The sequence below is a fragment of the Lepidochelys kempii genome, chromosome 1 (genome assembly GCF_965140285.1).
Source record: "Lepidochelys kempii isolate rLepKem1 chromosome 1, rLepKem1.hap1, whole genome shotgun sequence".
In the NCBI taxonomy this organism is placed as follows: Eukaryota; Metazoa; Chordata; order Testudines; family Cheloniidae; genus Lepidochelys; species Lepidochelys kempii.
In genome coordinates, this window is record NC_136380.1 from 256,507,661 (window position 1) to 256,579,749 (window position 72,089).

A 72,089-nucleotide genomic window follows, 5' to 3' on the forward strand; every position below is an offset into this window, starting at 1 on the left:
GTTCTATAATGCAAATATCCCAACGGATGCATACTATTGGTTTTTATAGCCCAGATCCACTGGGTGCAGCAGATGTGCGGGGTGGGGAGAGGGGAGAAGGAGGGAGGCCATCGGGAAGTCTGTTACGACTCCCTGATTCTCTGCACAGTTTTGGCCCAGTCCTAATCCAGGCAAAAGTTAGAGCAGACTTGGGGCTGCTCTAACCGACACCAGCTGGCAATGGTCCCCAGGGAACCCATCCGTCACTCAGGAATAGCCAGAGCACAGCACGTTCTAGTTCTGCCCCCTCCACGCTCCTCCCTGCTTTGTACACTGCCCCTGAACTAGGAGTAGGAGCAGGATGGTGTAGGAGCCAGCTTTATGGACTCTTTGCCACGGAGGACTCTCTCATACTGGAGGAGTCCACAACAGAAAAAAGATGCATGGATTTTCTACGCTTGGCGCTGCCAGAGTATGGCCTGAAGGAGAGGATCTAAATATCTAGCAAAGATTTTGAAAGGAACAGAGTGCCCAGATATGTCAAGTTATGTCAGGGCCCCTTAGGTTTTCTCGCAGCGGAACGGGTTGGTGGAGCAGAAGTGTAGTCTTATGGTTAGAATTGGAGTGATAGACCTGTTTTGCATTTGTGTCACTTAGGGTGTGTCTACACAACAGCTAGACACCCGCGGCTGGCCCGGGCCAGCTGACACAGGCTTGCAGGGCTCAGGCTGTGGGGCTTTTTCACTGCTGTGCAGATGTCTGGGCTTGGCCTGGAGCCCAGGTTTCAGGACCCTGCAAGTTGGGAGGGTCCCAGAGCTCGGGCTTCAGCCAGAGTCTGGAAGTCTACCCAGCAGTGAAATGGCCCTGCGTGCCCAAGTCAGCTGGTGTGGGCCAGCCACGGGCTTTTCTTTGCTGTGTAGACAACAGACACTTTCAAAACTACCACCCGGTGTTCTACAGACTCTACCTTCTGGGTGAGTTATGTGCAGGGCAGAGAAGGTCACCTATGTAGGATGACCCCTTTCCCTGAGAAGAAGAAAGATTGGGAGCAGCAGCAGGGAAGACAGGAACCCCAACTTTTCATAGCCATCTTTCAGCACCTCCTGGACTACTCTACCCTTACCCCTACATTTAATTGTGGGGTAGAGGCACAAAGATCCTACAGCCATGAATGCATTACAAATGCCACATTGATTCGCTAGACTTCTCCATCTCTGAGTATCATAGAATCATAGAATCATAGAATATCAGGGTTGGAAGGGACCTCAGGAGGTCATCTAGTCCAACCCCCTGCTCAAAGCAGGACCAATCCCCAATTACCCTCTGTCCGACCCACTGGCCGCACTGCTCAGCATGGCAAAGGAATGTCTTGGTATCCCTGGCTCCCAGCTGCCCCGCACCCCCACCACACTCCTTCCGAAGTAGTGAAACGGCGCTAATGGTAAAGCATTGTGTGTGTTCTGATTAGATGTAACCTCATTATCGCCCTTGCAGCAAAACTCTCTGGATAATGAAATTTCACCCCAGAACAAATGAGTCCCTATTTTACAAAAAGAAAGGGGTTCTTACTGGAGTGGTTTATTGTGGTGTTTGGGAGAGGGGAGGGGGCTTGAGAGAGAGCAAAGGAAAACCAAAACCAAACGGCAATTGCTATATTTCAAAACCAGTGAAAATTAGACTAAGCAGCAGCAGATGCCAAATGGAAATCATAATTCTTCCGTTTCCCTGGCTACGCCAACACACGTAATAGGCTTGGCACAGAGTCAAGGAAAACAGGGGCCAAGTCAGTGTGTTTAGAAGAGTCTAAAGGCTGCTCATTAACAGGGAGCCAGATCTCTGAAGAAAAGGGGGAAGGGGGAACTTTCCAACTTGGGGAAGAAAACAAAGGCAGTACAGCCACATTACATGTATTTTATTTCGTTAGATTTAATATAGTGCCTCTCGGAGCCCTAGGTGCTGGGCCAAATTAAAACCACAACTAGGATAGATATCCTTAATGCAGCTAAAACACAGGAACTCTCAAGGAGGCTGCAGTATAACGTAGCCAACCTAATAACACAGCAAAAATGGAACACAATCAAGCCACAGTCCTCAGTGCTCCTAACAAGCTCTTATAGAATGCGCCCATAAAAATAAATGTGACAGGAGGCTCCACACTGAACAACTCAGATCCCTCACCCAGCTCCAACCAGGAGAACAGAGACGAATCGAAGGTTAACAAATCCGCACTCCTCTCATGGTGAATGCCCTGACAGCAGCGCCCTCCAGAGGAAACCAGGGGTGTATGAGACTCCAGTGCCTCGCAACTGCCATGACCTTACCTGAGTGGGGAGGGGTGATCCATCATATAGTTGGGTCCCAAACAATTTAGGGCTTGTTTTATAGATCATTCTTAAATTCTACCTGCAAAGTAATCATAAGCCAGTGCAGATCATGCAGCAAAGATGTAACTTCCGGACAAAAATCTTGGGTTTCGATAAAGAGGCCAGTAGAACCTCAGAGTTACGAACATCAGAGTTACAAACTGACCAGTCAACCACACACCTCAACTGAACCCGGAAGTACACAATCAGGCAGCCGCAGAGAGCAAAAACAAAAGCAAATACAGTTTAGTACTGTGTTAAACATAAACCGCTAAAAAATAAAGGGAAAGCAACATTTTCCTTCTGCATAGTAAAGTTTCAAAGCTGTATTAAGTCAATGTTCAGTTGTAAACTTTTGAAAGAACAGCCATAATGTTTTGTTCAGAGTTACAAACATTTCAGTAAAAAGAAAAGGAGTATTTGTGGCACCTTAGAGACTAATCAATTTATTTGAGCATGAGCTTTCGTGAGCTACAGCTCACTTCATCGGATGCATACCGTGGAAACTGCAGCAGACTTTATATACACACAGAGAATATGAAACAATACCTCCTCCCACCCCACTGTCCTGCTGGTAATAGCTTATCTAAAATGATCATCAGGTTGGGCCATTTCCAGCACAAATCCAGGTTTTTTCACCCTCCACCCCCCCACACAAATTCACTCTCCTGCTGGTGATAGCCCATCCAAAGTGACAACTCTTTACACAATGTGCATGATAATCAAGTTGGGCCATTTCCTGCACAAATCCAGGTTCTCTCACCCCCTCACCCCCCTCCCAAAAACCACACACACAAACTCACTATCCTGCTGGTAATAGCTCATCCAAAGGACAGTGGGGTGGGAGGAGGTATTGTTTAATATTCTCTGTGTGTATATAAAGTCTGCTGCAGTTTCCACAGTATGCATCCGATGAAGTGAGCTGTAGCTCACGAAAGCTCATGCTCAAATAAATTGGTTAGTCTCTAAGGTGCCACAAGTACTCCTTTTCTTTTTGCGAATACAGACTAACACGGCTGTTACTCTGAAACATTTCAGTGTTATGAACAGCCTCCGTTCCTGAGGTGTTTGTAACTCTGAAATTCTACGGTACATATTAGGCTTATCCATTCTCCACTGCTCTCATCTTCAGTCCCCACCTCCTCCCATTCATTCCCTCCACTTGGTCCCCATTTTCTAGTCCCCACTTCCTCTTCCCATGTTCCCTTCCTTCTCTCTTCACCTTTCCACCCTCTCTCCCATTTCACCCCTGAGTTTCCTTCTCTTATACTCTGGCCCTGGAGGACTACTAAAGACTAGAGCGGGGTGAATTTCTTTTTCAGTGAGTAGTTTCGTGGGTGAGCAAAACTGTGAATTCAGGTTGAAATATGCAAATAGTTTCAACCAAAATAATAGGAAAAATCAGAACATTTTGACTTTTCATTTTGAAATAATGTTTCAATTTCAAAATTTAGCTAAATTTAACTAATCCTCCCCCTCAAGAAAGGGTAAAAAATATACTCAAAAATGAAACATTTCATTCTCTCTAGAACAGTTGGAGTTTTTTTGCTTTTTGTTTCACCGAGAGAAAATGAAAAATTTGTCTTTTCAGGTTGACCCAAAATGAAATTTGTTCTTATTTTTTATTCAACTACTGAAGTAAAAAAAATCATTTTTATTTTTATTTTCCTTTATTTTTCCCAGCTCTTCTAAAAACTTCTATAGCGATCCTAGAGAATGGTAGCAAACAGGCATGACACTTGCCATTATAATAAAACTGATTTGTCTAGCTCGATCCCTTCACACTCGACAGCTCTAGTCCCTAAAGAAGATGATTCTTAAACAATTTTCTTTTTGGTGGGAAATGCTCTGATTTAAAGCTACCCTATTCCTGAGTGTATAAAGAGCTATGGTCTGTGTATATGATACTGGGAGATCTGCAAACCTGTTGCTAAGTCAAACATATGGGCTGAAAAATGACACAGTAAAACTGTAAAATACATATAATTTGGGGGATTATTTAGCTTGCAAACATCTTTAATCCTCAACTTTCCATATTCTCAAAAATGTACTTCTCATGCCTCACCAAAGCATAACAATTTACAAACAAACATTACTGCAACCAAACTTCAGAATGGGTAGAAAATAAAGTTTAAGTGGAAGTCTGGACTTGCCCCTATCTAAAGAGTCCTGACCTATACCCTCCATTGCAGTGCTGTGTCTAGTACTGCTCAATACACAGAAAATTTACGTTTTGGAATGCCCTTAAGATGAGGCCCTTGTAGTACACATTACAGCAGTCGGATCTCTGGGTGAAAGGCCCAGGTGACTGTAGCAAGGTGAGATGAAAGGGCTCCCCCCCCCCTTTTTTTTTTTTTTACCAGATGCAGATAAAACAAAGCAACCTGGTCACTGCTATTATGTGGGCACCCAGGAGCAGCTGGGGATTCAGCAAGCCCCCTAAATGGTGAGGCTAACATAAGAGAAGGCAGGTATACACCCTGGAACAGATTAGGCTCTCCACCCTGGTCCTTTTGCAATAATGGGGTAGCATAAAGGAGCCAAACAACCAGCAGAACTGGCCTCAGGGAATACCTCCAGTGTAAGGGGTTTCCCTAAGTATTGCAGAGCCAGTGAAATAGCCCTACACCAGACCTCATTAGAGCCCCTATGACAGAGGCATGAAGGTGTGTCCAGAACACTGCTGTGTTCCAGCTGTTCTCGGCTGGAGAACTGTCCTTGGCCGGGGGTGGGGGGGAAACTGGCAGATGAATACTAATTAGAGCATCATCAGCTCATACAACCAATGGAGTTTTTTTTACAAGTCCTGAAACCAGACTGAGCAAGGCCAAGGAAAATTCAAGCCCCTGTATGTTGCCCTAGCTGCCTAACTCCAACTTTCTCAACCACTTTTCCCTAAAACAGGAAGTGAACCCCAGATTGAGGATTAATGAGGATGTCTGTGTTAAGAGATGATTTACTGAGCAGCAGCCTAAAAATTGCCAGTACTTTCCCCTCTCTAAGGGAGAGTGTAACAGGGAGCTCTTCCCCTCAAAGGGCTGCGGGGCTGCCTGTATTCTGGAGAGGAGCCTAGCCGGCAGGTGCTGGGAATCATCTGACCCAGCCAGGGGTGCTGGAACAATTTTTATAGGGGGGCAGGGAGGCTGAGAGCCATTGAACCAAACTGTAAACCCTGGATATGGTGGAAACCACTTCAAGCCAGGGGGTGCAACAGCACCCCCAACACCCCTAGTTCCAGCACCTATGGACCCAGCTGGACAGCATTTGGTGACTGGTTTTGATTATTCTCAGCTTAGGAATATAAATGACAGCTCTAGCTCTAAGTGGGAGCCTTGGATTAGGAGAGGGCTAGAGTATGGTCTTCGGTGGCAAGCTCTGCAAACCCCCCTAGCTGGGGAATGTCCAGCCCATTAAGCTAAGCTTTCAGAGGCCAAAGGGCCTCACACTCTCAGTGGAGAACAGGACTGTTGTTTTGTATTATTGTTCTACAATTCCATTTTTGTGGTAAAAAATAAAGAGATCCCTGAGGTAAGGGCTACAAATTGAACTGGGCATGGCCGATTGTTTGTTTGTCCCAGGCTGGTGACTGGATCCACCAGCCTACAGAGATATGGACAGCCTCCACCAGCAGGGTCCCAGTGCCTTCCACTCTGGCCTTCAACAAGAATGATGTGGCCAAGTTTCCTGGGATTTGGGCCACAGCTTCCCCGGCTCCTGCAGAGCTCAGTGAGTGGCACACCAGAAGACTGAAGCAGAGAAGATGAAACATTTGTCTCCTGCAGGCATTGTTCCATCACCAGAGCAGCAGACAGCTCTGAACCATCTCACTGAAGATTCCCTGCAGTGAGGAAAATGTAACTATTATGGTATGGAGACAATATAGATTAACCAGGCTGTCAATCACCCAGAAGAATCCTGCTGGTCAAGGCTTTCCAGAAGCAAAGGATGAAGTGAAGAAACTCTTCACTTCACATGGCACTTCTGCCAATAGTACTTTGGCCATCTTCCCTCTCACTTCATCCTCATTCTTCTTCTTTTTTTCTTATGGCACGAGAGAGAATGTGGGATGGCTTAGATAACCAAGATCAAGTTAGTGAGCCAGTAGATAGCTTTGGAAGAATCTTGGTGTAAGTTTGAGATGCCACCAGCAAATGATTGAAGCGGGAACTTATTTACAATGTGGTCCATAGTGTGACTGCTGCTCACCGTCACATTGGACCTTGTCTCTCATCTTTCAGAAGTGTAAAAATTGACAGCATCAGTCATCCTCATTAGTCTTCATTGTATACAGATGAGCTGCAACAGACGAAGTCAGGAAAGAGGATGTTTAGAAGCTACCCTATCAATAATCCAGGGCAAAAGATGATGGTATAACCCTTTACCATGCTAGGCATGTGTAGTTTTTCAGTAATACATACCCTCGTTCAGAGACTCTGGTACCCAAATAGGAGAAAAGAATGACTCAGTTTGAAGGAGAATTCATTTCTTTGGGTTAAATAAGAATCAACTTTTTCTTTCACGAAGTCAGAATTTCATATGTGAATAATTTACAGTAATAAGTGATGTAACTGAGAAAGGAGGTAAATAATTTTCAGTAGGTCTGACAATTAATCACAGTTAATGCATTTGATTAACACAAAACAAATTAGATTTTTTTAAAAGTCCTGATTAATTGCCATTTTAATTGCACTGTTAAACAATAATAGAATACCAATTAAAATTTATTATAAATATTTTTGGATGTTTTTCTACATTTTCAAATATTGATTTCAATTACAACACACAATACAAAGTGTACAGTGCTCATTTTATATTATTATATTATTACAAATATTTGCACTATAAAAAATAAAATAAATAGTATTTTTCAATTCACATCATATAAGTCCACTCAGTCCTATTTCTTGTTCAGCCAATTGCTAAGACAAACAAGTTTGTTTACATTTATGGGAGAAAATGCTGGCCAATTATTATTGACAATGTCATCTGAAAGTGAGAACAGGCATTCTCATGGCACTATTGCAGCCAGCGTTGGAAGGTATTTACATGCCAGATAGGCCAAACATTCATGTGCTGTGACTCGTAGGCACTGAAGTTTTACATTGTTTTGTTTTTGAGTGCAGTTACATAAAAATAAATCTACATTTGTATGTTGCACTTTCATGATAAAAGATTGCACTACAGTACTTGTATGAGGTGAATTGAAAAATCGTACTTCTTTTGTTGATCTTTATTACAGTGCAAATATTTGCAATAAAAATAATATAAAGTGAGCCCTGCACACTTTGTATTCTCTGTTGTAACTGAAATCAATATATTTGAAAATGTAGAAAAACATCCAAAAATATGTGTAATTTTCAATTGGTATTTTATTATTGTTTAACAGTGTAATCAAAACTGCAATTAATCGCAACTATATTTTTTAATCTCATGATTAATTGCGATTATTTTTTTAATCGTTTGACAGCCCTAAGTTTCAGTAATAAACAAAGATAAGTGCCAGTCTTAAATATCCCTCCTCATACACACAACCACAGATTTATTCAAACCAGTTAAATGCCTCACACAGGTTTTTATATAATTTAGTGAGGCATTTTTTTCTTTCCAGTCTGTAGTGTATGTATAGTATGATCACAATTAGAATTATTATTCTGGTATCACCCATAATGTGCTAGGCATCATCCACATATGCAGAAAGACAGTTCCTGCTCCAAAGAGTTTACAGTCTAAGGCCCTGATCCTTATGCACTTATCCTAAAGACATACATGCACATTCTTAACTTTACACACTGAGTAACCTCACTGAAGCCAATAGATGTGTAAAGCTAAGCACCTGTGTAGATATTTGCACGACTGGGATCTAAGATGTCAAATAATGCATCAAGGGCAGCAGAGAAGGCATAAAGTCAAAATATATACAATTCTGATATGCGTTTGGTAATGCATTATATAGATTTTAGGTTTTTATTACGTGAATATACACCCACTCTTCCTGACTGCCCCCTCGAACTAGAGCAGGGAGGAGTAACTGGCCTAGTAAATGCAACACTAGTGCTGCACATCTCATATAGATTTCTCTCCACCTGAAATCCCTAATGTGCTCTGATGGAATGACTTCTCCAGCTTCAGCGTATAATTTATCTGCAGGTATTGCTCTTCTTTTGCCTTTGCTTTGCTTCCCTCTTTTTTCCTGATGGAAGCAGACACATTCATCTCTGTCTAAATTAATGTGTTCCCCTCCCCTTCTTAAGATCTGCATCCTCAAATTAGGACTGGCATGATCTAATTAAGACTGACATAAAAGTAGGAGAATGCTCCAGAGGAAGGCTAGAATGTGAGGAACAGGAGGAGAGGGTTGTAGCTTTGCTCCGGCCAGGAATAATTTGAGCTGTGAAGCAACATGCATGTCTGTTCAAACAAGTGCTTAAGAAGTTAATTGTCCATTACCAGTGTGCAGAGCCACACTGAGTTCATTATACAACCTTTAAAGATGGAACCACTAAGGTCTGAAGGTAACTCAAACAGTCCTAGGCCTTGTACATAAAATACCAAGCACTTGTTGGGTTTAAACCGAAAATACACAAAGTATTCAAAAAGCCCTTTGCCATATGGATTAGCAACCGGCTCAGTTTAGTGCTCTGTTCCAATGTTACCCATATTTGGTCAAAGCACATAACAGCTTTCTTCTCAGAAAGATGAAGCTTCTCTTCATCTTTTGTAGCAATATATTGCTACAAAAGATGGCAGACTGCTGCTGGGCTTCTCTTGCAGTAATTTAGGTCTGAAGAAGGCGAGGTTGGGAAAACATGCCTGCTGAGAAAGGGTACCTGATTTTATAGTATGTATTTGCTGGATCAATGACACGTAGGGTCAAATTCACCCTGAGTGCTCAGATGGTGAAACTGGGCTGGATGCTGGGAATTTTCCCCAGGAGAAGGGGTGATAAGGGTATCTTCTCCTTTCAGGCTGTGTGTAAAAGCTGCTACCCAGTCCTGGTTAGAGAAGCCTCCATGAGCTTATGATCCACATAGCACCCCTTTATCCTCCCCAGCAGCTATCAACCCCCTCGCAGAGCAGGGTTTTGACTACATCAGGGTGTGCACCTCCCTGGCAGCCTCCTCAAAGCCTTCACTTCTTACCTCTCCAATGTCTCTCAGTTGAGGACTGTTGCTCATTTTAGTCCCCAATTCCCCAATGTTCCACATAACTTTGGTGTTAAACAGTATTGCTAAAATCAATTTACATAGGAAACAAAGTCCCCTGGAGCTGAGGTTACAGAGAGAGTTGTTTGCACTGAAAGAAATTGGTCCCACAGCATATGAAGTTTCCTGCATGAAAAATGTATTGTTGTGTCCCTTGTCTTGATCACACATTGTGTCCCACTTTGGCACTTGGCACTTGTGTGCCCCTTTTGGGCAGTGGACTGCACTGGTTCTGCGCTGGCATGCCCTCTGTACCTGAGGAGGATTTGCTCCTTTTTGCAGAGCAAGAGAGAGAAGTGAGATTAGTGCCAATGAAATGATCTTCATGAGAGAGTGAAAGATCAAGACAGAGCTCCATGTCCTCTGAATCATACCCTCCTTCCAAGTCCCTGTGATATGACAACTCTTTCCTTTGCCCTTCTGAGGCTCTGTTTAGTCCCCTTTCCAGTTTTTTCTGTCCCTCAAGTAATCCAGTGGTTTAACAGAGAAAACGAGAGTGGCTCAACTAGGCACTCAGCCATCCAGTGATAAGCAGCAGTATAAAACCCTAGGGTGGGTACACACTATGAGTAGGCATTTGGATAAAGTAAACAGGCAGAAGCTTTGTTTAAACCTCAAGATGAACCCAGCTTTGCACCAATGTGTGCATATGGTATAGGAGACATGCAGAAGGGACTGTTTCCCTGAAGAAGCTATTTATTAATGTCTTGTGTTATGCTTTGTTTAGCCCGGATGAAGACTTGGTCCTAACCCAGAGAGTTTCCCATCTAACAGCTCAGATTTGTTCCACTGAAATCAATGGCAAAACACCCACGGACGTCACAGCCATTTAAACCCTGATCGTCAAGAAGTGGCTCATTATATGGGTAGGCTATAGCATACTAGCCTCTTGTCTGAATCTGCAGGCATCCTGACAAGGGTTCGGTGTAACCTGCATGATTAGGTGTCTTCAAATATTACATATGTGATCATATTTATACCAAGCACTCCATTTGTCTGGGAATTGTCTGTGTGTAGCCTTGGGTTAAGGTTTATCATATAGGTTGATAAGCAGCCTTATTACAAATAGACTGGACTCTGCAAAAGCAGTGTCTGCCTCACTTCACTCTGTGTCTCAGACCACAACAGTCCTCAGTGTCTAAACGCAGAGCTGGATGCCGTGATTAAAGCTGAGGATGTGGGAAGCTCTCCCTCTGTTTTAACAGACGATCGGAGCGGTGTGCCGCTTTCTCCCCTTTCACTTTAACTCTGGTTAGATGCCATCACTGGAATTATGGTGGGGGCATATCCAAGGCTGGGGGCAGGGCATTCTTAATGAAAGCCCCACATCTCTGAAAGTCTATCCCTCCAGCGATCCAGCAAAACCCTCAGTTTATTAAGCTTATAGCGGTTTGGTCAGGGCCGTGGAAGAGTTTTGGTTTAATTTAATAGCAAGGGCAACTGAAGGAAGGAGGGGAATTTCATTCCTGTCCTTTAAAGAGAGAAAGTGGCGTGTTCTCATTGTCTACATGCAAGGTGACATTGTACATATCCAAATAAATACAATAAATAGTTCTCGTACTTTGTGTGCTATGCGTCCCCTGATAACATGAGGAAGGAATGTTCCACAGGAGCTTCAGGGACAGGGAAAGGTTCTTTATTACAAACCTGACAAGGGCATTACCTGTCCATCTGATTCCTCTTTTATGCATAAACTGCAGCGTGCAGCAATCGCTATTCTGCTGTGGCACTGTTATATCACACGCCCTGTTATGATTGACGGTGGGTATCTTACTTGTCAGTACAAATATCCAGAGAGGCCACATGATTGATGTCAATGGCCTAAGAAGATCCAGTACATTTGTTGTGTAAAGTGTGTTGTCATATTTCAGAAGTTTTTGACTGGAATCATTATCGGACGGGAACTGGATGTTCCTGCTGCCTGGGGTTTTGCCATAAAGACCTAACTGGACTAAAAGAAATGAAAAGTAGCAAGAATGCGATGATTAAGGAGGTCAGGAATTAAGATGTATCCTGATGAGCATGGGCCAATCCTGCAATCTGATCTATACCAGCAGACCCATGTGCCCAGACATAGCCCCCTTCACTTCAGTGAGACTCAGTACAGGTGTAAGGTTCTGCCTGCATGGATCAGACTGCAGGATCAGGGTCCATGTTTCTAAGTAATATGAACAAAGAGAGAGAAACACAAAATCCCACCATCCAAGTGATCTAGAAATGCTTATATTAGCAGAGCTAGACGTCTCAGCCAACATCAGGGATCCATTATACTAAGTACTATACAAACACATAATAAGACCTGGTCTATACCAATAAAACTTGCCTAGTATTGCATCAGAGTCCAGTGAGCAGGGTACATGATGACAGTTTTCAGGTACATAAAGGTTGTTACAAGGAGGAGGGAGAAAAAATGTTCTGGTTAACCTCTGAGAATAGGACAAGAAGCAATGGGCTTAAATTGCAGCAAGGGAGGTTTAGGTTGGACATTAGGAAAATCTTCCCAACAGTCAGGGTAGTTAAGCACTGGAATAAATTACTTAAGGAGGAGATTGGAGATTTTTAAGAGCAGGTTAGACAAACACCTGTCAGGAATGGTCTAGATAATACTTAGTCCTGCCTTGAGTGGAGGGGACTGGGCTAGATGATCTCCTGAGGTCCCTTCCAGTCCTATGATTCTGTAATTCTATTCGCACAGCCTTCCATGCATGCACACTCAGTTTTGAGTCCTGCCAACAAAATAATACCTGTGTGAGTACTGCATTAGCCATACTGGTATAAACCATTCTCAAGCAGCCACTGTCCCCATAGCAGTGACCGCTCTGGTCAAATTTTTGAACTCTGCTGCCATGGGGTCATGTCAAGCATGTTTTAGAAATGTCTCTCGTCCCGTTTGCCCACCTTGTGAGCACACAGGTATGGCTCCATATAAAGCTACAGCTAAAAGTCAGCTAAACTTCACGCTGGTTCCGGAAAGAAGTTCTGGATTTCCTTAGCCTGTGGGGAGGAAGGCTAGGAGGGCATGGTATTTACCAGAGGCAGGTTTAATCAGATAAAATTGTTTTTTTAACTGCCACATGAAAAACTCGGTCTCCGTTTTTAGGCATTTTCTATTTTTAAAACTGTTCCATTCATGCATACCGCATTATACTTAGTTTTAGTTACATATTCAAACTGTGGTTACATAAGGCAGTAGATTCATTGATTTTATTTATTCAACCCTAAATTAAAGTAAAACTGCAGTGGGCGTAATATTAATACATGTAATTATAATACTGAGCAGCGGAATGTCAGTACACATTTTGGTTTGGTATTTTCTCAAGGACATAAGTCATGACTCATTTCAGTTTTCAATATCATATAAACAGTCAAAACCATTTGATTATATGAAAACGACAACAATGCAGAGTTGTAGGCTTGAAGCATTGAACAATCAGAAGCATGCAGAGATGCAGCCTACTACTCCTGGTCCATTTGGTCATGCCGCATTCTGCATCAGAAGACCAACTTGGATGTAGTGGCTAGCCCAAGCCTACTCCTCCACTTTGAATGGATATGCCCATTGTTTGAAAAGACCCATTCTACGCTTGCTGAACTTGAGACTCATGCAACTATTTTTCCCAGGTTCCCGGCTTAAACTGGGTTTAAGCCGATACTTACCTGCACCCTGTCCTAAGCTAGTTTGTTCTGGGAAATTGACAACCTTGGGGGAAGGAGCAGTGCAAGGTCAGCTGTAGCATTCCTACAGGAAGAAAGACGTTCGGGCCTTGCAAAGGAGATGCAGAAGCTGGGGTATGGCAGGGACAAGTTCCAATGCCCGGCTCAGGGGAAGGAAGTGCAGCCATCCTTCCAAAAGGCAACAAGAAATCTGCTGTGGCCATTTCTATGTAGAGTTAGATGTCAGACTGAGGGGGGACTTGCCCCACCAACTCACGTGTGACAATGGACTCTCTGTAACGTCTAGAAGAAACACTCCAGAATTGCACAGAGATGAATAGCTCATTGAGGATGGGTACATGAAGGATGTATAGCCCATAGAGAACCAGGACCTCTCTGAAACCCAGTTGAACCCATAGAGAGAATCCACTGAGGATGGGGAAAGGGACTTGTGGAGGTGCATTTTACCGCCCTCAATAATGCACATCTTCTTTCTAACTTTCTTCATGGCCCCCAACACTTCTCTCCCTCCCCTTCTCAAAATTGCAGCTGACCAGGGAACAACAGAATTCTGTTTTAAGAGCATGCAGTGGCAGTACGAGGCAAAAAATAACAATACTTAAGCAATCAAAGAGCATCTCCCAACACAAATTTTAGCAGAAGGCTTTTGTAGGCAGAGAAAAACTTCTAGCAAAATAAAAACAATGCAAAGATAATTCAGTACATTCAAAACCAAAAAAATAAATGCATACAAATCAATAGCTGAGCATTCAAATTAAATACATTGACAATACAAAAGAAGTCTTGCAAGCAATCCAGTAACTGGGCGTTCAGACTATAGAATTTTGCAGAAATACGGTTGTAAACTTATTGGATGTCGGCTTTGTAGTCCAATACACAAAACTTTGATCTTCAAAAGTCCAAGTACAAAACAAGTTACTTGCGTGCTGTGCTTCGGTCCAGGAAAGAGATAAAAACTGTTACTGGCTCAGTTGGCTGGGCTTTAACACAGCCAAAGAACTAACCGATTATCAACTCTTTTCCCCACTGTGGGACTTCTGGCTTCTCTTGGCCAACTCATCCTTTTTGTGGCCCAATTGTACAGAATTATTCAAGTAAATATTATTTGATCTTTGCCTGCACATTTTAGAAAGAGCAGCCTTGTTTTTCCCCCCACAAGAAGACATCTCACCACGCCACTGTGCAGGTTACACCAGGAATGCTGTTCCTGTGAAGAGGCCAGCTTATGGGCATATGTCACCTCGAGCCATCTCAAGAAACTGCCTTCTCTGGGCCTTTGGCACCCTCATGAGGGATATACCCATCAGATCATCAGTGCCTATCATAAGTTTAGCAGTGGTTACTACACTATCCTCACATTTACCTAGGACCCCTGGAGCCAGTCCCCCACCTGTCATGGCTTGAGGCCCACATATACTCACCACGGTCTATGTTGTTGCACTGAAGCAAGCAGTGGTGTGCAACTCTGTCCGTATTTTTATGCAGATCTATGTGGAAAAAAATTAGGGAGGAGTTGTGGCACTTATCTCTTGATGTCTGCTAACCCCTTAAATCTAACAATGTCCATTTATCTGGTTGTTTTTCAGTGACCTGGGCTCGGATATTTCTGAGGGTCACCCCCTACACAACTACGTAAAGAGTGACCAGGATAAAGAGGAAAAAGAAATAGACATGGGAGGACATGTTCTCGGTCAAGAGTTCCGAGTCCACAGTTTGAGATCAAGGAATGGAAAGAACACATAATGGAGGAGAGACGAAAGGACAAAGAGGAAAGGCAGAAGGACAGGGAGGTGCATCGTGAAGTGCACCAAGACATCAAGCAACTCCTCAGACAACAAACTCAGATGCTCCAAAGCATTATGAAGCAAAGCATGCAATGGCCTATACCCCAGCAGCCATTACACTGTGTGGACAATTCCTTTTTCCCAGTGCTAGGAGTGTACACTGCCCTCAAGGCATAAGCATGCCTTGCAACAGGATCCTTTCCACTCAACCCCAGTGAACAATATGGAGAACTTGCTTAGAGTACCCATGCTCTGACCTGTGTTGCAGCCCAGAGAGGCCAGCACCATGTACTTTAGCTTTTTTAGCAGTGTATATGCTGTTTATTACTGCACAAACAAGCTCCATTTTGCAGAAAACATGATTTATTTTCTTGGTCTTAAAATACAGAAATGCAAACCTCCCACATTAAACACCTCACCAGATTCCTAAAAGGTCCTAATTCATAACCTGGCCATGGACGGTGTATTCACAAAGTAACACACTCTCTGAACCACCCGTCTTTTGCTGATACAAGTTATCGCTGTGAGGATGCACTGTACTGGCAAAGGCGGCCAAGTATGAATGCAGTGTAGTGACATAGCAATGCTGGCAGAAACTTTGAGTAACTTTCTACTAGAGATGTGGCCTATGAGAGATAGGGACACTCCCTGCTAGGGAAAGCTTCATTTTAACTAGATGAGTCACACTAACATCTGGAGAAATGGATCTATCCTTCAGGCAGTAGATTGGGAACTGAGGCAAAAAGAGAGGAAGTGGCTTGCCTAAAGTCTCACAGACAGAGCCAGGCATTGAAGCCACAGCTTCTGAATCCTAGTCCACTACCTAAACCTCAAGGCCAGGCTGGTGAGGGAGAGACCCATATTTAGTTACTAAGCTCACCCAACACAACCGGGTTAGGACCACAATGAAAGCAGATCGATCAGCCCATGGGAAAGAAGCGATCACTTTATGTGCTCAGCAGTGATCCTTCCAGCTGCCCTAGAAGTACAGTCCAGCATGAACTGCATCTAGTCCTTGGTTGAAGGGCGCCATTAAGTCAATGCAACATCATTACAGGGAAAAATGAAGAGAAACCCTCACCCGCTTATACAGCCTGAGCCCTGTACAGGATACACACCTGCGTGGCTCATTCAGACCCTTCATCCCCCTTAACCCCCACACAGTACATCTCACAGCTCCTCCTAACAATCAAAGTGGGGAAAGGTGGAAAATAAACCAACCCAGCAGAGCAAAATCAGAAGCAACAGCACTCCAAAAAAAAAAAAAAAATCAAACCTGGAAGAGCAGCAGCGGCAACAGAGAGGAATCTCTTTCCAGCTGCTCCACGCCGGCCACGTGAGAGCACACCCAGGAGGTGCAGGAACGGGAAGGCAAGTGAGAGTGACCATTTTCAAAGGTCACACTGGAAGTCAAATGGCAGTAATTGAAAGGGGAGGAAACAACTGGAACATATCTGGATATGCAGCTCCCTGCATTTCCAAAGGCTCCTCTCTGCAGGGGGAAGGAAGGCTGCCTCATTCTCCATGCTGAGCTGCTAAATGAATTTCCATCACATAAGCAGAGAAGGGAGGGGGAGGGTGCTGGTGACTTCCAGCCCTAGCAACTGGAGAGTAATTGTGTCCCTGGACCGGGCAGCTGCTGCTTCCTGCCCCTGAATGGAAACAAAACAACACCATGTATATTTTAAAGGATAATTTGGTTTAAAAAAACCAAAACCAAACACCAGGCAACAACACACCACACAAAACTAGGAATGCTCTTCCCCCATTTCCCGCTGAAGGCATCTGGGAAAGGAAAAGCCCTTGGGGGGCCCAGCCACAGCTGTATAGTATAAGAGGAGAAAGTAAAGGGAATCAGGAATCGGATACAAGCTGGCGAAGAGATGATAAAATAAGCCAAACAGCAATGGGCCAGATTGAGAGAAGCTCTTGTGGGAGGGGGAGCCCATGCACAAGAAACCTGCCCCCTTGTGCATCCCACAGGGACTGCCTACCCCCTTCCTCCCCTTGGAGAGCAGAGCGCCCAAAGGGGTGCCAGGAGGAGGCAAGGCTGTGTGCACATCCACCCTGCAGAGTGTGATCTGTGCCTGCCTCATGGCTGGTGCAGTGTGCATAGCTCCTCGTGCACCAAACAACCAAATACAGCCCCTCCTCTCCGGGGCAAAGGGTGGCTGTGCTCTGCTTAGCCCCATACACAGGGCTTAGTTCATAGCACTCCACGGGTCTCCTCACGCTACTGAACAGAGTGAAGGAGACAGAAGCCCCTGCCATGAGTGACACATGAAAGATGGGAGTGAGGCCTCCCTAGACCTCAGGATACCCAGGTCCCACTATATAGGTGGGGCCCCTGAGGCACAGGGTGTTTACCAGCAGCGTTGGAGAGTCGGGGTGGGTGCTTGTCTGAAGCACCAGCCCAGACTCAGGAAGGGCAAATGCCCTTTGGTGCACAGAGAGAGCACATGCGGGGATGGCCATTGCTATGTGGGGATTGTCTTGTTCTGAGTTGGTACAGCACCTAGCACAATGTCCATGACTGGGGCTCCTATGCACCACAGCCATGCAAACAATAAACGATAATATACCCTGGCAAAGGCACCCAGTAATAATTTGGTGTCCCTGGGATAAATGTCCTCCTGTGCAGCCCTTTGTTCTCTTTAACGTGCTTCGCTGCACTGCCAAACGATGACTCAAACTTACTTTACTATAGTTTGCTGAATGCTGTGTACGGCGCTTACCTTCTGACAGCAGTTTCATTAAATAGAAGTCACTATCTCCCAGCAAGCTATATTCCTCTGGCAATCAGGACCATCACTTTCTTGGCATATTGCTTTTTCCACCAGGAGTCTGCCAGTTTTCCAATCCAAGAAGGAAGTGAGTTCAAAAACAAGGGGCCACCTACAGGGATGGGGGTGGGAACCCCTCATGAGGTCATTTAGCAGCATTTCATTCAAATTCTTCCCTTGAGCCGAGGGGTTTGGTGTGGGGGGATCCATAGAGAAGGGTTGGGGTGGAGCCTCTCAACTCTGTGGATCCCCAGAATCCACAAGAAGAGGGAACCCTTTGTTCTGTGAAAGATTGGACCCTTCTTGCTGCTCCCCTGTCCCCACATACCCCTAATAATATGGCTTCTGCAGGAGCCATGCTGCCATTGGCCAGGCACCTGCACCCAAGCACCCTCTGTGACATAGCCTGATTTAAAGCTGTTTCGAGCATTGTTAGGTTAAAGGTGCAGATTGCTGTGTCTACAGAAGGGGGAATGCCCTGGAGAGCAGGGGCCCTTCCTCTCATATCTATCAATCCAGGCATTTATATGGCCCATCATCATAGCATCTCAGCTCCCAGCATTTCCCTCCTTCCACAAAGCCCAGGGGATTTCTGCAATGATTCCTCTCTGCTTGCATGAACCAAAGGGGCTGTCTCACCAGAAGACGATGATATCTTGCATTTGAATAGTTCCTTTCACCCCAAGAAGCATAGCATTTTACAAAATGATATACGATCTATATGGGGAGCTTTTCTTCCCTCACTAAACCACAATCACTTCTGGAATGAAATGTGGCACTTCTTGAATATCACATAGTAACCGTACATCATAGTTTAGGACAGGAAGTGAAGAAGTGGAGGGATCTGTAGGGAGACAGATCATAATTTTGTAAGTGGGGACTTAATTAGGACAAGCCTCTTGTCTTGTGAAAACTGCAAGGGAATCTTTGAGCACAAGAATATTCCTCCTTCCCAGCTCGGTTAGTATGACTGGGTTGTCCAGGGTTCTGTCCCTACAAAACCCCCTTTCATTTCGATGGCCCTTTTGCTGACCTGCAGGTTTTAGAGGCCTGGGGAAATGATACAATACACACAATATCAGTAAACAAAAACAATTAAAAAGACAATGTCATGTCCTTCATGTCTGAAGCAGCCTGAGGCTTCTGTGCCACTTCTTTCTAGAAAGGACACTTAAGGGACTGTTGTTAGAATATTATTTATAGTCATACACTTAGTTCCAGGGTTACAGCTTCCTTTGGATTATTTGAAGCGGAGGGCACTTGCAAGAACAAGGGGGAGTCTGCAAACATGCCCTGTAGGGAGTTCCATCATCAGCGTAGAGCAAGGCTGAACAGAATGTTAGGAGTCCCCTGGAGAGACAATGTCTCCCAGCCTAGCTCACCCTCTCTGATTTCCAAATAGTCCCCCTAAATAGACTCCTGCCTTCCTCCCATCTCTGAGCCCTTGGTTTTTCTAAGGGCTCCCGTTGACTTCAGTGGACTCTGGATCAGGCTCCAAGTGAGGCAGCTCAGCCCACCCAGTCACCAGCCAGTATCAGTCAGCTGTGTGCTTCACTGGTGCGTGCTGCCCTGCAGACCACGGGCTTGGCTCTCAAGTGTCCTGTCTCGATCCACTGTCCCATCTAGCACTGAGTGTCAGCAGATAGCAGTCCTGAACTGCCACAGCACCAATGGCTTCCTGCCCCCGGTCACAAAAAGGAATGGTGTGGGATTAATTTGGTTTGCTGTGCTTTTTAATTCAAACCTGCTCTCTCTTAGCTCAGGGCAGGAGTGGGGAGGGATAGCTCAGTGGTTTGAGCATTGGCCTGCTAAACCAGGGTTGTGAGTTCAATCCTTGAGGGGGCCATATAGGGATCTGGGGCAAAAACTGGGGATTGGTCCTGCTTTGAGCAGGGGGTTGGACTAGATGACCTCCTGAGGTCCCTTCCAACCCTGATATTCTATGATTCTACCGCAGTGGCTTTTGCTATCCCAGGCAGCTCTTCTTGCTCTCAGCATGGTGACTTTTTACATTTTATCCTTCCTTCACCAGTGCTTGCAAAACAGAAAGCAACATTTTGCTCAGAATGAACAGATTTGAGATCTCCTCTCTCCCTTCCGCATCCCTCCGCAGGCCTTGCCTTTTCTTTCCTCCCCTCCTATGATCGGCCTTCCCCAGCTCCTTCCCCATCCCCACCCTTCCAACTGTCCCTTGGCTGGAAATCCGCTCACCGCTACTGACACTGTGGCTAGACTGTGCTGAGGGTGCACTGCAGGGGAGTGGCCTGCAAATCATCCCTGAAGACAAGTCAGGCTGACTCCAGAAGGGCGCATTTAGCACAGTGGGGCACCAGAAAAGTCTACTGGAGGTCGATTCCGGAGAGGGAGAGGAATTATTTAAGCTCAGTACCAGTGTGGACACAAGAACAAATGGATATAAACTGGCCACCAGGAAATTTAGACTAGAAATTAGACGAAGGTTTCTAACCATCAGAGGAGTGAAGTTTTGGAACAGCCTTCCAAGGGAAGCAGTGAGGGCAAAAGATCTATCTGGCTTTAAGATTAAACTTGATACGTTTATGGAGGAGATGGTATGATGGGATAACATGGTTTTGGTAATTAAATATTCATGGTAAATACGCCCAATGGCCTGTGATGGGATATTAGATGGGGTGGGATCTGAGTTACCCAGGAAAGAATTTTCTGTAGTATCTGGCTGATGAATCTTTCCCATATGCTCAGGGTTTAGCTGATCACCATATTTGGGGTCGGGAAGGAATTTTCCTCCAGGGCAAATTGGAAGAGACCCTGGAGGTTTTTCGCCTTCCTCTGTAGCATGGGGCACAGGTCACTTGCTGGAGAATTCTCTGCTCCTTGAAGTCTTTAAACCACAATTTGAGGACTTCAATAGCACAGACATAGGTGAGAGGTTTTTTGCAGGAGTGGTGGGTGAAATTCTGTGGCCTGCGTTGTGCAGGAGATCAGACTAGATGATCATAATGGTCCCTTCTAACCTAAATATCTATGAATCTCTGATTCTGGGCTGCATCTCCTGAGAGACAGAGCACCGAAAGGGCAGGCCAGGAGCAGAGGAAACAAAGATGGATGTAAGACATCTATGCACCCTCCACCTGCTGGGTGGAATAGCCACTGGCATAAGTTAGAACAGCCCTGAGCAGCCTCTCTAGGGCTTCCTGTAGGCTGCCCAGTAGCTCAGAATCCTCACAGTGCAATGGGCATGGCCGCTCCTGCTCCCACTCCCAGCCTCAACACAGGTGTATCTTCCCTGGCTCCTGTATGGTCTGTATATGCTGCTGGGGCAGAGACAGAATTGTCCCCAATGGTATCTTCCTTCTATAGTCCTTTCAGTCTTCATTTCCTAATAAGACCAAAAGCACAGCCATACTGAGTCAGACCAGTGGTCCATCTAGCCCACTATCCTGTCTCTGGTGGTGGTCAGTGCCAGAGCTTCAGGGGAGTGTAAAGAACAGGGCAATTTTGGAGATATTCACCCCGTCTTCCCCCTCCTGGTTTCTAGCAGTCAGTGGTTTAGGGTCCCCCGAGCATGGGGTTGCATCTCTGACCATCTGAGCTAATAGCCATTGATGGACCTACCCTCCATCAACTTACCTAATTCTTTTCTGAACCCAGTTATATTTTAATACCACCCCCCCCCACACACACACTTTGCTTGGTTTCTGATCCAGTCCATAATGCACAGACAACCCCACGCCCCAGACAGCCTTGCTCCTCTGTCCCAACAAACCATGGGTGCTGAGGTATGTTCTGATCCCTTCTCCTGCATTTAAACCAGAAGATGATCCGATAACTTTGCTAAAGCAACTTGCAATCCGTTTACAAACAAATCGCTGTCCATAGTGCAGGAAGCCCCAGAAAGGAGCAAGCGGTGGGGGCCATATAACCGGAGTACACACAGAATGTCTCCTGGATTTGAGGGGCCCGGAGCTGACCCCCAAGAGACCATATCAGAAGTAGGGAGCGAGATCTGAATACAGAAAATTTTCCTCTTATCTGTTGATGCCTCACTTCCATCTCTGCTCCATCTCCTTATCATTACGACATCCTCCTCCTCTGCCCTCCTTGAGCTTCCCAGGCCACAGTGAGTGAAGAATGCCACTGTGTCTGCCATCTCATGCCATGCAAGGACGCACAGCACATATCACCTTGTCCTCACAGAGCTCCAGGGGCTCCCCATTCATTTCAGGAACCAACTCAGTTACCCTTCGTACTCCTTAGCCTCTTTCGCTGGTGTAGCTTCTGGGTCTCCTCTCTCTACCCCTTTCCCTGCTCATCTAGAACTGGCCATTTTTCTGGTCCTAAATTGGCACCTGCCTTGGCTGTTAAGATAGCCTTTTCCCTTATAACTCCTGCGATCTGGAAAAGCCTTTTTTCAATCTTTCTGCCTCATCGACTCTCCATCTACTTTCAAATCTCATCTGAAAACATCTCTTCTCCTTTAGCTATGCTTCTTAATTTCTCTCTTCCTCTGCTATTATGCATTATTTAAGTCTGCTAGGTATCTTGGGAGGCTGAAAGACACTCTACAAAATAAACCTGAAATGGTTTGTACTGGCAGTGGAGATTTGCTTTTCCCTTCAGTCTCCAGTGGAGAGCAGGCTCCATTTTGGTGCTGATGGAGAGCAGCATTGTCTGTGTGGGGAAGTATTGGTGGTCACTTAGCAATCAGAAGGGGTCCTTCACTGCCTTGCTTCCTCTTTAAAACCCATAAATTTGCATGGAATGGAGGGTACTGCTCTGTGTCAAAGAGCTCCCTCGCTGGATCCCAGCCTGCAAAGAGAAGCAGGAGTGATCCCTTGGAATGTGGATGGGAGGCAAGCAGCTGATGCAAGGTGTTGCAAAGTTGTAAGGCTTATTACTAATGGAGGAGGCCAAACGCTTACCGGTAACTGTCTGTTTTCTCATACAGCACACGCAGGTATAAATACCTGAGCGAGATGCTTCATAAAGACCATTGGTCAGCACTTCTCAAGTGGAGATGAGGGCCCCACGTGGGATGGGAATGGGTAACCGGTCACAGCAGAATTGTCAAATGTGACAGCTGCTAAGCTACAGGAGGAGCAAGGTTAGAGTAAGGAAGAAACGTTTTGCTCACTTCTGTGGCTGCTGCTTTCCTGTCCCCTCCCCCACTGCAACTTCATTCCTTCCTCCCTTGATAAGGGCCCTACTGCCTTGACCCAGCAACCCCTACTGCTCACAGTACTCAGCCAGTCCCCTGCCATGGTCACCTTGCTAGCTCCCCATCATGGTGATGGTTTCTGGAATAACATTCAGTGGGCAGGGATGGGGGCGGGGGGGAAAGAAACTCTAACATCCACCAGCCCCCCACAAAAGCATTAGCACCCTAATCCCTCACCCATCAATCCCAACTCACACCCCATTAGCAACACCAACCCCCAACATTCAGCCACCCAGCAGTATCCAAACCTTCCCCCAGCCTCCAGCCAGCAAGCAACTTAATGCAGCAGCCCCATCCTTTCCCCCAGCAGTTTCCCAGCACCCAGCCAGCAAGCACCTCTATGCACCAGCCCCAAGACTTCCTCCCAGTACCTCCACCAGCCACCCTGATCCTTCCCCAAACATTCCCATTAGCCAGCCTCCCTCAAAAAAAAATCCTCCTATTTGCTTCAGCTGTGCCTGCACTCCTTTGGGATTGTCTCTCCAGTATTCTAGTGAACAAACTCCCTGGCAAGAACACTCTCAGAAAAAGGAACCTTTAAGTAAATAGAAAACATTCACACACAGCAAAGTGGGAGTGGATATGGGGAGGGTGCAATTGTGTTATTAATGTATCCTATTATCCAGATAACCACTTTTAAAAACTAAATGTTGAGACAAATTTTGGAGGCCACTTGGTGAGAATGATGAGTGGAGAAGATCAACCAGGGAAGTGTGGGAGGTCTATGGAAAAACTAGTATAGTAAATGGAGTGAAAGCCGAACAATTTCAGTGGCAGGACAGGTGGTTAGGATGACAGAAGACAGATTAGCTAAGCAGCTCTTGGAAAGACATCCTTAAGTTGTTCAACCTTGTGGCTGACCAACAAAAAGATGGAGGGATAACCCAAGCAAGTTCTTATGCCCCTGGCAGAAAGAGAGAAGGGCAAATTGTAAAAGTGGCTGAAGACCTCCCTGACCTATAGAGCTAGGGAATACAGTAGGTATTATCAGGATGTGGGCAATTGCCACTGAGCCCCTTCATTTAAATGTAGCCCCCTCCTTCCCTTACCTGCTATCTCTTTTATTATTATTCATACTACAGTACCACCTACAGGCCATGACCAAGATCAGGGTCACATTGTGCTAGGTGCTGCATAAGCCCATAGTAAGAGACAATCCCCGCCTTAAAGATGCTAAATGGACAAGGAAGCATGATTATCCTCATTTTAGATAAAGAACTGAGGCACAGGGAGATCAAAGCTCAAGGTCCCAAAGCCAAGAATTGAATGCAGAGCTGCTGAAACCCAAACCAGTGTCTCTGAACCTCAAAACCAAATGTCTTTGTCTGATCTGTCTTTTTAGAGTGTAACTACTTTGAGGCAGGGGACTGTGCCTTCTTTTGTGTTTGTGCAATGGCTAAAATGTTGTGGGCCTGACTAGAGATATTATACTAAATGTGTGTCAGTTTCACACTGTTAAATGCAAACATACTCACCGGAAACCTTCACCTACAAGCTATGCTCGTCCAGTCAAAGAACACAGATAATGCCATGTGGCCCACGTGTTCAGTCAAAACTAGCCAACACAGAATCACCTGCAGACCACAAACTGTTTAGTGAATAATCTGACTGATCAATAAATTTGAGAAAACAATAAACTGGCTGTTGGAACATTTTGAAGCATAAAGAGGCTAAATTTGTTGAATAAATAATTTGCTATAAGTTATTTACTGGGTTGTGCTTACAGCTATTATATTAATGTATTCCCCTATTTACCATATAACACTAACAGCAATTAGGGTGGAATGATCCCAGCAAGCCGGAGTGCAGGAATGCTGTACCGTTATCCACGACTGCTTGGCTATTTGATAACTGCACAATATGCTAATATATGCAGCCTGATTGGCTACTAATTGCCCTTAAGCAGTCCGAGTGCAAGGGATTTGCATTTAGAAGGTATGATTATTCCTTACTTTTGCAGTCACTATGCAAATCATTTTACTTTGGCTTTTGTCCTGTGAGCTCCTCATCCTTGTAACTGACAATATACCTGGCCACACCAATTTCTCACCCCCACAGGCCCTTAATTCTTGAGCCCCACTTAAGTCAAGAACTTAAGAACTCCTTCAGCCCCACTTAAGAACTCCTGCTGATTTGACGTGAGACAAGATTTTGACCAAAGTGTAGACCCACTGAACCGAGTTCGAACTGGAAGTGGGTCAGGCCACTTAAAAATTGAGGTTATTTGGTCTGTACTGTAGCTATGACCACTTTCAACATTACTTCACCTGACCCTGGTTTTAAAATGGGTTAGGAAATGTCCCCACTGTAGGCAGCCCAGTGCACCTGAGCTCATCTCTGCCCGTTTCAGAGCTGACGAGGAGCCCTGGCTCCCACATTTAGCTTTTACGTCTAATTTGACTAAAGACTGTTGCTGCGGGAGGGGAGGGAGAGGAGTGTCAAATGGAGCATTTACAAAACAAATAGAACTTCATAAACAATAACTCAGCTAGGACTCTTGGGTAAATCTTTCTTGGGAGCAATGAGAAGCAAGGGGCTTTGAGATGAGGGGACAGGTTAGGTGAGTATAGTCAGTATAATAACTTCAGTGTTTGCTTCCTGTTCACATGGTATAATCACAGCCTAAGCTACTAAACTCTAAGGAATTCAATATGGAATTTATTACCTATAAAAACTTCAGCCATCATGTTCCACATTTGTTTAGCTCGAGATAGTCAGTCACCCTCTCTCTCTCTCTGGCCCAAGGGGCTATTTAAGTATTTATCCACAGTGAACAAGCTACTGGGCCAGAGAGAGTTAGAATGGCTTTGTAGTCCTGGGAAGTGAGACCCCCACATTCCAGTCCCCATCCTCCAATCATTTATTCAGTATTATTCACAGGGGAACAGCTTCAATAGGAGAGACTGAGGGAGCCCCACATCAAAATATCCCAGAGCACGAGAGGTGGGAGATCCCTCCTCAAATCGTTTCTCCCCCTGCACCTCTGGCAGAGATGGGGGATTGAACCTGCATCTACCATGCAAGTGCTGTACTCACTGGGCTAAAAGTTCTAAGGTGACCATCTCCTCCCCTTGTGTTGTGTGGAGCAGGCAGGTACCTAACTCATTCCCTCAAAGAAAGGCTCAGGTACCTAAGATGGCTGACTCCAGGTGACTGGTTTCCATTCATGGATTGCTAAACAAAGATAGGTGCCTGCTTAGACGCATACATGACCCCCCATGGTCAGAGTCTCCCATTGACTAGATTAGACTGGGGACTACCTAGGATTGGCTTTTGTGGGTCACATTTCAAGGTGCCTGTCTCTCCCCATTCATTGTAGAGGAGCCCCAGTGCCTAATTTGACTGTGTGAATGACAGTGTGCCTGTGATTTTCTAGGCACCTAAAAGTTAGGCACCACAGTGCAATGCCTAAATCCCTTCATGGATCCCAGCCCATGTGACTGGGCTTTGGGTTTTCTGTCTCTCATGCTGGGCAAGCATATCCATTCCCTATCTCTCCCATCAGTTTCAGCAGGTTAAGAGAAAAGGAGAACAAGAAACCTTCTGTGCGTGCCCACATACATATACATGTGCTCCCTCTGCAGAGTTGTTGTTACATGCAGTCACTACTGGAGCTTGTCAGTCGCAGATTTTAGGAGCAACTAACACTGCTAATTACACTGCTTCCACCAGATCACACGCACACCAAAAAAGCCAACAACAAAAATCTGAACTCTCGCTCCAAAGACAATGTAACAGTTCTTTAAAAAAGAGTTCATTAAAGCAAAGAAATATCCTAAATAAAGCTAATGCACTCCCTCCTGTTTCAACAAGCTTCATGCATAATGGATAAACAAAGCTTCGTCTGCTTTAATTTGGTTTCAAAATTAATTTGACCCAACACAAAATTAGTAGGCAGTTAAAGCTTTTGTTGCTGTACAGGTTCAGGATATACTGAAGGAGGAGGTTAGCAAAGGGCAATACTTTATTCCCCTAAGTAAAATAATTAATTCATGCACACTTGAGGTGGGGAATTTATTCCTCTTGCCAAAAAACTAAGCTTATTTCTATGTTTTATCGGAGAATTTAAATTCCCAGGGCCAGATCCTATGTCCTGTTCTGGGGAAAGTAGCTGGATCTCCCTTACTGTGGGACTTTTTCTAGTCTGGATAGGGTACAGAATGGATGCAGTCATCTTCTATGCCATCCCTCCTAACAGTCTCTGGCTTTGGGGGTATATAGGTGGCAAGAAGGGGCATAGCCACAATGTGTTGTGCTCTGGTTATCCCAGGCTGGAGGATGGCCCCCTAGGGGTTGTGGACAGCCAGCAGAGGTTAAAGCAGCCACGAGGCTGCTCTAATCTATGCCAGGACCATTGTAGAATCAGCCTCCCAGGATCCAGGAATGGAAACTAGCTTCTTTACATCACCCTTGACCCCCACCTGCACCCAGAACAAACCCTGAGTGGGTGTTGCTAAAGCTAGCGTTGGGTCACTTTTACAGTCCCTCAATCCTCAACCAACTCAGTGGTCAGCTGAACAGATTAGAGGATCTTCTGAACTATGCTGACTGCCAGTAGTCCGCTTTCCAGCAGCTGGGAATCACCCAGGCACAGGGATGAGCCCCTGATAAATAAGCAATGGGTCAGAGAATCCAGCCATTGTATGTGCCTAGCTCGGAGTAATACTGGGGCAGTGACTCAGCCAGTGCACGGCAAGCATTGTGTTAGTGCTCTTTTGAATGTGACAAGCAGATTTAAGGCTAGATCCTCAGTTGGTGTAAATCAGTGTAGCTAGATCAACTTTGTTTGGGCTATGGTGATTTACACCAGTGGACGATTGGGTCCTTACTAACTAGAAATAGCTCTTATAGTTAAGTTTGCCGTGCTTTGTGTGTGTTTATAATTACATGTAATGTAATTATTACTACTGTTACTATTTATTTTATGGTATGCTGGAGACAAAGTAATGATCCCTGCCCAAAAGAGCTTGAATCTTCAAATGTAGACATGATACTATCAGTGAGAGTGACAAACTCTAGGGAGGAAGGATGAAATTCAGAGCAATACAATTACTCAGATGCTGTCTAGGCAGGCGTACAGCATTAAAGATTTGTTACATGGTATATAAACATATGTGCATGTATAAAATTGAAGACTGTGAATATTCTTGGCTTGTTTCTTATGGGCATAAAAGAAAAGGTGAGTTTTAGGAGGATTTAAATTAGAAATAAAGATGTATAATAGGTACCCTCTTGGTACATGCAGTACACTATTAATTCCCTGTATTAGGACAAAAACTCGTTTCATTGTTCATTCAGTGAAAAAAAATCCTACTAATATTTTCCAATATTTATTGCAAAGAGTTAAGCAAGACCTGAACACAAGACCTGATAGTAATGGGGGACTTTAACTACCCAGACATCTGTTGAAAAGTAATATGCCAAAACACAGTTTTTGGAATGTACTGGGGACAACTTTTTGTAACAGAAAATGAAGGAAGGACAGCCATTTTAGACTTGATTCTTACCAGCAACGAGGAATTGGTTGGGAATCTGAAAGCAGAAGAGAATTTGGGTGAAAGTGATCACGAAATGATAGATTTCATGATTCTACAGAAAGGAGTGAGAGCAGCAGAATAAGGACTATGGAAACCAAAAAACAAAATTAGACTTTAACAAACTCAGAGAACTTGTAGGTAAGGTCCTATTGCATGAAAATCTAAAGGAAAAAGAAATTCAGGAGAGTGGGTAGTTTCTCAGGACGACAATATTAAAGGCACAACTGAAAACTATCTCAGTGCAAAGAAAAAGGATAAGAATAGTAAGAGGGCAATATGGCTGTACCAGGGGCTCGTTAGTGACCTGAAAATCAAAAAAGAATCCTACAAAAAGTGGAAACATGGACAAATTGCTAAGGAAGTGCACAAAAGAACACCACAAGCATGTAGAAACAAAATCAGAAAGGCTGAGGCACAAAATGAGTTATACAGGGCAAGGGACATAAAATGTAATAAGAGTTTTTTAAATATATTAGAGCCATGTAAAGATGAAGGGAAGTGTAGGTCTTCTACTTAGCGGGGAAGGAGAGCTAGTAAATGATGGCATCAAGATGGCTGAGACGTTTAATGCCTATTTTGTGTCAGTCTTCACTAAAAAGGTTAATGGTCATCAGATATTCAGCACACTCTTAACAAGTGGAAAGGAATACAATACAAAATAAGGAAAGAGCAGGTTAAAACAATCTTGGAACTGTTAGCAATTATCTTTGAGAACACACGGAGGACAGGTGAGGTCCCACAGGACTGGAGAAGAGCAAATATAGTACCTATCTTTTAAAAAGAGAACAAAGAGGACCCAGGGAATTATAAGCCAGTCAACCTAACTTCAATATCTGGCTAGATACTGGGACAAATTATAACCTATCAATTTTTAAGCACCTAGAGCAGTGGTGGGCAACCTGCAGCCCACCGTTTCCCGCAGCTCCCATTGGCCAGAAATGGCGAACCGCGGCCACTGGGAGCTGCAGGGGGCTGTGCCTGCGGACAGTCAACATCAGCAAAATGTCTCGCGACCCACAGTCAGATTACCCTGATGGGCTGCAGGTTGCCCACTAGCGACCGAGAGGATACTAGCATTATAAGGAATAGTCAGCATGGATTTGTCAAGAGCAAATTATGCCAAAGCAAACTAATATCCTTCTTTGACAGGGTTACTGGCTTAGGGAATAGAGAGGAAACAGTAGACAGGATATATCTTGATTTTAATAAGGCTTTTGACACAGTCCCACATGACATTCTCATAAGCAAACTAGGAAAATGTGGTCTATGGTCTAAAATTACTATGAGGTGGATGCTCAACTGGTTGAAAGACCATACTCACAGAAAGAAAAGGAGGACTTGTGGCACCTTAGAGACTAACCAATTTATTAGAGCATAAGCTTGTTATCAATGCTTAATTGTCCAAGTGGGGGGGCATATCTAGTGGGATCCCACCGGGGTCAGTCCTTGGTTCTATACTGTTCAATATTTTCATTAATGGTTTGGATAATGGAGTGGAGAGTATGCTTAATAAATGTGCAGATGACACCAAGCTGGGAGGAGTTGCAAGCACTTTGAAGGACAGTTCATATTACCTTGACATCCTGGAGAATTGGTCTGAAATCAACCCAGGGTCAAGCCAGAGTCAATAACTGCAATTAAGGCGAGGAAGCTGGAATAAGGAGCAAGGCGAGGTCACAGGAACAAAGAACAGGAATCAGGCAAGGAGGCGGGAACTTGGTCTGTTCAGCAGCAGGCTTAGCAACTATTTGCACCGATAAAGGGTAAATCATGAACTGGAAGTGTTATGCTAAGAAGTGTCCAATCAGCAGTCTGCTGCTGGTCAGCAGGCCTAGCCCCTGTTTGAGGGTATCAGCTGCAGTTCTGTTTGGGCTTGCAGTTTGGTGGCGCAGAGGGTAAGGTTCTTGCTCACTAGACCTGTGTTTGAGACATGTGGTGCCTGATGCTCCTGAGAGTGGTTCAGGGTGCCATGGGTACAGGATGATCCTTGTGGAAGGCCTATAGTTTTGCAGGGGTGTGAATATGATGAGCCCAAGAGCATTCTTTGGGCCCATAACTTTCTCAGTCAATCAAATAATCCAGTTCTTGCTCCTCTGCATATTTGGGAATCCAGGGTGTCCTCAACTACATATTCCTAAGGGTCCTGCACTTGAACCATGGGTGAGAGCACTGGATGCCAGTTGGGAAATGGATTGTCGAGAAAAGTTCTCAGGAGAGATGCATGAAATACCGGATGGATCTTCCAGGACTAAGGGAACCGCAACTCAAACACCACCAGACTGATTTGTTGAAGAATGTTGTAAGGGCCTGTGTATTGATGATCCAATTTGTGTGTAGGTCATCTGGGATGTAGATACTTAGTGGACAGCCAAATTTTCTGACCAGTCTTCAGAGGTAGGACCTCTTGGCGATATTTTTTGGCATGATGTTTGTAGACTATTTGGGGAATTTCAGATGCTTTTTTAGGTTAGCCTGGGTCTTATGAATAGTCTCTGGTAGACCTGAGGCAGCAGAAACTGCTGTGGATGAGGGGACAGAGAGATGGAAATGTGGATGAAAACCGTAAGTGGAGAAGAAAGAACTGAATCAAGTGGAAGCATGTTCTGTGTTACTGTGAGTAGATTTGGCTAATGAGAGTAATGTGGCCTAGTTACTTTGGCAGTGGTTCAGAAAACAACATAGATACTATTAAAGTATCTGGCTGACCCATTCCAACTGGCCATCTATCTGGGGGTGATGAGAGATGGATGTATGGGAATGGAAATCCGGGAGGTGAAACTCTTCCTTCCAAAACCTGGATACAAACTGAGGGCCTCGGTCTGTGCTAAGATGATGAGGGAGGCCACGGAGGGAAAAATCATGCATAATTGGGAGTTGTGTGGTAATTTTCAGTCGGGAGGCACACACATGGTATAAAATGGGCCATTTTGGTGAGCTAATCCATTATGGTTAGTATGGTGGTTTGTCCTTTAGATTCTGGTAGTTCTGTTAGACATGACCGGGTTGGGAAGAGGTTTCAGATGGTAACAGAAGACTGAAAGGCTTGCTTCAGGAGGTCTTAGGCCAAGTGCAGATGTTGCAGGACCTGATGTAGGATCGAAAAGTGTCCTGCATCTGCAGTCATCAGAATGAGTGAGCTACTGCACAACAAACATTAGATTGTCCAAAGTGACCCGCTGTAAGGTTGTGTTGCATCCGCAGCACCCCAAGTCATGGGAGACCATCAGGGACGTAAAGATGGTCATTAACATAGAAGAGATCATTGTGCCAGGAGTAATGGTGTAGGGCAATGCCAGGGAAGCTGTCCTTAGATGATACAAGCTTTACACTTCTTTCTCTACAGAGGGCTGGTCACCTCCTCCCCATGGTGTGCTGCCCAGTGCAGCAGTCTGGGAGCTGACCTTGTTCGTGAAGACAGAGGCAAAAAAAGCATTGAGTACATTAGTTTTTTCCACATCCTCTGTCACTAGGTTGCCTCCCTCATTCAGTAAGGGGCCCACACTTTCCTTGACTTTCTTCTTGTTGCTAACATACCTGAAGAAACCCTTCTTGTTACTCTTAACATCTCTTGCTAGCTGCAACTCTAGGTGTGATGTGACCTTCCTGATTTCACTCCTGCATCCTCAAGCAATATTTTTATACTCTTCCCTGGTCATTTGTCCAGTCTTCCACTTCTTGTAAGCTTCTTTTTTGTGTTCAAGATCAGCAAGATTTCACTGTTAAGCCAAGCTGGTCATCTGCAAACTTTGCCACCTCACTATTTACTCCTTTTTCTAGATCATTTATGAATATGTTGAACAGCACTGGGACACTGCTATTTACCTCCCTCCACTGTGAAAATTGACCATTTATTCCTATTTTTTAACCAGTTACTGATCTATGAGAAGACCTTCCCTTTTTTCCATGACTGCTTAGTTTGCTCAAGAGCCCTTGCTAAGGGACCTTTTCAAAGGATTTTTGAAAGTCCAAGTACACTATATCCACTGGATCACTCTTGTCCATATACTTGTTGAATGACCATCTCAAAGAATTCTAATAGATTGGTAAGACATGATTTCCCTTTACAAAAGCTGTGTTGATACTTCGCCAACATATTGTGCTTATCTATGTGTCTTATCATTCTGTTCCTTACGATAGATAGTTTCAACCAATTTGCCTCATACTGAAGTTAGACTTACTGGTCTGTAATTGCCAGGGTTGCCTCTGGAACCTTTTTAAAAAATAGACCTTACATTAGCTATCCTCCAGTCATCTGGCATAGAGGCTGATTTAAGCAACAAGTTACATACCACAGTTAGTGGTTCTGCATTTTCATATTTGCGTTCCTTCAGAACACTTGGGTGAATACCATCTGGTTCTGGTGACTAGTTATTACTGTTAAATTTATTAATTTGTCCCAAAACCTCTTCTATTGACACCTCAATCTGGGACAGTTCCTCAGATTTATCACCTAAAAAGAATGGCTCAGGTGTGAGAATCTTCCTCACATCCTCAGCAGCAAAGATCAATGCAAAGAATTCATTTAGCTTCTCCCCAGTGGCCTAGTTTTCCTTGAGAGCTCCTTTAGAACCTCTATCATCCAGTGGCCCCACTGAGAGTTTGGCAGGCTTCCTGCTTCTGATATACTTTAAAAAATGTTTTTGCTCTTAGCTTGTGTGTCTTTTGCTAGTTGTTCGTCAAATTGTTTTTTGGCTTTCCTAATTATACCTTGATGTGCCAGAGTGTGAGTTTATGCTCCTTTCTATTTTCCTTGGAAGGATCTGACTACCGGTTTTTGAAGGATGTCTTTTTGTCTCTAACCGCCTTTTTTACTCTGGTTAGCCATGGTGGCATTTTTTTTAATCTTCTTACTATTTTTGCTTGTTTTGTTTTTGGGTGTATATACATTTAGTTTGAGCCTCTATTATGGTGTTTTTAAAAAGTTTCCATGCAACTTGCAGGCATTTCACTCTTGTGACTGTTTTTTAATTTCCATTTAATTAGCTGCCTCATTTTTGTGTAGTTCTCCTTTTTGACCGTAAATGTTACTATGGTGGGTTTCTTTGGTATTTCCCCCCCTATAAGGATGTTAAATTTAATTACAGTATGGTCACTATTACCAAGCAGTTCAGCTATATTCACCTCTGGCACCAGATCCTATGTGCCAGTTAGGACTAAATCAAGAATTACCTCTCCCCTTGTTGATTCCAGGACTAGCTGCTCCAAGAAGCAGCCATGAAGAGTGTCTAGAAATTTTCTCTCTGCACCCAGTCCTGAGGTGACAATTACACAGACAATGTGGGGCTAGTTGAAATCCCCCATTATTATTGGGTTTTATGTTTTTGTAGCCTCTCTAATGTGATGTCATTGAAGGGGACTTTTTTTGTTTGACAGTTTCTCTTCAGTTCTTTCTTTACTTCTTCAGTTTCTAGACTCTTCTCTTTATTAGGATATAGAGTATCCCCTTTAATAAATCCTCCCCTAAAGGATGTCTGTCAGATACCTCATGTCCTGCTCCTCCACAGCAGTAAATGGAGATTTTCATGCCTCCAGAGCTCTTGCTCGCCCAGGAACAGATGAGACTGTACCACATCTGTCTGCATGGGCTCGACCAGGACCAGGTTTCCTTCAGTCTGAGGGCTGAACCTGGGGCAAGTGCAGAATGTAGAACGGGGCTTCATGGGTTCCTTTTGTTGTTCATGAAGTCTGGTGTCCAACCTGACAAGAGGGTCTGCTCATGCCAGCTCATCCTTTAACTCGTCACAGAGACCGAGACAAAACTGATGCAGGGGTGTGACATCATTCCAGGTGGTGTCTGCAGCTAAGTATCTAAACTGAGTAACATAGGAAGGGGACATCCCAAAGGTTTGCCGAAGCTTATGTAAGGCAAAACTTTATGTGGGTCATCAAAAATGGTAGTGAATGCTTGCAGGAAAGAACCCCAGCTTGTCAGCACTGGGTGGTCCTACTCTGGAAGGGGAGAGGCCCATGCTAGGGCCTCTCGGGTAAGCAAGCTAAGTACCTGCCCTACCTTGACCTGATCGGTGGTGTGTTCCTGAAGTTGGAGCATTAACAGGAGTCTGCATTGGGTAATAAACCCATGAAACTTGCTGTGAGTGCCATTGTATCTCTCTGGTAAGAGAACTCTGGGGCTGGTCACCTGAGCTGTTGTCACAAGGGGAGATGAGTGGGTACCTGCAGGTGGTCAGAGTGCTGTAACTTCTTTCCACAGGGAGCAATTTTCCATTTTCAGATGCTGTACTTGATCCTTCAACCTCTGGTTCTCAGCCTGGAGGACAGTAATCCATGGACTCAGGCCCCTGGGGTATCAGGGCAGCAGGAGCCCCAGCAATGTCCATACTCGGTTCAGGGGTTCAGAAACAAATCCCAGAAGAGACTGAGAGGGTCTGAGCAAACAGTCAGGGCCTGTAACGTAGGCAGTCTGACTTAATGGTCAGAGCTGGAAGTAGTCAGGGTCAAGGTCAAAGGCCATGCCAGTCGGAGTCAGTCATGCCAGGGGTCAAGCCAGAGTCAGTAACTGGTGTTAGGGCAAGGGAGCAGGAAACAGGAATGAGGTGAGATAACAGGAACAAGGAGCAGGAACCAGGTGAGGAGGCAGGAACTTGGTCCCAAGGTTCTGGTCAAAAGCAGACCTAACAGCTATTTGCTCAGACAAGGGGTAAAGGCAGGAACAGGAAGCTTTGTCACAGTAAGGCTCTCACTTGGCAACCCCAGGGGCCTGTGTGCTAAATCTGTGGCACCTGACAGTACTGCTGAAAAGGATTTGGGGGGGTCTTAGTGGATCACAAATTGAACATGATTCAACAATGTGATGCAGCTACAAAAAAGACTAGTATCATCCCAAGGTGTATTAACAGGAGTGTTGTATGTAAGACACACAAGGTAACTGTCCTGCTCTACTTAGCACTGGTGAGGCCTTCCCTGGAGTATTGTCCAGTTCTGGGCGCCACACTTTAGGAAACGTGGACAAATAGGAGAGTGTCCAGAGGAGAGCAACAAAAATGATGAAAGGTTTAGAAAACCAGACCTATCAGGAAAAGTAAATAAATTGGTGTGTTTACTTTTGAAAAAAGAAAACTTGGAGGAGACCTGATAACCATCTTCAAATATCTTAAGGGCTGTAATAAAGAGGGTGGGGATCATCTGTTCTCTGTCCACTGAAGGTAGGACAAGAAGCAATGGGCTTAATCTGGAGCAAGAGCAATTTAGGCTAGATATTAGGAAAAACTTGCTAACTACAAGGGTAGTTAAACTCTGGAACAGGCTTCCAAGGGTGGTTGTGGAATCCCCATCCTGGGAGGTTTAAGAATAGGTTGGACAAGCACCTGTCAGGGATGGTCTAGGTTTACTTAGTCCTGTGTCACTGGAGGGGGCTGGACATGATGACTTCTCAAAGTCCCTTCCAGCCCTCATTTCTATGATTTTAAGTCCCTCCAACGAATATGATGAGGAAATGCATTTGTATTCGCAAGGCCAGAAATGGGGGAGGGGCAATCCTTTTCTCCTAAACTATTCTGGGTCAGGGCGGAGTGTGGAATGATAGGAAACCTGAAGTGGAATTAGTTTGAACCTCTCCAATCATTAGTTTGAATGGTCGCCTGGCTGGCAGTTAAGAGGCTGATCATTTAAGCAGCTCCTTTGAGCTGTGGGATGAGGATCCTTTGTAATATGTGAAAAATGAAATACCTTTGTTTGGATTTTCCTTTCGCAAATAAACCAACCCAGCTCCATTTCCCAAGGAAAAGAGAAAACACACAGCAATCACCACCATTATTTCTATGACCAGGAGTGCCTCGAGGCCTCAGAGATCAGGGCCCCAGGAGGGAAATCCTTCCAAAGCCAAGAGGCCTGTGTGAAGAATGTTCTGCCTCTTGCTCTCCCAGTCGTACATGGGTGGGGTTCTGGCTCAGGCTCCCTGCAGGTGTCATCACAGGCAGTGTGGCCAGGGTGGAGCGGTGTTCAGGCAGGAACACGGGCTCCTCCCTCATTGTTTAGCACAAGTGCTCTTTGATAGTCCTTTACTTTCATGTTAGCCAATGTCACCGTGATTTCAAGTGCAGCGCAGTGCAAATGAGTCAAAAGAACAGAGCCACAGCACTGCACTCTAAGGGTTAACAAACCACTTCAGCTCTCACCGATCTTTAGGAACTGGCGGTAACAATGAGATTCACAGGTGCCACCATTTCTATTCAAGCCAATGGCCAGCTGAGCAGGTTTGCACCAGGATCCATGCCTTGGGGGTTGGTGAGGTTTAGTTTCTTATGTGCAGATGGGGGTGACTTTGGGGGGTTGATTTATTTTCTTTAACTCTCAGGTTGCAGTCAAGTGCCTGATGTTGATGAAGAATCCCAGACTGAAGCTGAAGCAGCAACCTGAGCCTGGTAGCCAAGCTGAACTCTGGGGACCAGAGGAGGGCAATTGGATTGTGCAAAGGGACAATTCTACAGGGAGCCATTTCATTCCTGATCTGTTGCAGCCATCAAAAGATGGGTCACTAGGGCAAGGAAAGGTTGATGGTTTCTGCTCCATAGATTTATGGAGCAGAATCGTGTATCTATTCCAGCCATGTCCCCCCTGACCCACGCACAAGACTTGCCTCTCCTATCAATGGCACTCTGCTAGCTGCTGTTTTCTTGCCTGCAGAGGATCTTACAGCCTCTACCGACAGGCTTTCCTGCTTGAGGGGAGGGTCCAGAAGCTTGACTGTGGCCAAGGAGTGCACAGCAGCCTTCAGGAGGACATGGGCAAAGATGGAGTAAAGCCACTTTTACATTTCACGTATCCTTCTCTATCTGTGGAGAAGGCTGGGCCCCCAGCTTAAGTTAGAGCAGCCTAGAGCTGCTCCATCTTGTCCCAGCTCTCAGTGGCCCCAAGCGGTCCTACAACAGCTGATGTTCATTGGTGCTTAGGCCTCAGCCTTCCCTCAACACTAACTAGAAAGAATTTGGGTAGAGTAGAAATTGTTCTGCCAGCTCTATACAACCAAAGGATCCCCCTCCCCTGGAGTGAACCTACCATTGTTAATGAAAATGACTAGATGGCTATTTTGTACTAGTGGTGTGATGCAAAATGGCCACAGCGAAGTTGTATTGGGCCATGGATCAGGTTATTATCTGGGCTGCGGCATCTCCACACCATAGTCTGGCCGCAGCCAAAGTCCACTAGGGCATCCGCCTGTCTCCTATCAAGTCCAGCAGGGACCATCGTCTTGGGGTTGGGGTGCTGTCAGGCACGGGTTTCTCCAGCATAGACTTTGCCAAAGGAGCAGTCCATGGAGGGGCACTGCCTCTGGAGGTGTCCAAATCAGCCACAACTAAAACAGGGCCCAATCTCGGTGGGATTTCTGCGGGTCTCTGGGTTCCCAGGGCGCTCAGGATATTCCCCTAGTGAGGTCCTTTGTTCCTCGCTGCAGTTGGTAGGTGTACCATGGGGCTTCTGAGTAAAACAAGGTGGGCCCCCATCATGATGACTGTCTTCCTGTCCCAGGGACGGACGGGTTGCTGTCGGAGGCTCATAAGGCTTTCCAGCAGTCGGGAGGGGAATACACACTGTGGCCATGGGTCCTGGCGCCACCGGGGCTTCTATGGCTAAAAAGTCCTCCATGAGGCCTGTGGTCACCTTCAGGGTTGTGTACGAACTGCTTGACTACCACCTGCTTAGCGAGTTCGGTGGCCCTGTGCTGCTCTGGTTGGAGCCATTGCCAGCAGGTGTCCTTAAGCTGCGGGGTAATGACCCCTGATGACAGTCTTGACTGCTCTATAGTCGCGTGTCCCCTCATTAGGAAGAGGCCGATAGGCGGCCTGAGCGGCACCCATCAAATACAGGGCCAAGAGCAAAGCCCTTTGTTCCGGGGCCCACCCGGCTACCGAGGCAACTCTTTCGAAGATAATCAAAAATGCCCCAGGGTCATCTTCCAGACCCATTTTCGTGAGCTGTACTGGCTCCTTCAGAGCCACGGGAGTGGGGTAGCAGTGTGGCCAGTTGCTGAAAACATTGCCTCCGCTGGTCCTGCTGCTGGGCCCCCAGCTGCTAAAGTAGCTGCTGCTGTTGCTGGAGTCGAGCGGCCTGCTGCTGCTGTTGGGTTTCAGCCCACCATTTCATGAACTGCTCGAGTTCCATAGCAGCGTTCGGGCAAGTTGTTGTCTAAGAGCAAGGGCATCCCCGCCTCAGGAGGGTGATCGCTGCCGGCGGGGTGGCCCCGAGTATCCTGTTTGCTAGCGGTTCTCTCCCCCCGTGTTAGGGAGGGAGACCACACCCCCTTGCTACACTGTAGAAGAATCTACTAGCATGTAAGCTATTTGGGGCACTGTGATGTGGTCGATAAACCCCACACTGGAGAGATTGGGCGGGGGCAGGAACATTTCTGGGTCCAAGGAGCTCCACCCCTGCAGGGCTGTTGGGTATGCTCCAGTTGGAATAGGGAATTAAATGGGAATCTCCTCCACACAAAATGGGGGCAGGAGGGTGGAGAGAGACAGAGCTGCATTTACTGTGACAGAGGAACTCTGCCAGGAGAATATCCCCAGGAGCAGGGTGATTGCACAAAGCTGGGACTCCTTAGCCTGCAGCGGCCCATGGACTGGGTTGCAAGGAATAACCACAAGCCACGACACATCCAGAGGAGGGGCAGAGAGGTAGGAAGAGCCCCAGTGGAGGATGTTTTACTGGACAAGATAGCAGATGCTTCCCCTAAGGTGCCCAAGAGGGCCCCTGGTTTGTAGCCTGGACAAGGAGAGGGTCTGGTTCCCCTGCCTCCAACCACTAGGCAGGGCTGCTGCCAAAGATTCTAACCACTGGGTGGCAGTGGTGGCTCCCCCTCTCCCATTCACAGAAAGGCAAGGCCAGATTTACACCTTACGCGCCTCTAGGCACAGCATCTTCAGCGCCACCTCCCCCCCACCACCTCACCTACTTCCAAACTTCGTGTTTTCCGTAAAAAATTAAATGGAAAAAAAAATCTACAGTCTCCCCGTGGAGACATGAGGCCCTCAGGCCATGCATGGCACTCCTAGCCCAAGCCAGGGCACAACCCACTGGCCCCAGGTGAGGTGCAAGGGGAGGGACTCTACCTTTCCCCTGGCAAGTGGTCCCTGGGTGTCTCCCCATGCAAGTAAATGGGGCACCAGCCATGCCCCTTCTCCGTCCCTGACATGGGCCAGAGGCAGCAGGGCTGCTGAGATTGGAAAGGGGCTGGGACACTCCCAGCACCTTCAACAGCTGTCCCGTCCAGCCGCAGGCTTACAGCACCCCCAGGTGGGCTGACTCGGACACTCTCCCTGCTCCAGCCCCACCCACTGGGCGGCCACCAACCCATGTCAGAAGCCTGGCTGCCCACACAGGAGCTGTATGTGTTAACTTTTAAACTTTTAACCCACTTTTTACTTTTAGGCACCCCTAGAACACCGGCACCCCCTAGGCACATGCCTACTGAGCCTAATTGGAAATCCGGCCCTGCAGGCAGGGACTGTCCTTTTGTTTTGTATTTGTACAGCATCTAGCACAGTGGGGTCCTGGACTGTGACAGGAGCTCCTATGCCCTATTATAGTAGACTGTGTAGACTGTTGGTCCTTCAACAGTTGAGACTGAGCCGATCACAACATGTCTTCCAATCTTCTCTTGCTCTTGCCATCCTTCACCATTCTTGTCCATATCTCCTTGTTAGGAAATCATCCCACCTTTTTGGTGGCCATCACGTGGCCGTTTTTGTTCTCGCGGATACCACTCGGATATAGCTGCGGGCCATCTGTTGTCACTGAGTCGGGCCACATGTCCCGCCCACTGCATGTTGCTAAGCCTGCTTTCAACAACAACGTCTCACACTCCAGACTGCTGCCTAATAATTTCATTGGGGATGTGGTCACGGAGCGAAATGCCCAAAAATGTTCGTTCCATCGCCCTCTGTGTGACAGAGAGTTGATGTTCTTCAATTTTTGTCAGCGACCATGGTCGCTGACAAAGAACATCGCTGGAAGCACGGTCGAGTTAAAAAGAGTCACACAAGTTGTTTTGCTAATCTTTCCTTGGAGGATGTCCTTGATGTCACTGAATGCGCACCATCCAGCTTTTTTTCTGCGCAACAGTTTGCCTTTCTGATCATGGCGCATGTTGACTTCCTGGCCCAAATAAACGTATTTAACAACCTCTTGGATCTGCTCTCCTCCAAGAGTTATTTGGGTTCTTGGCAGAACATCGGATTTCATGTATTTCATTTTTGACCAGTTCATTTTTAATCCGACTTGACTACTTTTCGCATTCAGTTCTTTAAGCATTGTCTCAAGCTGGGCTGTATTTTTGGCTATCAGCACTATATCATCTGTAAACCTGAGATGGTTTAGCCACTCGCCATTGATATTAATCCCACCTTTCAAGTCTGCTTGTCGAAAAACCAATTCAAGACAGGCTGTGAATAATTTTGGTGAAACTGTAACTTTGTTTCACACCTTTCTCAATGGGGATTCGGAGAGGAGTATCGAACAGCGATATGTCCGTACTGAAGCCAGAGTTCGCTTTCTTTAATAATGGGATATATTTCGCACTGATGCCTTGTTCTGAAAGAGCTTCAAGAACGGCATTAGTCTCTATGCTGTTGAATGCCTTCTCGTAGTCCACGAAGGCAATTCACAAAGGGAACTTGTATTCCCTTGAATGCTCTAGTAGTTGGTTTAGAGTGAACATGTGGTCTATCGTGCTGTAATTCCTTTGAAAGCCGGCCTGCTCTCTAGGTTGCTGTTCATCCAAATTTTGCGACAGTCAATTTGTTATTATTTTAGTGAACAATTTATAGATATGTGAAAGCAGACAGATCGGGCAATAGTTCTTTTAGCTTTTCTCAATCGCCTTTCTTATGCAGCAAGATGGTATTGGACTCTTTCCAACTGGACGGTATCTTCTGGATTTCCAGGTAGCGGCTGAACCTTTGGGTGAGAGCTTTCCAAAGTTCCTGACCTCCCGCCTTAAGCACTTCTGCTGTCAGACCATCCTTGCCTGGAGCCTTCCACTCTTTCATTTGACTAATATTTATTATTTGTACTATAGTAGAGAGACTGATGAGACTGTGCAAGTCTGTTTGTCATACTTTTGACAGTACAGTTTTAGATATGGATTAATATGCATTTTCATACCATAATAGTTGCTTTTAAAGGCTTATTCCTAAACAGAAGTCAGTCTTTCCTTCCCCAGGAAAGGTTCTTCCTGTTTGAACATTATCAGTTGTTGCTTGCACTGTATTTAGACTGTAGTTTTAAGTGTTAGTACCAAATCTTATCTTTCAATTCCCCTAACCTTAGGACTGCTTTCTACTTATAAGGAATGGCCACTTGGGAGGGAAGTGAGTTTAACTTAATCTGCCTTCAAATATTATGCAACAGTTAGAGATAATAGAGGCGGATCAGGAAGAAAACCTTTAGCTCAAAGTACTTGAAGCAGACAAAATAAGGGTTTGGTTTCAGTGTAAGCTAATTTAAAGCAGTGGTTCACAACCTTTTCTACACAAGGACCCCCTTTTCCATATTATTATTGTTTATACTGAGGTAGGGCTTAGTAATTTCAAGTAGGGATTAGGTCTCCATTGTGCTAGGTTTTGTGCCAAGATAAAAGAAAAGACAGTTCCTGCCCTGAAGAGCTTACAATCTAACTGTCAGCTGAGAGATAATAAATAGATGGGGTGGGCACACGGTCACAGGAAACAGTTCCATGTTGGGACATGCCTGGGGTGCTCTTTCCCATCTACAGGGGATCCAGGGGTAAAAGTGGGCTGGTACAGCGTACCAGTAAGAAGCCGGTACCAGCCAGTACGCAGCCCACATTAAAGCAGCTGCTCCTTTTGCCTTCCCCGCCGGCGGGGGGAAAAGAAGCAGCCACAGTGCTTTAATATCATTGCCCCTTTTGTTCCCCCTCCCCCCCGGGCTGCCGACAGGGCAGGGCAAAAGGGGCAGCTGCCTTGGGGCCGGTGATTTTAAAGGGCCTGGAGCTCCCACCCACTGCTGCCGCTACCGCAGCGGCGGCCACAACTCCAGACCCTTTTAAATCACCACCAGAGCCCCAAGCGGTGGGGGCCAGGTAGCACAGATGGGCTGGCTGGGGGAGGCTGAACCCCAGCCCCACCCCTTCTGTCTGAGGCCCTGCCCCTTCCTGGGGCCAGAGCTGGCCTCCATACCAGTAAGAATTTAATATTACTTTCCCCCCTGGTGGGATCCAGCTGGGATGTTCCTCCCAGTCAGCATATGAGAAGTGCAAGGTGATTACAGGGCAGCTCCCCAACACCTATTTACTGTACCACTAGGGATCACAACCAGAGGCGGGCAGGAACTGGATTTTTCATTTCCCAGGAAAATCTGCAGTTTCAAAATGTTTCCATTCTGAAACAGAACAAAACCAAAACATTTCAAAATTTTGCATGAAATGAAATGGGGGGTGGGGAGGAAGAGAGAGAAAAGTAAAGTTTGGGGTCAATCAAAATGTTTTGTCCCAATTTTCACCTTTTAAAGCTTTTACAATAAAAATGAGTCATTTTGAAAAGTTGTTTCAAAACAAAAAATTGAAACATTTCACGCTGAAAATGATCAAAATGCTTGATTTTTTCTAAACAAAATTTCATCAGAATCAACATTTCAGTCTCAACAAATGGGATATCTTTTTTTATCAAAAAAGGTTTTGATAAATTTCTGCCCAGCTCTAGTTTTGACCACGAGGTTGAGAACTCCTGTTCTAGACTAACTGACCCTGTAACAGGGTCAGGACTCACCACTGCGGCACCTCTTGCTGGTTGCTCTGGGAATTAGCTCAGGCCAGCTCCAGAGCACCCTCTGCAGGTGGTGTCTTGCCTGTTGTCTGCTCTACTCCGCTGTTTCTGGAAGCCTGGGACCCACATCACTCTCAGATTGCGGCGTCCTCTTCAGGACACTGCCCTCCGGCAGTGCCCACTACTTCTTTTTCACCCCCCGTCCAGGAGTCATGACAGTCCTTTGGCTTGCACCTGCTGCAGGGGCCAACCACACCCCAAAGCCTAGCCCCTCACTTCAGGAGCAAGCTGCAGTCTGTATTAGCCATGCTCCTCCGTAGCCAGGTGCAGTGCAAGGGAGAGGGAAGCAAGGCCTGCCCGCTACTCTGGGTCCCAACCCAGGGACCTTCCAGCAGCAGCCTCTCTGCTCTCCTTCTCTCCTCTTGTCTGCCTATCATCCCCTTGGCCCTATCTGGCAGGGTCCTGCAGCCTAGCAGGTAACAGGCCAGAGCTCACCCTCTGCTCCCCTGAGCCTGCCCAGCACTGCGCGCTCTCGCTCTCTCTCTCTCTCTCTCTCTCTCGCTATCCCTGCAAGCCACTCCTCCTCCCTTGCTTGTGTAACCCTTCTGCCCGTCAGAGTTGGCAGCAACAAGGGCCGGGTTCAATATCTAGGGGTTCCATTCCAATAACACAATGCAAACCGGCTCGAGCCCCCACCCAGTGACCTGGGACAAATATATACCACCTCCGCTGGGCGCCTCCAAGAGGCAATACTTCCCCTCTCGCAAGCACATAATCTGAGTGTAGCAAAAGCCTTTTAATAACAGAGAGAAACAATGTGGCATTATGTTGGGGAAACACCACCAACAGGATTCATAACACAACCCATGAGCAAAAAAAACCCACCCCAGGCAAATTGGGGCATGCCCTTTTCCCTTTGGTTCTTGAGTCCAGCAACCCCAAATCACCCAAAGTCCCAAAAGTCCAATGCCCCAAAAGTCTCTGTCCCTGGTCAGGGCAGCCCCAGAGTTCGAAAGTTTATCTGCAGAGCTTTACCTCCCAAACTGGGTGGAAATGGGATGGGGGTAAGAGGCACCTTACATGATCTGAAGCTGACCGCTCCATAGCGGCGCTCCGCTCCGCCAGCCGCCCCACAAACTCCTTCGCTCAGCTGCGCTCCGCTCCGCCAGCCGCCCCACGAACTCCTTCGCTCAGCTGCGCTCCGCTCCGCCAGCCGCCCCACGAACTCCTTCGCTCAGCTCCATGGCCCACAAGCAGCTCCTGCCATCCACACACTGCTCCGCGTCGAACTGCTTCACCAGCCGTCCCGCAAACTGCTCCACAATATATCTTCAGGCTCCCCCACTACTTAACACAACACTCAGTGATTTCAGCTCTTAGGTGAATTCAGTTTGTAGTAGGGGAGCCCCAGTGCTGGTGCACCGTCAGCCCAAAGTGAGCTCAGCAGCCTATAACTAGACTTCTAATGAAATCAAAATTAGCTCTGATATTCCACAGTGGAGAGAGGAGGAAGTGCAATTAGCATGTAAGGCCCTCACCAAGGGGCCCATGCCACCAAGTATTACTACTTGTCCCCAGCCTCTCTCCATTCACACAGTTTTGGAACCCATGACCCTTGCCTAGCGAGTGCTACTTAGTTGATGGTGAATCCCTCTAGCATAACAAAAGGCCACGTACAGTTCCAAGCACAGTTCCCATAATCAGGGTAATAACAATTTATTCTTCCTGCCCCAATAACAGAGACACTGGGGATCCCACAGCAGCCAAAGTGACCATTTGGGCAGCTATGGTCTCATTCTAGGCGTGGTGGGTGTGCCTATGCAAATGAGATCAGCCCCTGAAGTTCTTTTCCACAAGTTGCCACACCTCACCACCAGATGTCAGGGTGGAGCTCATCCTGACACTGCTTACATCCTCCCCCCAGCCGAGACTTTGTCGTCCCGACAAATCACACTCCCTTTATACCAACTCATTGGTTTCCTCCAACGGGCCTCAGGAAGCCCACTTTAGCTTCCACAAGCCTGTGTGCTAAATGTATTGGCTCCTCACTAGTCACCCCAGGTGCATCATAAGTTAACCGTTTCACTGGTCTTATCACCCTGTCTCGTCTATTGAGAATCCCTGTTGCCGAGGTAGGGGGAACATCCTCTTGAGTGACGGATGGAGAGGCTTCCCTGGAGGGTCCCTCGGCTACTGGCGTAGGCCCCTGCACTCCTAGTTCTAACGCTGGAGGGTCCAAGGTGCCCAGGACATCCTCTACCTGTCTGTCCCCATTGTCCAATAACCTGTGTGTGTCATCACAGGGGGGTCTCATCAGCAGCCCCGGGGTATCAGAAAGGGGCCTAAATAGTTCCACCATTGGGTTTAGGGCGGAAGAGGGAAAACTCTCGTTTGGTTCAGCTGATCGAGACTGAAATCTTGTCTCCATCCCAGGATACACCAGGGTTGTGTCTTCCTCCTCAGACTCACTCTCAGATGTGCAGAATAGGGGTAAGTTAGCTGCAGGGGGCCCACTGTCTGTGTTGGATGGCGGCTTTGGTCTAGCACCTCTGTTCTGCCCGGCGGCCCTGCCGTGGCCCATCTCACAAGGGGTGCTTACCAATTCCCCCACAGGGAGCAAAAGGTTTCTATGCACCGTCTTTATTTGCCCTGGACCGTCTTCAGGTTTGATCTTGTAGACCGGCAGATCTCCCAGCTTTTCCATCACCAGGTAAGGTATTGCCTTCCATCTGTCAGCTATCTTGTGTTTGCCAGCAATACCCAAATTTCGCAGCAGGACTCTGTCCCCCGGCTGGAGCTCCTGCGAACGCACTCTAGCATCATATCGATGTTTGTTGCGGTCTGCGTTCTTCCGAGCCGCAGCGGTAGCTAAGCGATAAGCATCCCGCAGCTTTTCTCTTAGTCGGGATACATATTGCTGATGAGTTTCATAGCTATCTCCATCCTCTGATACACCAAAGCACAAGTCTATGGGTAATCTTGGTTCTCGCCCAAAAATGTAACCCTTCTGCCCGTCAGAGTTGGCAGCAACAAGGGCCGGGTAGGTAACAGGCCAGAACTCACCCTCTGCTCCCCTGAGCCTGCCCAGCACTGCGCGCACGTGCTCGCTCGCTCGCTCTCTCTCTCTCTCTCTCTGCAAGCCACTCCTCCTCCCTTGCTTGTCAGGGAGAGACTCCCTTCTGCTCTGCTGGGCAGCTCCTTATATCTGGGCTGCCCCAGCAGATGCCTCCTAACAAGCCTCACCCTAATTAGCTGCAGGTTTCCACCACCTCCCTGGCTGCTTCTGCCCCACCCCCTGCTGGAGTGGGCCACCTGCACCACTACAGACCCATTCCTTTGCCACCACTGGTTTGGGCCCTAGAAGAAGTGAACCAGGGCAAGCCCTCTATCCTGTTTATCATCAAGTGTGTGTTTTGGTGCCTTGTGAAAAAACTCATGCAGAAAATCAGTTCCAATTGGCTTCCAGAAGAGCAGTCATGGGGAGTGAAAACCTAGGTGCAGGGCCGTAAACAAAGGATAATGATAAATGACAATGTATGGATTTAAAGAGTGTGGGCATGGAATGCAATGCTACCTGAATCCATTAGGTCCGGTCTTATTTAATATCTCCATCAAGTCACTGGAAGAACAGCATGTTAATGAACTTTGCAGCTACTACTAAAATTAGATATGAGTTTGTAATATAATAGCAGCAGAAAATGCCAGTACAAATTCTGGACTGCTGCCACAGAGACGCTGTGTCACAGAACAGGGGGTTGATAGTCCTCTGCGTGACTCTAGTGAGAATGTGCCTGGAATACTGGCTTCCATTCTGCACTCCTTCCTGCCAGGATGATTCAGACAAACAGAAAAAGAAATAATTGTGTCTTACATAAATGAAAATGAGGGGAAACTGTGTGGGCATTAGCCTCTGTGGGCTCACTCTATACCAACTTTAATTTTGTCCAGTACTAAGAGAGTACCTTGGAATGATGACGGGTGGCTGGATAGATAGAAAGAAAGGGGAAAAAAATGAAGGGAGTATAGAAAAGAGGTTTGAAATGGAAAAAAAAAAGATGGAGGAATGGACTTGTGGAGAAAGAACAAAACAAGTATAACTTGACTAAACGAATGCTCTGATCACTGTCTACAAGTATACTGTGAATATGGTTTGTACAGCGCCTAGCACAATGGGGTCCTGCTCCAGGAATGGGGCTCTTAGGCCCTACCACAATAACAATAAAGGATATGAAGGTGTAAACATCAGAGTCAGAGGAATTGTGACTATCTGAGTCCAGGAGGGCATAACTAGAAGAAATAACAGGAATAGTGAGGCTGAATAAGAGGTAACAATTCCTTGACAGTGGGTTGGATTGCCCTTTCCTCAGAGAAATCTGCAAGAGGGAGCCAGAGTGTGAGAGAAACTGAGCGGGGTGGGCCTCTGAAATTTCCTGCAGAGCTTTGTTTTCAGGGAGCAGGAGAGGAGAGGAGGGAAACGTGGAGGATGCAGAATTAGCTTGGAGTGAGGCTAGCCAGCCCCGAAAAGGTCCTGGGGATCCTCACCCCCGCTTCCCATGATCCATGGCTAAAAGAACCAGATGGCCACCTCTTCCATGTGTCTGCTCAGCCCCATGCCTACCCCAGTAGTGTGGTTCCAATAGGTACCATGCTGCCACTGGCAGAGTCCCCTTGCATCTGCTCAGTAGTAGCTCTTACGTGTGTTCTCAAGCAGAGAGGCCTCCTCTTCCCAGGGCATTGATGCTCCATCTCTGTGAGATCTGTCACAGCTCAGCAGCCCATCGTGCTGCCTTATGCAGGGACAGATGTGTGTAAAGTACGGCGCTCACAGCAAAGGAAAACTGTAGCTTGACTGGCTGAACAGACTCGCTTCCCCCCTGCTGCCAGCTCTGCTTGCAAAGAGCTTCCATGCTTGAGCACAGACACTGCCATCTGCAGCTGACTGCCTTTGTCCCATGCGCTAAGCTGGCCACTATTAATCACTGATCAGAAAACGTGGCCAGGGGCTTTATCCAGAGGAGAAGGCCAAGAACATGCTGCAGACATAGCATGTATGATTGCACTTCAGGGGAAACACTGCTAGTAGTTAACACAAAATTATTTTTTTCCACTGAATGCATCCGATGAAGTGAGCTGTAGTCTCACGAAAGCTTATGCTCAAATAAATTGGTTAGTCTCTAAGGGGTCACAAGTCCTCCTTTTCTTTTTGTGAATACAGACTAACACGGCTGCTACTCTGAAACAAAATTATCAGGGGACAAAGGAAGTCTCCACTCTATTTATTGTGATACTTACAGGAGCCTCATCACTTGTAGTATCACAACCTGAGCAGCTCAATCATTAATGGATTTATCCTCCCAGTAGCGCAATGAGATTGGGATGTACTAGCTTATTTTATACACGGGGAACTCAGGCACAGCGTTGTTTAGATGACTTGCTCAGTGTCACACAGGAAGTCTGGGGTTGCATCAGGAATTGAACCCAGGAGCCTTGAGTCCTAGTGTAGTGCCCTATCCCCTAGACCAGTGTTTCTGAAACTTTTCTGGCTGGTGATACCTTATTGACAGCCAGCCATTTGCACACATATACCCCTGATATTTTTTACTGTTATTTTTCTATAAGTGCATCATTGATAACAATGTTACGCCTAGACAATTGATCTGTATATGTATTTCGAGAGGTGGACAGAGAATGAATTGACCATGAATGGTAAGGGTGTGAGGGGAGGGAGATTTTCTTTATGGTAAATTGTAATAAATTTTTCAATGCCTCATGACCCTCCTGATTGCCTTTCCTGACTCCCCTGGAGGGGTGCGACCCACAGGCGGAGAAACACTGCACTCTACCATCCCTCCTACCTGCAGGCTGTGGTACACCTCCCTGAAGTTCACCCAGTACAGTGAAATATCACACGGACATAAGGAAACTAAGGCTATACGTACACCCAGAGATGGGAGTGAGAGTCCCAGATTGTGTAGCTGTCCTCAGGCTAGCTCTCCTCTGAGCTGGTGTGCTAAAAAGAGTAGTGTGGCTGCTGGAGTACAGGTAGGGGTGAGCAGTGGCATGGGCTAGCTGTGCTGAGTACATACTCATGGGTTTGGGCTTACTTGTACTCAGCATGGATTGCTCAGGGACACAGTGAGCCAGAAATTTTCCCCCTTTCTGCCAGACTCCCTGCAGTGTGAGAGCTGCTTTGAGAGGCCTCAATGGGCACTTACAATGTGGACAGAAATGAAATACCTTGTAGTTAACAGAAAATTATACAACTGATAGCCCATCTCCCCTGCTGTCTTGTTCCCACTTCTTTATTTTCCTTTCACTACACAAAACTTTTAATTGGGGGGGAGGAAAGAGATGCTCTGATGCTGGTAAAGCTGCAGAAGGGCATGGAGGTTATGGAGAACTTGGTAGATAAGGTTCAGAGGGTCAAACTCAGAAGGAAGAGAGACACTTTCAGCTTTTCTATTAGTGGCATATTCTTGGTGAGACAGAATCTTGATTCTTTTGCCCCAGTACTCTGCATTTAAACCCCCATGTTGGGTGTGGATATATCATTCATTTTCTATGGGAAGACAGTGTGTCTTAGTGGTTAGAGCACCTGACTGGGACTCAGAAGACCTGGATTCTCTTTCTGGGTCAGCCACAGTTCTGCTGGGTGACCTTGGACGAGTCACTTCCCCTCTCTGTGCCTCAGTTTCCCTATCTGTAAAATGGGGTTGATGATAGTGTCTAACGCATAGGTTCTCAAACTGTGGGTTGTGACCCTAAATAGGGTCGTGCCATCAGCAGATGGGGATGTGAGTCCAACAGGCCAGATTTGGCCCACAAGATGATGCTGCCTTCCTCAAAACATATCTGGACCTGCTCCACAAACGCTACAAGGAGGCTGCTCTAATGACCTACAAAATGGTGTCCTCCATGCTTTCAATGGTTAATTACTCTCACTGTTAAAAACGTGTGCCTTATTTCCAGTCTGAATTTGTGTTGTTTCACCTTCTTATATAACATTACTTTAATTTTGCCCCCTAAAATATATACAAAGGGCAAAGCAACCAATCACTAGATTATAAAATCCCATTTCCTATTCAAGGGATCCATTTTTTAATATGCTAAAGTTCTAACATATTCTACAGTACTTGCTTCTTAAAAAAAAAATCTTATGTTAGTTTCTACACAACATAGTTAAAAGTGCTACATTCACCTACAAAAACCTTACCGCTGCAATCAACACATTTCATCACAGCTGGAATCAACGCATTTCATCACACCAAACAGATCAATCATTCCAATCCTAACCACAAGAAAATTCTTCTGTTCCACCAGTGTACCCCACAATGAGAAAACCTATCCAAGTCTGACATAGCTTGATGTACCCAGGGACTGTATGCCTTTCAAAAATCTCTACTGCATATTTAATAAACAAGACATGAAGTCAGCAATGTAAATCCAACAGCACATTGTGATTACAGCACAAAACAAGAGGCAAAGTAAGATTGCGTGGGAGGTGGAAATTGGGTGATAGTGAGTAAGGAGGGATTCAGTGGCAGTAGAGAACTGATTGGCTCTATTAACTGTTCATATTCAGGCTTTTAATAGGGGGTTTTAAAGGTGTAATGTTTTTGTATAAACCAATAGTATTTGGCCTAATCCTCCTCTTATTTATACTAGCTTTATACTGGTTATAACCTTTGACTTCAATAAAGTTGATCTAGATTTATCCCTATGTAAAGGAGACCAGAATCTGGTCCACTGTGATTTGGGCATTAGCTGGACTTCACTGAAACAAGCTTTCAACTTTAGCAGTATTTTGTTGATAAATCTAAATGAACAGCTGGAGAAAATTGGACCAGTAAATCAGCTTTCATTGTACCAGACTCTAAATCCACTGAGGAGCAGTTACTCACCTGAGTAGCTTCACAAGAGTAAACGGGAGTGTTTGTCTGGGAGTGAGGGGTTCACAGGCTAGCCCATTGCAAGGTCTTATGAATGGTTTAGTTTTACATTTGATAGAGCATTTATCTCACCTGTTAACAGACCAACAAGAAATAACTTAAAAGGGAGGTGGGGGGATTGAGCATAAACAAATGAGAAGAAAGAGCTTTATCTTTGCGCCAAACAATGTTTTTCTAGAGGCATGAAATGGAAGAGCATCAGGTTTTGTTCTGAGAAACAGACAATAATCTGTTTTATGGGAATTTCTCCTTCAGATCCCATTTCCTACTGCCAGTGATCGGATATCACCCCCTCACTAAATAAAAGACCAGAAGTTCATTTAGTTTCTCAGAGTTGTCTTTCAAATGATGCTGGGGATGAGTTGTCATCGCCAAGTTTAAGTCAATGGTGTGGAGAGAGAATGAGGTATGTATGGTGGTTGTTCATTATTATGGTAGTGCTTAAAACCCCATACAAGGAAATCTCCATCGGTTTCACAACTTTACAAGTCAGATCCAGCATCCTCTCTGGCAAGAGACAGCCCACCTGAGGTACAGCATCTCTGGAATAGACTTACAAAATAAAACCAAAGATGAAATTGACCTAGCGCTGGAATCCTGGAGGGTGTTGCAAGCCACAGCTATGAAAAATCCGTATGGAGAACGAGTGCTGGGACAGCAGGGGCTGCTGCAAGTCAGGATCACAGTTCAGTGGCAGAGCTTCGTGGGAGCCCAGGGTTGGAACAGTAGGGGGCGCTTGTGGGTCAGATGTGAGGTGCCTTGGCAGAGCAGTGTGTGGGAAGCTTGCTCAGTAGGCATTGCTATTAATCTTTCACTTTTATAACCACCAAATTGACACACGCAATTTATTTATTTTTTTAAATGGACTCTTTAAAGAAAGCCCTTGTAATTATCAGAAGAAAATAGATGTGCAGTGTAGGGCTGTAGCTGAAAGGGGGAAGGGAACAAGAGGAAAGGAGCTACATTTTTGGAAGAAAAAGACATAATGACTGGGAGTTTGGGTTAATAAAAGCACAAGGCTGTCTGTTTTGTTGGGTTTTTTTTCCATTTAATGTCTATATTAAAATCTCCATCTAAATGACAATACTTCCTTTCCCTTTCTCCTATGCATCCCTTTGCCCTATCCCACTACATCAAGTTTTCATAAGAGGCAAATATTTGAACAAAAGCTCTCTAAGACTGTATTTATGAAGAGCAGAGATTACTGTATTTCTCAGTAATGGAGATGAAAAAGCACTCCGATTCCGTGAAAAATATGCTAATAATGTTTCTTTTTTTCCCCACCAGAGCATACGATGTTGTAAATCCTAAGAAGACTTAAGGGAAATCTTGTTATTACAATTACATGTGTCTGGGAGGGTGCAGTGATGCACAGAATGAGTGTGTGGGTATTTCACCTACAACATCCTGGGTTCAACTCCTTAGGGCAACACTGTAATGAGTGTACTTGTCATAAACTAGCCTTCCATTGGCCACATCGGTAGTACCATTTACAAATGGCCTGCTTCACTGTGTTTCCTGGTGCTAGAAGAACAGGGTATGCTGTAGGGCAGGAATGAAGTGGATCGCAATAACCAGAGTATGGGAGGTCCTAGGAGTGGGAGAACAAGGGCTGGAGGTCAAGAACACAGGGCACTGGCAGAACTGTGTGTGGTAGCCTAGGACTGGAATAGCAGGGAGGGAGCTGCAGGTCAGGAGTATGGGGTGCTGGAAATCTGTGTGTGGAGCCCAGGGCTGGAATAACAGGGTGTTTCAGCCACTCAGGATTGAGGGGGCCTGGCAAAGCTATGGAGAGGGCGAGGCCTGGACTAGCAAGGGGTGCTGCAGATCAATATCTACATGCATCGGCAGACCTTTGTGAGAGGGACCCAAAAGACTAGGGTAATGAAAGGCTACTGGACCTCAGGATTTACTTGCACTGGCTATGTGGGGTGGGGGAGAGCTCACACAGCTCTTGCATGTACTATCAACCCTTTGCTTTCATTAGGAGTGAATGTGTATTATACTGTATGCCCATCTCCCGCACTCCCCACTTCCCAGGAAAGAAAATGTAAAACTCATTGTTCGGAAATAGGTAGCCATTGTCAGTGCCTCCATTCAATAGCAAACACAGCATCCGGAAATAGTCATGATTGCTATCAGGGCCTTTTAAAACTGAAATGGTCTTTATCTTTTTTCCCCTGGTGGGTATTTTGTTAATTTCCCTCTTGGACTCAGACTGGCAACTTGAGATCAAGAGCTCTATGGTGGCTGGAGCAGCCAGGCTGCCTGAGAGGTGTCAGCGTGAGGGGCACTGCATTCGCAGTAGATCCTAGAGATACCCTGCTGTGTAGGACAAAGGGATGCAGAGCGGACAGCTTGCATGTAAGATGGCAACTGCTCTGCCCTGAAGACTGCACTACTCCAGCCAGGGTAAGAGAGGGGCAGAACCATGATCTGCTTTGGGATGTTTAGCGTTACCAGGAGTGGAGTGATTTCCTACTCCTCCTCCCCCCCCGCCCACAAAAAAAAAATAAAAATAACTTGCACTCAGCATTAGAACCAGAATTCTGGATTCCCCCTGCAAAGGTGCATAAAGTGGGGAGAGAAGGCTCTTTGCACTCTCTCCCTACTCCCTCTGCATCCCTGTGTGAGAGCAGCCTGAACCCAACTCTTACAATTTACACAGAACAGTCTTATGCCATTTGCTCTGAGGTTAGTTTCACTGCCTGTGCCATTAATTTGCCTTCCTTTCGTCGTTCTGCCATCCAAGGTGATCGGGGTCTTAGCTCTCCCGATGCAAACATCAATCTGTATTCCGAGGACCTGCTCAGAATCGACCCAGAGATGAAAGAACTTTTAGGATGCGATCGACCTGGTTTATGAATTCACTAAATGCTGTGAATAAAGATATAGATTTTATTGTCAGACTGCACAAACAGAGGCCTTCCTAAGATATTGGAATTGGCGTTGGTTGAATCTGTAGAGGTTGTAGGAATAAGCAGGAGGGGAAACTGCAGGTGTGCATGTCAGAAGAGAGGGGAGACCCTAGTGATAAATCATGTACTGAAACAAATAGGAGTTAGCAAAAGCCTACAGATCTGCACTAATTTGTTTTCCAAGGGAGGACATAGATCTTTTATGTTCCTTAAGGAGCCCTGAGGGTCCCTCTATATTTTCTTCTTTATCCCGCCCTGACAGCCTGACATCAGAGCTTCTATCTTTCCACCAGAGAGGAACTTAATGCCATCTATTCATGGTGCTCCTTACACAGTCAGAAGGGTTACCAGTGAGGCAATTTCTTCTGCTGCTCCTTCATTAGCAGCTGAGTGCATACACACATTGTCTCTGCAGCTCTCTCCAGCACTGGCAGCCTGGAGAGCAAAAGAACATGCCTTGTCTCTCCGGCCCAAACTGCCCCTACCGGCCTCGGAAGCAAAAACCAAAAACAACGACAAAATGAAAAACAAAAGTTAAAAAGAGATCATACGTGCTGCATCCTTAAAATGCTCTGGGATGAACATTCTCTACTCTAATCAGTATTTATAAGAACTGATTGATTAATATATTGGAAGAGTAAGAGCACTGAGTGGAGTTCACTGTGACTTGTGAGGACACAAAATATATTATGTGTGAACATTCAGCTGCCCAGCGTTAGTGAAAATATTAGTGAATCTCAAAAGCTTCACCGACTTCAGCATGAATGACTATTTGTCCGAAAAACATGTGCAGAAAGGGTTGCAGCTGCCTCTTAATAGTCTACTGTTTCAAGTGGTTTAATTACCCAATCAGGGATCAGAAACAATGCCACGTGACTTAACTGACCAATCGCACAACTCTTGGTGCATGATTCTCGACTCTCACAGACATACTCGCACGAGCGCTTGTTGAGTTAGCGCGCTAAAAACAGCAGTACAGCCGCAGTAGCGCAGCCAGTGGTGAGAGGCAACATGGGCTAGCCGCCCCAAGGACAAACTCCCCCGGATCCTGGGTACGTACTTGGGGTGGCTAGCCCATGTCACCACTTCCCATGCTACCACAGCTACGCTACTCCTTTCAGTGAGCTACCTCAGTGAGAGAGAGTGTGAGTATGTCTGTGCGAGCTGGGAATCAGACCCCCCGGCTCTAAGTGTAGACGTAACCAAAAAGTGAATAGTTGCATGCAAACAGCTCCAAGTCTGAAAACGACTTGTCCAAACTACTCCGGCAAACACTGATGAATAATCAATTATATATTCAAATAGGATCAGGATTAGGTCCTTGAACAACGTTATCACCAAAAAGGGGCTACATCTGTCACAAATACTGGGCTGAATTCTCCTCTCACTTATACCAGTTTTATACTCATATAACTTCATTGTCTTCAGCAGAGTAACTCCTGATTTACATGAGTACAAGTGAGAGGAAAATCGCATCTGTTTGTAACAAAATTAGTCGTCCAGCTAGCTCTAATGCTTATCATTTCACCTACCTCTTCGTGGGAACCGCAGGCGTTTTGATAATGGATTAAAAACTAGCCTAGTGTCATTGTAGCTTCCTCTGTAAATGCCTCTTGTGAAGTTCTGCTTAGCAACCTCTTATCACAGCACTTGGGGAATTGTAACCGCGTATCTCTGTGTTGCCTACAGCGGTTACCCTAGGGAAACTAATTTTCCTCCTTATCTAAATGAGGCAGAACACCCTTTTCCCCTGGTTGGTTTGTTAGGTTCAGTTCTCCTTTATTATTATTATTTATATTGTGGTAGCACCTAGGAGCCCTAATCATGCATCAGAACTCCATTATATTCGGTGCTGTAGAAACGCAGAACTAAAAGATGGTCCTGGCCCAAAGAGCTTACTATCTATGCATGTGTTGCATCAACCAGGCAAGGTACTAACAAGCTTCAACAGGACTTTATTTTCAAAGTGGAAACCTCTTTACCAAGCTGCTGCTGAACCCTCTGTAGCTTTCTCCCAGCCTCTCAACTCCTCCCGCTTCCTTCCTGTTTCCTTTCAGACTCCCAACAGCCAGTGCAACAGCCAGTTCTAATAATTACAAGCAACATCTAAACACCACAGTATGCTCGGGTTCAGGAGTTCTTAGGTAAGTGTCCCACCCTAGTTATTACTGACCAACCAATGAGGGTGTGTTCTAAAGAGGTACAAGACCAAACGTGTTACTTATTATCCAAAGTAGCTGGAGTTTCTTTAAACTGGCCTCTGCTGCATAGAAAACACTCTAGCTCCTCCTGTTCCTATAGCTGAATTAATCTCTCTGGATAAAAATGTTTCTTTTTTTTGACTTCACCTCCTGACTCTTAACCAATAAATACTCCAACACAACAGGTTTATACTGGGTATTTTAAATAGATCCTGCAGTCAACTAAAAGGAGGACTGGTTAAATGCATGTGACATGATCTGAAGGTGCCAGCTTTTAGGGGAAGTAGCAAAAAGCATCCTGAATGGTGTCTGTGAAGTTCAGAACAAGAGACCAAAGTGTCTATGAAAGTGGTTGACTCACCCCTCCACTAAGAAAGCGGGATCACCCAGTGGGGGGCCTCTGGGCTTAGGGTCACTCCGGCCGTGCCAGGGAGATGCAGTGACTGTACTGAATGTAAGGGGCAGTGACATTACTGTGGGAGGACCTGCATTGCCCTGGCCCTACATCGGTTAACTGCTCTTTCCACCTTGAGAACAGACTGTGCAAACCACACGTGGCCTTGAGACAAAGACTATGTGCCCTGCCCCACGGAGAACTCCAAAAGAGGCTGTGCAACGGGGTGCTTGGATGCACCCTGTATAATCATACCAGCACCTCTGGAAAAATCACAAGCTTTTTAACATTGGGGGTTCTTGATATTGACTTCTGTTTTCTGACCCCCTAGGGTTTACTTGGGTCATATTCTCCAGTTTTTCTAGCTTTCATCGAAAGGCGAGATGCTCATGATTCCAGGAGCTGGGCCTTTAAGGAAAACAGCAAATATTGCCAGACTTGCGATAAAATCATGAGTTGGAGACATTAAGATGATTTATTATCATTATTATTTTATTGCACAAAAAGTGTTAGATGCCAGACAGGCAAAACTGATGGGGTCACAGTCCTTGCCTTAACAAGCTAGAATTCTCAGAGACAATGCATAGCTGAGGAAAGGAAAGTGCCAGAAACTGGCAACTGAGCTGAGTGAATTGAGCACATGTAGTGCTCGTTCCACAACGTTTTAATTTTTTCCTTTCATGCGTCTCTTTTCTTCCTTGTCTTCTCCCGCCTCTGGACATCACGGTAAAATATAACACACAAACAGTTGCTGCTTGAAGACTCCCAGATCATTCTGGTGGTTTTAAATGTTCCATCTCTGACCAAGCATGAAGCCATGGAAACAGAATAACAAATTGTGAAAGGCAGCAAGGAAATTAACTTGCAAAAACCTCATGAATGGTATAATCACTAAATCTCTTTTGTATAATAGGTAAGCTGCATATCTTCGCGCAGACTCCGGCTTTTCTCACCTCTGTTATGAACCCACATCGTCATGCTCTGTCATTACCACACATGATACAAACATACACACACTTCCTCAGGCCAGATAAACCTCATTATTATCACACACAGCACCCTAATACCCACAATGTGACCTCTTTATCCCATAGAACATGCTCCACAAAACTTTTTGACATTTATCATGCAAATCAGTTTACAATACACGCATGCCACTATACACGCAGACACACACCCTGCTGACCCTGCTACCCTGCTGACCACATGCAAATTGCCAGTGTATTTTATTCTATCATTGCAGCTGGTTGTACAGTAAATAATTTAAAAAATTGACTCTCAAACATTTTCGTGGCTGAAAACCCCAAGTTGGATTTTGTGGCATGCTACTTTTATGAGTATTTGGCCTGGCACTTGGTATTCATGCAATAATTTGCAATAATGACATGTTCCCCAATTTTAGCACTAATGATCACTCATCAAAAATTCATATGCTGAATGTACATTTTCGTAGAATTGTAGGACTGGAAGGGACCTCAAGAGGTCATATAGTCCAATCTTGTGCACTCATGACAGGATTAAGTATTATTTAGACCATCCCTGGTAAGTGATTGTCTAACCTGCTCTTAAAAACCTCCAATGACGGAGATTCCACAACCTCTTAAGTAATTTATTCCAGTGCTTAACCACCCTGACAAGAAGTTTTTCCCAATGTCATAAGAACATAAGAACGGCCATACTGGGTCAGACCAAAGGTCCATCTAGCCCAATATCGTGTCTTCCGACAGTGGCCAATGCCAAGTGCTTCAGAGGGAATCAACAGATAATCATCAAGTGATCCATCCTGTCACCAATTACCAGCTTCTGGCAAACAGAGGCTAGGAACACCATCCCTGCCCATCCTGGCTAATAGCCATTGGTGCACCTATCCTCCATGAACTTATCTAGTTCTTTTTTGAGCCCTATCATAGTCTTGGCCTTCAGAACATCCTCTGGCAAGGAGTTCCACAGGCTGACTGTGCATTGTGTGAAAAAATACTTCCTTTTGTTTGTTTTAAACCTGCTGCCTCTTCATTTCATTTGGTGACCTCTAGTTCTTATGTTATGAGAAGGAGTAAATAACACTTCCTTATTTACTTTTGTCAAGGTTCCTCCCCCACTCTGAACTCTAGGGTACAGATGTGGGGACCTGCATGAAAAACCTCCTAAGCTTATCTTTACCAGCTTAGGTCAAAACTTCCCCAAGGTACAACACCCGTGGTCCTTGCATTGGCCGCTACCACCACCAAACTAATACTGGTTACTGGGGAAGAGCTGTTTGGACGCATCCTTCCCCCCAAAATACTTCCCAAAACCTTGCACCCCACTTCCTGGACAAGGTTTGGTAAAAAGCCTCACCAATTTGCCTAGGTGACTACAGACCCAGACCCTTGGATCTTAAGAACAATGAACAATCCTCCCAACACTTGCACCCCCCCTTTCCTGGGAAATGTTGGATAAAAAGCCTCACCAATTTGCATAGGTGACCACAGACCCAAACCCTTGGATCTGAGAACAATGAAAAAGCATTCAGTTTTCTTACAAGAAGACTTTTAATAAAAAAATAGAAGTAAATAGAAATAAAGAAATCCCCCCTGTAAAATCAGGATGGTAGATACCTTACAGGGTAATTAGATTCAAAACATAGAGAATCCCTCTAGGCAAAACCTTAAGTTACAAAAAAGATACACAGACAGAAATAGTTATTCTATTCAGCACAATTCTTTTCTCAGCCATTTAAAGAAATCATAATCTAACACATACCTAGCTAGATTACTTACTAAAAGTTCTAAGACTCCATTCCTGGTCTATCCCCGGCAGAAACCAGCATATAGAAAGACACACAGACCCTTTGTTTCTCTCCCTCCTCCCAGCTTTTGAAAGTATCTTGTCTCCTCATTGGTCATTTTGGTCAGGTGCCAGCGAGGTTACCTTTAGCTTCTTAACCCTTTACAGGTGAGAGGAGCTTTCCCCTGGCCAGGAGGGATTTCAAAGGGGTTTACCCTTCCCTTTATATTTATGACAACTTTCTTCATACCAGTCATGATTTTATAGACCTCTATCATATCCCCCCTTAGCCGTTTCCTTTCCAAGCTGAAAAGTCCCAGTCTTATTAATCTCTGTTCATATGAAAGCTGTTCCATACCCGTAATCATTTTTGTTGCCCTTTTCTGAACCTTTTCCAATTCCAATATATCTTTTTTGAGATGGGGTGACCACATCTGCACACAGTATTCAAGATGTGGGCGTACCCTGGAATTATATAGAGGCAATATGATATTTTCTGTCTTATTAGCTATCCCTTTCTTAATGATTCCCAACATTCTGTTCACATTTTTGACTGCTGCTGCACATTGAGTGGATGTTTTCAGAGAACTATCCACAATGACTCCAAGATCTTTCTTCAGTGGTAACAACTAATTTAGACCCCATCATTTTATATGTATAGTTGGGATTATGTTTTCCAATGTGCATTACTTTGCATTGATCAACATTGAATTTCATCTGCCATTTTGCTGCCCAGTCACCCAGTTTTGTGAGATCCTTTTGTAGCTCTTTGCAGTCTGCTTTGGATTTAACTATTTTGAGTTTTGTATCATCTGCAAATTTTGCCACCTCACTGTTTACCCCTTTTTCCATATCATTTATGAATATGTTGATCAATACTGGTCCCAGTACAGACCCCTGGGGGACACCACAATTTACCTCTCTCCATTCTGAAAACTGACCATTTATTCCTACCCTTTGTTTCCTGTCTTTTAACCAGTTACTGATCCATGAGAGGACCTCCTCTCTTACCTCATCACAGCTTACTTTGCTTAAGATCCTTTGGTGAGGGACATTGTCAAAGGCTTTCTGAAAATCTAAGTACACTATATTCATTGGATTCCTCTTGTCCACATGCTTGTTGATCCTCTCAAACAATTCTAGTAGATTGGTGAGGCATGATTTCCCTTTACAAAAACCATGTTGACTCATCCCCAACAGATTATGTTCATCTATATTTCTGACAATTCTTTCAACCAGTTTGCTTGGTATTGAAATCAGGCTTATTGGCCTGTAATTGCCAGGATCACCTCTGGAGCCCTTTTAAAAAATTGGTGTCACATTAGCTATACTCCAGTCAATTGGTAAGAAGCTGGTTTAAATGATAGGTTATAGACTACAGTTAAATATCAGAGGGGTAGCCGTGTTAGTCTGGATCTGTGAAAGCGGCAAAGAGTCCTGTGGCACCTTATAGACTAACAGACATATTGGAGCATAAGCTTTCGTGGGTGAATACCCACTTCTTCAGAAGCATCTGCAGACTACAGTTAGTAGTTCTGCAATTTCACATTTGAGTTCCTTCAGAACTCTTGGGTGAATACTATCGGGTCCTGGTGACTTATTACTGCTTAGTTTATCAGTTTGTTCCAAAACCTCCTCTAATGACACTCAATCTGGGACAGTTACTCAGATTCACACAACGCACAGTCAACCTGTGGAACTCCTTGCCGGAGGATGTTGTGAAGGCCAAGACCATAACAGGGTTCAAAAAATTCATGGAGGATAGGTCCATCAATGGCTATTAGCCAGGATGAGCAGGAATGGTGTTCCTAGCCTCTGTTTGCCAGAAGCTGGGAATGAGCGACAGGGGATGGATCACTTGATGATTACCCGTTCTGTTCAGTCCCTTTGGGGAACCTGGCACTGGCCACTGTCAGAAGACAGGATACTGGGCTAGATGGACCTTTGTTTGACCCAGGAGGGCCATTCTTATGTTCTTATTTGTCACCTAAAAAGAATGGCTCAGGTTTGGGAATCTCCTTCACATCCTCAGCAGTGAAGACTGATGCAAAGAATTAATTTTGTTTCTCCGCAATGGCCTTATTGTCCTTGAGTGCTCCTTTAGCATCTTGATCATCCAGGGGCCCACAGGTTGTTTAGCAGGCTTCCTGCTTCTAATGTATTTAAAATTTTTGCTATTATTTTTTGAATCTTTGGCTAGCTGTTCTTCAAATTCTTTTTTGGCCTTTCTAATTCTATTTTTACACTTCACTTGCCAGAGTTTATGCTCCTTTCTATTTTCCTCACTAGGATTTAACTTCCACTTTTTAAAGGATGTCTTTTTGGCCTCTCCCTGCTTCTTTTACTTTGTTGTTTAGCCACGGTGGCACTTTTTTTGTTCTCTGACTGTTTTTTAATTGGGGATATACATTTAAGTTGAGTCTGTATTATGGTGTCTTTAAAAAGTTTCTATGCAGCCTGCAGGGAATTCACTTTTGGCACTGTACCTTTTTATTTCTGTTTCACTCACTTCCTCATTTTTGTGTAGTCCCCCTTTCTGAAATTAAATGCTACTGTGTTGGGCTGCTGTGGTGTTTTTGCCACCACACAGGGATGTTAAATTTAATTATAATATGGTCATTATTACCAAGCCGTCCAGCTGTATTCACCTCTTGGACCAGATCCTGTGCTCCACTTAGGCCTAAATCAAGAATTGCTTCTCCTTTTGTGGGATCTAGGACTAGCTGCTCCAAGAAGCAGTCATTTAAGGTGTCAAGAAACTTTATCTCTGCATCCCATCCTGAGGTGACATGTACCCAGTCAATATGGGGATAGTTGAAATTTCCCATTATTATTGAGTTTTTATTTTTATAGCCTTTCTAATCTCCCAGAGCATTTCACAGTCACTATCACTATCCTGGTCAGGTGGTCGGTAATATATCCCTACTGCTATATTCTTATTATTCGAGCATGGAATTACTAACCACAGAGATTCTATTGTGCAGTTTGATTCATTTAAGATTTTTACTTCATTTGATTCTACGCTTTCTTTTACATATAGTGCCACTCCCCCACCAGCACGACCTATTCTGTCCTTCCGATATATTTTGTACCTTGATATTACTGTGTCCCATTGATTATCCTCAATCCACCAAGTTTCTGTGATGCCTTTTATATCAATATCCTCATTTAATATGAGGCACTCTAGTTCACCCATCTTATTATTTAGACTTCTAGCACTTGTATATAAGGACTTTAAAAAATTGTCACTTTTTAGTTGTCTGCCATTACATGATGTAATTGAATGGGACCCTTTTTCATTTGACTATTTCTCATCAGATCCTACCCGTATTTTATCATCTTCCATCTGCTCCTCTTTACTAGGACTAGAGAATTTCCATTAATAAATCCTCCCCTAAGGATGCCTCTGTCCGAACCACGTGCTCCTCTGCACCCGTCAGATTTCCCCCAGCCCTTAGTTTAAAAAGTGCTCTGTGACCTTTTTAATTTAAAGTGCCAGCAATCTGGTTCCATTTTGGTTCCATCTGGTTCAATCTGGTTCCATCTTTCTGTTTCCCAAAAGTTTTCCCAGTTCCTAATAAATCTAAATCCCTCCTCCCTACATCATTGTCTCATCCATGCATTGAGACCCTGCAGTTCTGCCTATGTAACTGGCCCTGCGTGTGGAACGGGAAGCATTTCAGAGAATGCTACCAGGGAAGTCCTGGACTTCAATCTTTTACCTAGCAGCCTCCAGGACCTCTCTCCTATCCTTCCCTATGTCATTGGTACCTACATGTACCACAACCACCATCTCTTACCCAGCACTACACATAAGTCTATTTAGATGTCTCGAGAGATATGCAACCTTCACATCAGGCAGGCAAGTAACCGTGCGGTTCTCCCAGTCATTGCAAACCCAGCTATCTATGTTTCTAATGATCGAATCACCCATTACTAATACCCGTTTCTTCCTAATAACTGGAGTTCCCTTCCCCAGAGAGGTATCCTTGGTGCGACAGGATACCGTGACATCATCTGAAAGGAGAGTCCCAGCTATAGGATCATTTCCCTCTGCTCCAGTTGGATGTTCTCCTACCCTGAGGCTTTTATCCTCCTCAACAGCACAGAGGCTGTCAGACCAAAGGTGAGATCATTCTACTGTGTCACGGAAAGTCTCATCTATGTACCTCTCTGTCTCCCTTAGCTTCTCCAGTTCAGACACTCTGGCCTCCAAAGCCCGTACATGGTCTCTGAGGACCAGTGCTCCTTGCACTGAATGTATACATATGCCACCTGCTCATAGGGCAGGTAATCATACATGCTGCATTGAGTGCAATAAACTGGATAGCCCCCACTCTGTTGCTGAACTTCTGCCTGCATTGTCTTTTTACTCCTGAAGCTCATTCCTTTGTTGATGTTTTGTTTTTATCAGGGCATGTTTTGGACCTTAAGTTTAAGAAGATTAAAAAATGTTAAGTGTATCTAGCCCCCCACACCCCCTCTAAACTCCCTCGAAAACTTCCCTGTTAGCTGCTCCTATTCACTAGGTCCCCTGGTCTTTCTGAGTAGCTCCTTGGTTAAGGGTTGATGGGTGGTTAAAGGGCTTAGGGATCAAAGCCTCGTTAAGAAGCTCTCAGCCTTGCCTAGCAGGCTGCTAGGCTCAGCGTATGGTCCTCCAAACAAACAGACCACCCAGTATATTTCAGTCAAGCAGCAAGCACACCACAAATACAAACACACACACTACAGACAAAAAGAGTCACGTAATTGCTCCTTCTTCACCTGGAGAACTCCTTGGCAAAACTCCCCTGTTAGCGGCTCCTGTTTGCTAGCTCCACCCTCCAGTTGTGGCCTAATCAACGCAGAGTAGAGCAGAACAATTACTTCTCGTGTCTTGCTTACAACACTCCTGCTAATACATCCCAGAATGATGTTTGCTTTTTTTGCAAGTGTTATACTGTTGACTCATATTTAGCTGGTGATCCACTACGATCTCAGATCCCTTTCTGCAGTACTCCTTCCTAGGCAGTCATTTCCCATTTTGTACATGCGTAACTAATTGTTCCTTCCTAACTGGAGTACTTTGCATTTGTCTTTATTGAATTTCATCCTATTTACTGCAGACCATTTCTCCAGTTTGTCCCGATCATTTTGAATTTTAATCCTACCCCTCAAAGCACGTGCAACCCCTGCCAGCTTGGCATCATCCACAAACATTATAAGTGTACTCTCTATGCCAGGGGTCGGCAACCTTTCAGAAGTGGTGTGCCGAGTCTTCATTTATTCACTTTAAATTAAGGTTTTGCATGCCAGTAATGCATCTTGATGTTTTTAGAAGGTCTCCCTCTATAAGTCTATATATTATATTACTAAACTATTGTTGTATGTAAAGTAAACAAGGTTTTCAAAAAGTTTAAGAAGCTTCATTTAAAATTAAATTAAAATGCTGATTTTACACTGCTGGCCCGCTCAGCCCGCTGCCAGCCTGGGGTTCCGTTCACCTAGGCTGGCAGCAGGCTGAGCAGGGCCTGTGGCCGGGACCCCGGCTGGCAAGGGGCTGGCAGCCAGAACCCCAGGGCAGCAGGCTGAGCAGGGCCGGCAGCTGGAACCCCAGACCAGCAGTGGGCTGAGCGGCTCATCCTGCTGCCAGTTTGGGATCCTGGCCCTGCCCACATAGAGTGGGTACCTACCTTCTCCCTGGTTCTAGCCCATTCTCTTCCTCTCTCTCTACACGGAGCTGAGGGTGGGAGTGCACTGAGCTCAGGGCTGGGGGTGAAGGAGCAGGCTGGGGGTTGGGGTGTAGGGTCTGGCCAGGAGCTAGAATGAGGGAGAGGGCTCAGGATTTCGGTGTGGAGTGCTTACCTGGGCAGCTTCCATTTGGTGCGAGGGGTGCAGGTGAGAATGTGGGGGGGGGGTGAAGGAGCTCCCATTTGGTGCTCAGTGTGGGAGTGGGAATGTGGGGGGTGCAAGAGTCAGGGCATGGGGTGTGGGGGTGTATGAGGAGTATGCCGGAGTCAGGGCAGAGGGATGGGAGCATGTGTGGGGGGTGCTGGGGTCGTGCGGGGTGCAAGGATCAGGGCAGGAGGCTGTGGTGTGTGGGGGGTGCAGGGGTCAGGGCAGGGGGCTGGGGTGTGTGTGAGGGGGGTGCAGGGGTAAGGGCAAAGGGCTGGGGAGGTGTGGGGGGGGGTGTAGGGGTCAGGGCAGGGGGCTGGGGGTGTGGGCTAGTGTCCTGCGGGTGCTCCCAGCCCCCTGCCCGGAGCGGCTCACGGCCCTGATTCCACCCCCCATCCCCACAGCCCCGGCCCCACCTCGTCTCTGCCTCCTCCCCAGAGCAGCGATCACACTGTGGCTCCCCCTCTCCCCCTCCTCTGCAAGGGCCATCAGCTGATTGGCAGCAGGGAGGGAAAAGAGGAGGGGCAGAAACCCAGCACGCTGGGGGAAGAGGCGGGGGAGGGGGAAGCTTGCCTGCCCTGCAAGGAGAGCGTGGTGGGCGGGGCAAGGTGGAGAAGAGCGAGCCATGCCGGGCAGGATTTTTAATGGCATGCTGCTGCCTGCTGGGGTCCCAGCCTGGGTTCAGCAGCGGGCTGAGCGGGGCCGGCAGCTGGGACATGGCAGGCAGCAGCATGCCATTAAAAATTGGCTCGCGTGCCGTCTTTGGCACGCGTGCCATAGGTGCCGACCCCTACTCTATGCTATTATCTAAATCATTGATGAAGATATTGAACAGAACTGGATCCAGAACTATTCCCTGCAGGACCCCACTTGATATGCCCCAGCTTGACAGTGAACCACTGATGATTACTCTCTGGGAATGGTTTTCCAACCAGTTATGCACCCACCTTATAGTAGCTCCATCTAGATTGTATTTCCCTAGTTTGTTTATGGGAAGATCTTACAAGACAGTACCAAAAGCCTTACTAAAGTCAAGATATATCACAGCTACCACTTCCCCCTATCCACAAGTCTTGTTGCCCTGTCAAAGAAAGCTATGAGGTTGCTTTGACATGATTTGTTCTTGACAAATCCATGCTGACTGTTACTTATCACCTTTATTATCTTCTAGGTGTTTGCAAATTGATTACTTAATTATTTGCTCCATTATCTTTCCAGGTACAGAAGTTAAGCTGACTGGTCTGTAATTCCCCAGGTTGTCCTTATTTCCCTTTTTATAAATGGGCACCAAATTTGCCTTTTTCCAGCCCTCTGGAATCTCTCCGGTCTTCCATCACTTTCCAAGATAATCGTTAATGGCTCAGATATCTCCTCAGTCAGCTCCTTGAGTATTCCAGGATGTATTTCATCAGGCCCTGGTGACTTGAAGACATCTAACTTGTCTAAGTAGTTTTTAACTTGTTCTTTTCCATTTTTAGCCTCTGATCCTACCTCATTTTCACTGGCAATTGCTATGTTAGACGTCCAATCGCTACTAAACATTTTGGTGAAAACTGAAACAAAAAAGTCATTCAGCACTTCTGCCATTTCCACATTTTCTGTTATTGTTTCCCCCACACCTCACTGAGTAAGGGGCCTACACCGTTCTTGGTCTTCCTCTTGCTTCTAATGTATTTGTAGAATATTTCCTTGTTACCCTTATGGTCTCTGGATAGTTTGATCTCGTTTTGTGCCTTGGCCTTTCTAATTTTCTCCCTACATACTTGTGTTGTTTGTATATATTTATCCTTTGTAATTTTGACCTAGTTTCCACATTTTGAAGGACTCTTTTTTGATTTTCAGATCATTGAAGATCTCCTAAGTAAGTCAGTGTGGTCTCTTGCCATACTTCCTATCTTTCCTACGCAGTGGGATAGTTTGCTCTTGTGCACTTAATAATGTCTCTTTTAAAACTGCCAACTCTCTTCAATTGTCTTCTCCCTTAGATTTGCTTCCCATGGGATCTTACCTACCAACTCCGAGTTTGCTAAAGTCTGCCTTCTTGAAATCCATTATCTTTATTGTGCTGATTTCCCTCCTACCATTCCTTAGAATCATGAACTCTACCATTTTATGATCTTTCACCAAAGCTGCCTTCCACTTTCAAATCCTCAGCTAGTTCATCCCTATTTGTCAAAATCAAATCTAGAATAGTCTCTCCCCTCGTAGCTTTCTCCACCTTCTGAAATAAAAAAATTGTCTCCAATACATTCCAAGCACCTCTTGGATAATCTGTGCCCTGCTGTGTTATTTTCCCAATAGATGTCTGGGTAGTTGAAGTCCACAAACACCACCAAGTCCTGTGCTTTGGATGATTTTGTTAGCTGTTTAAAAAAAGCTTCATCCACCTCTTCTTCCTGGTTAGGTGGTCTGTAGTAGACCCCTACCAGGATATCACCCTTGCGTTTTTTACCCCTTTTATCTGGTGATGAGCTGCCAAAATCTTAACAACCGGTTCCCTCCTCATCCCATGAGGGGATCGTGGCCCACCCCAACCCCCCGGGACTCCTGCCCCATCCACCCCCCTGCCCTGTCCCCTGACTGCCCCCAGAACTGAGCAGGAGAGTCTCATGGGCCACCATAGTGGGTGCCCGCCCTGCCCCTAAGAGCCAGAGGGACCTGCTGTGGGGCCCCAGTGGTGCTTACTTGGGGCAGCTCCCAGGAAGCATCCGGCAGGTCCCTCTGGCTCCTAGGGATGGGGGAGCGTAGCTAGGGAGGGAGCAGGGGGAGCGATTGCTCCCCCCACTGATCACATCAAAAGTGGCGCCTTAGGCACCGACTCCCTGGGTGCTCCAGAGCTGGAGCACCCACGGGGAAAATTTTGTCGGTGCAGAGTCCCCACCCACCGGCAGCTCCCTGCCTCGCGCCCGGCCCCAGCTCACTTCCACTCTGCCTCCTCCCCTGAACGCACCACCCCGCCCTGCTTCTCTGCCCCCGCCCCCCGGCTTCCCACGAATCAGCAGTTCACACGGGAAGCCAGGGAGGGCTGAGAAGCAGGCGGTGGCTTCACGCTCAGGCCCAGGGAGGTGGAGGTGAGCTGGGGCAGGGAGCAGTTCCCCCTGCGTGCCCCCCGGGTTTCCTGCTGCGGCGCAGGCGGCCCTCCTCGTGCCCCCCCTCCCCAGCTCACCTCCGCCCCGCCTCCACCTCCCTGGGCCTGAGCGTGAAGCCGCCACTTACTTCTCAGCCCTCCCCGGCTTCCCGTGCAAACAGCCGATTTGTGGGAAGCCGGGGGCAGAGAAGCAGAGCGGGGCGGCGCATTCAGGGGAGGAGGCAGAGGCGGAGAGGAGGTAAGCTGGGGCTGGGCGCGGGGCTGGGCGGGGAGCTGCCGGTAGGTGCTCTGCAGCCACCAAATTTTCCCCGTGGGTGCTCCAGCCCCTGAGGTGCCACTTTTGGCCGGTTGTTAAATTCAGAAGCCCTTCCAGCAAACCGGCTCTACCTCACCACTGCTTTTAACCTTACCCAGGGACTTTCAACAAGTCTGTCTCCTATTTCCATCTCAACCTCAGTCCAAGGGTATTTTTGATACATAAGGAAACACCTCTTCCCTTTTTTCCCAGCCTGTCCTTCCTGAGCAAACTGTCCCCTTCTATACCAATATTCCAGTCATGCATATTATCCCACCAAATCTGTTGTGCCAACTATTACCTTGCATTTCAAGTTCTTCCTGCTTATTCCCCATACTCCTACATACGGTGAATGTACATTTTCTTTATTCTTTAATTATTTCTCTCTTTTAAAAGTCAGTCATCCAGTTGCAGACTAGAGCCGACGTATTTAGTACAATGGCCTGTCCATCAGCCCACCCTCCATGTAACTCTATCCTAGTAGTCTTCCTTTTGGGTTATTTTTCCTTATCCATTTCTCTTTTTTTATTATCATTATTTGCATGGCCATCTTTTCTGGGCCATTGGGTTCCAGTGTTATTTTAATTAATTACATCATTATTAATTAATTACATCTGACATTAACTAAGGGTGTCATGGAAAGATTGGGAATTAGTTTTGCAGCGACAGACTGATCCACTGTAGCTGCTTGAGAGAGAGCCAGGTGGGGGTTAGGGAATTGAAGCTGTAATAGATTATTCTATCATAACTGCCTGTGAAGGAAGGGAATTGGGAATTAGCCCTAGAATGACAGGCTGCTCTACCATCCCTGTTTGGGGAGCCAGGCATGGGACTGGGAATTGGGGCTGTAAAGTCAAACTGTTCCACCGGAAATCTTGGGAAGGGAAGTAGCAATTTTTAATGTTTAACTAAAATATAAAGCAATCCCTTGCTTCACAAGGAATCTGCCTAGCACTTGGAGATAACCTTTTTCAGTGTTAAAGGGTGGCCCTTTTCATTTGCGGATTCTCTGAAGCAGCTGGCAAACCCCAGAACATCATGTAAACTTACAGAGAAAAGCAACCTCTAGAAATAAAAATGTGGAGGGGAAAAAATCTCTATTAGGACTGCTGCCCTTCTGCTTTTTACTACAAATGTGTACAAGCTCCTGAGGGTGCCCTCCATTTGTATATGTGGGGGTCTTGTGAGCAGTTGGCCTCATGTTATAGCAGCACTAGACAGAAGGGTTTTACCCTGACTGATCTTTTGGCTAAGATCTACCATTGGTTCCTATCACTGTACTACCTGATATATCCTCACCCAGGAGATGGACTCCATGATCTCATGGGGCTTCCTCTTCTTTAACTGCTATGATCTTTGAGCTCCTGAAACCAGCATTGTTCCACTGAAGTCAATGGAGATTCATGGATCTGGCCTGTAATTCTTTGCCTTATCTGCAAGGCAGCTTTAGCCAGTTTACAGATAGTACGCAGGTTGTCATGAAATGCATAGTTCACAGGCCTGACTTCACCCTCACACATCTGCATCTCAGCTTTGCAGGTGGTAACATTCTGCAGCTGGTTTATAATAAAGTTGTAGAATTATAGATGTCTGCTGCGTCCTATTTGTGTAAATTAAGGTTGAAACTGGGCTAGGTTGCCCACCATTGAAATCATAGCTAAAAAACCCAATTGACTGTTCTGATGAGGAACAAAGGTAGCAGGAGGGGGAGCTGCTGATGAGAGGGGCTGCTGTGGCCAAATCGTAGTTTCATGCCACGCTCCCTGTTTGCTAATCAGAATCTTGTCCACGTTCTGTTCACGTCAAAACATAATGTTACTTGCAATGGTGCCATAATGTATATAGGGTGGATGGAATGCATACACCAGTGCTAGGGTCTGTGTGCATTTCAGGTTGGAAATGAATGGACTGTCTCCTGAATTTTGAACCCTTTGGGCTTGACAATAGTTCCACTGGCAGCAGGGAAGCACCACACCAGACTCTGCTGGTTTCCTGCTCCAGCATTTGCCCTGTCTGCAAGGGCTCATGCAGGCTTGTAGCACTTCACTGCAGTAAATCCAGGGCGTTTTACTTTGATGTCTGTCATGTTGTTTCATGCTCAAAGACCAGATATACCGTGAGTAAGAATTCCATGAATGTTAACTAAGGAGAACCACAAACCCAAGAAAGAACTAAAGTCAAGTCCCCGTGCAGGAGGTCTGTGTTTGTCTCCTCTGACAGCCTGCAATGAGCTGAACACAAAGTGGCTGTCTGTCTTTGCAGACAGCAAAATCCGTAGCAATTTAAAGGTACAGTGAACTGAAAACAAAGGCATAACCATTACATAACTAAATACACCATGCTATCCAAATTACTTCTGCTGTCCAAAACACAGCCTCAACCTCCCTCCAGTGAAGCAATAGCACACATTTTAAACCAGAGTCTCAACATATGAACTAATTCAGTTCCAGCACTGACAGGTTCTGTGTTTCCCTGAGACCATGGTAAGTACTGATATAAATGTGCACCACTGCTCCAGCTCAGCCCAGCTGTAGTAGCAGCTTCCCTTTCTTATAGCTGTTCATATACATTCTGTATTAGACCTGCATGTTAACTTTGCAGACCCTTGTGATATACTGTATAGTCAAATAGAGACCACTTTAGGATACTGTATCTCTCAATGCAAAATAGTATTACAGTTCTCCCTGCTCTGAGCTCCTCCACAATCCTGCCACCCATGTCACGACTGTTGGATACTCTGGCGGGGGGAGGGAGACACCCCATAGGCTTTACCAGCAAACAGCTTTATTGCATACAATGGCTTGCTCCTCAGGAAGAAAACTGCCAGAGCATCATCAGCCCTCACGTTCAGCCAGAAACCATTCTGAGGTGATCAAAATGCCTTCAGGGAAGATCAGAAATACTGGATGTGTCTACACAGCAAGGAAAAACCTACCGACTCAGGCGCTCAGGGCTTGGGCTGCAGAGCTGTTTCATTGCTGTGTAGATGTCCGGGCTTGGGCTGGAGCCCAAGCTCTGGGATGCTCCCACCCTGCAGGGTCCTAGAGCCCGCAGGTCAATCCATTTTGCAGTTGTTCTTTCCCTGTCCTTCCCCCCCAACACACACACACACACACACCGTGGGGCAGGTGGGGACAACAATTTCAAAGCAGGGGGAAGATGACTGGGGTGGGGTTCACACAGGCAATTCAGCTGCATTAACTTTAATGTGAATCCAACAGTTCAAATCTCTGAGAAATGTCCCACTTAGTGTTATTGGTCTGGCTATGCGTGTACCAAATTGACCAGGGTAAAACAAATCTCTGAGCATGGAAAAGCACTGTCTCTACCGCACTCAGCTGCA